This window comes from Triticum urartu, chromosome 1A (genome assembly GCF_056163025.1).
Source record: "Triticum urartu cultivar PI428250 chromosome 1A, HENAU_Tu73, whole genome shotgun sequence".
NCBI lineage: Eukaryota > Viridiplantae > Streptophyta > Magnoliopsida > Poales > Poaceae > Triticum > Triticum urartu.
Genome location: NC_141873.1, coordinates 320,687,177 through 320,759,265, shown reverse-complemented (window position 1 = coordinate 320,759,265; position 72,089 = coordinate 320,687,177). Strand labels below are relative to the sequence as shown.

The window sequence follows — 72,089 nt, the reverse complement described above, 5'->3', positions numbered from 1 at the left end:
CGACATAGGCAACATGTAACTCCAATTCCATCTTCTCCCCCTCAATTCTTTTCAGTTTTTCTTTCAAATCCTCGTTTTCTCTTTCAACTAAATTTAACGTCTCGACAATAGGGTCGGTTGGAATTTCCGGTTCACATACCTCCTACATACAAATATCTATGTCAGCTTGATGGGAATAATTTGTCATAAACACGAAATGCAACAAATAGTTTTAAAAGAGAATATACCACATCCGAATCATAACAAGGACAAGGGCCGACGGGGACTGATATCAAAACCATGGCACTATGTATAACAAACAACGTACGGGTAAGATAAGTATACGAGTAACTATATATCCAAATCACACAAACATCAATTTTTTATATAAAACATTCATGAACAAGAGGCTCACCGCAAGGTGGTGCCGGCAACGGGACGGTGCGGGCGATCGACGATGGTTACGATGGAGATTTAGAAGGCACTAAGTAAACCACACCTACATATGCAAACTAAGTGTTATTTTTTTTACCTCAAATTTCATATAAATCAAATACTAGCACATATAATTCCTCCCAAATTACTAAACTCACAAATTAATCACTATATAAAGTATTGCAAGAGCTAATCTAGCAATGAGAGATGAAAAGGACAAAGTTGCTAACCTTTGTGATCATTTGAATGGATGGGGGCCTTCAAATCTTGACAAATTTTGGGCAAAATGTGTGATGAGCTTGAGAGGAAGAGGGGAAAACAGAGAGGAGAGGGGAAAGGGGAAGAACAGAGCGAGCTCGGGTGGACGAAGGGTTTATGTAGGACGACCTTTAGTACCGGTTCGTGATACGAACCGGTACTAAAGGTGCCCCAGACTGACAACATCCTGCCACCGCTCTCATTAGTACCGGTTCATGGCACGAACCGGTACTAATGAAAGCGGCCGGCTAGCCGTTGGAACCGACACTAATGCACACATTAGTGCCGGCTCAAAATCAAACCGGCACTAATATGCTTCACATTTGACCCATTTTCTACTAGTGCACGTGACACCTTCACTAATCGGGTTGCTATTAGGCAGCTTATCACATGATCCGCGCAGGCATGTAAGACACTTGAGTGTTATCCTGATAGGCCCTGCTCCTTATCCCCTGCACCGCGTTACATTTTTCTCGCCTATGAATTGTAGATATGCGGAAGTCTGTGGTTGATAGCCTGCTTTCGCATTTAATGTGAGGTAGTGGACGTGTCTTGATTTTCATCTGTTGTCACTTGATACGTTCATTTTGCATCATGTTTTCCTACTGTTATTTATATTGTTTTTATGCATAATTATGCTTTTTAGAGTAATTCTAATGCCTTTTCTCTCATAATATGCAAGGTTCACACAAGGAGAGAAAATACCGGCAGCTGGAATTCTAGACCTGAAAAAGCTATGGCAGACCACCTATTCTACACAACTACAAATGAGTTGAAACTTCACGGGGAATTTTTATGAAATATATAAGAATTATTGGAGCAAATAACTAACAGAGGGGGCCCACCAGGTGGGCACAACCCACCTGGGTGCACCCTGGTGGGTTGTGCCCTCCTCGGCCAACCTCCGGTGCCCCTCTTCTGATATATAAGTCATTTTCATCTAGAAAAATAAATAAGGAGAGGACTTTCGGGACGAAGCGCCGCCGTCTCAAGGTGGAACTTGGGCAGGAGCACTTATGCCCTCCGGCGGAGCGATTCTGCCAGGGGAACTTCCCTCCCGGATGAGGAAATCAACGTCATCATCATCACCAACAACTCTTCCATCTTGGGGAGGGCAATCTCCATCAACATCTTCAACAACACCATCTCCTCTCAAACCCTAGTTCATCTCTTATGTTCAATCTTTGTACCGGAATCTTAGATTGGTGCTTGTGGGTGACTAGCAGTGTTGATTACATCTTGTAGTTGATTACTATATGGTTTATTTGATGGAAGATTATATATTCAGATCCATTATGCTATTTAATACCCATTTGATCTTGAGCATGATTATCATTTTTGAGTAGTTACTTTTGTTCTTGAGGTCACGGGAGAAATCTTGTTGCAAGTAATCATGTGAACTTGATATGTGTTCGATATTTTGATGGTATGTATGTTGTGATTCCCTTAGTGGTGTCATGTGAACGTCGACTACATGACACTTCACCTTATTAGGGCCTAAGGGAATGCATTGTGCAGTAGTTATTATATGATAGGTTGCGAGAGTGACAGAATCTTAAACCCTAGTTTATGCGCTACTTCGTAAGGGACTGATTAGGATCCAAAAGTTTAATGTTATGGTTAGATTTTATCTTAATACTCTTCTCGTAGTTGCGGATGCTTGGGAGGGGGTTAATCATAAGTATGAGGTTTGTTCAAGTAAGAACAACACCTAAGCACCAATCCACCCATATATCAAATTATCAAAGTAGCGAACACAAATCAAATCAACATGATGAAAGTGACTAGATGAAATTCCCGTGTACCCTCAAGAACTCTTTGCTTATCATAAAAGACTGCTTTGGTCTGTCATTTTCCACAAAAGGATTGGGCTACCTTGCTGTACTTTTGTTACCATTACCGTTTCTTGCTCTTTACAAATTATCTTGCTACCAAACTACTCGTTACTTATAATTTCAGTGCTTGGAGAGAATACCATGCTGAAAACTACTTGCCATTTCCTTCTTCTCCTCGTTGGGTTCCACACTCTTACTTATCAAAAGGACTACGATTGATCCCCTATACTTGTGGGCCATCATCACTTGAACACGTGCGGCGCACCGCATGCGTGTGACATGCTCGGGCCATGAGCATGCCTGCAAAGATGTGATGACACTCTCATGATCTGCTGCCTTTGTGGCGCAGGTCTTGGTGAAGATCTGCATGCCTCTGATGTGGCTTTTGAGAGGAAGTGGACTTCTTGTGGATGTTCTAGTTTGTTTCTCCCTCTCACGCCCTTGTTTATTTCCACGGAAGGTTTTGGGCTGGTCCACATGGCATGCTCGGGACACCCTAGTTCTGATTACGTCACCAGTTGTCTTCCTTACATTGCTTGATTATTCTAAATATTACCAACTTACTTGAGCTCGTTAATAAATTTGTTGGTGAAGAGATGTGTAGATAAGGGCTTGGGAAAACCTCCCCATGAATAGCTATTATCCTTGTTGTCCATATAGCCCAAAATGTAACAGCAAGCTTAACAATTCATTGTGATCCAAGGTTTTAAACATGCCAAAAAGCCATTCCTTCGCACCAGTTCCCTTGGAACTATGAGGTGTTCAACGAGATCTTCATTAACTAAAGTCTAGATACATCGAGACACGTTGTTGAAGGAAATATGCCCTAGAGGCAATAATAAAGTTGTTATTTATATTTCCTTATATCATGATAAATGTTTATTATTCATGCTAGAATTGTATTAACCGAAAACTTAGTACATGTGTGAATACATAGACAAAACAGAGTGTCCCTAGTATGCCTCTACTTGACTAGCTCATTAATCAAAGATGGTTAACTTTCCTAACCATAGACATGTGTTGTCATTTGATGAATGGGATCACATCATTCTCTAATGATCGTTAAAAATTTTATTGCTATTGCTTTCATCATGACTTATACATGTCCCTCTGACTATGAGATTATGCAACTCCCGAATACCGGAGGAACACCTTGTGTGCTATCAAACGTCACAACGTAACTGGGTGATTATAAAGATTCTCTACAGGTGTCTCCAATGGTGTTTGTTGAGTTGGCATAGATCGAGATTAGGATTTGTCACTCCGATTGTCGGAGAGGTATCTCTAGGCCCTCTCGGTAATGCACATCACTATAAGCCTTGCAAGCATTGTGACTAATGAGTTAGTTGCGGGATGATGCATTACAGAATGAGTAAAGAGACTTGCCGGTAACGAGATTGAACTAGGTGTTGAGATACCGACAATCGAATCTTGGGAAAGTAACATACAGATGACAAAGGGAACAACGTATATTGTTATGCGGTTTGACCGATAAAGATCTTCGTAGAATATGTGGGAGCCAATATGAACATCCAGGTTTCGCTATTGGTTATTCACCAGAGACATGTCTCAGTCATGTCTACATAGTTCTCGAACCCGTAGGGTCCGCACGCTTAACGTTCGGTGACGATCGATATTATGAGTTTATGTGTTTTGATGAACCGAAGGTTGTTTGGAGTCCCGAATGTGATCACGGGATGACGAGGAGTCTCAAAATGGTCGAGACATGAAGATCGATATATTGGATGACTATGTTTGGACATCGGAATGGTTCCAAGTGAGTTCGGACATTAACTAGAGTACCGGGGGGGGGGGGGGGGGTTACTGGAACCCCCGGGGAGTATATGGGCCCTAATGGGCTTTAGGGGAGAGAGGGAGGGGCTGCCTAGGGCAGGCCGTGCGCCCCTCCTTCCTTCTCTTCTCTCTTCCCTTTCCTACTCTCCTACTCCTACTACATGGAAAGGGGGAATCCTACTCCCACCGGGAGTAGGGACTCCCCAGGGCGCGCCATAGTAGAGGGCCGGCCCTCCCCCTCCTCCACTCCTTTATATACGGGGAGGGGGGCACCCATAGACACACAAGTTGATCATTGATCTCTTAGCCATGTGCAGTGCCCCCCTCCACCATAATCCACCTCGGTCATATCTTAGCGGTGCTTAGGCGAAGCCCTGTTCCGGTAGCATCATCATCACTGTCATCATGTCGTCGTGCTGACGAAGCTCTCCCTCGACACTCTGCTAGATCGTGAGTGTGTGGGATGTCACTGAGCCGAACGTGTGCAGATCGCGGAGGTGTTGTACTTTCGGTACTAGGATCGGTCGATCGTGAAGACGTACAACTACATCAACCGCGTTGTCATAACGCTTCCGCTTACGGTCTACGAGGGTACGTGGACAACACTCTCCCCTCTCATTGCTATGCATCACCATGATCTTACGTGTGCATAGGAATTTTTTTGAAATTACTGCGTTACCTAACAATGGCATCCGAGCCAGGTTTATGCGTAGATGTTATATGCACGAGTAGAACACAAAGGAGTTGTGGGCGTGGGTATATACATATTGCTTGCCGTCAGTAGTTGATTCTTGATTCGGCGGTATTGTTGGATGAAGCGGCCCAGATCGACATTACGCGTACGCTTACACGAGACTGGTTCTACCGACGTGCTTCGCACATAGGTGGCTGGTGGGTGTCAGTTTCTCCAACTTTAGTTGAATCGGATTCAATGAACAGGGTTCTTTCTGAAGATCAAAAAGCAATCACTATACTGCGTTGTGGTTTTTGATGTGTAGGTAAGAACGGTTCTTCTTCAGCCCGTAGCAGCCACGTAAAACTTGCAACAACAAAGTAAAGGACGTCTAACTTGTTTTTGCAGGGCATGTTGTGATGTGATATGGTCAAGACATGATGCTAAATTTTATTGTATGAGATGATCATGTTTTGTAACATAGTTATCGACAACTAGTAGGAGCCATATGGTTGTCGCTTTATTGTATGAAATGCAATCGCCATGTAATTGCTTTACTTTATCACTAAGCGGTAGCGATAGTCGTAGAAGCAATAGTTGGCAAGACGACAATGATGCTTCGATGGAGATCAAGGTGTCAAGCCGGTGACGATGGTGATCATGACAGTGCTTTGGAGATGGAGATCAAAGGCACAAGATGATGATGGCCATATCATATCACTTATATTTTGATTGCATGTGATGTTTATCCTTTATGCATCTTATTTTGCTTAGCTCGGCGATAGCATTATAAGATGATCTCTCACTAAATTTCAAGGTATAGGTGTTCTCCCTGAGTATGCACCGTTGCGACAGTTCATCGTGCCGAGACACCACGTGATGATCGGGTGTGATAAGCTCTATGTTCACATACAACGGGTGCAAGCAAGTTTTGCACACACGGAATACTCGGGTTAAACTTGACGAGCCTAGCATATGCAGATATGGCCTCGGAACACTAGAGACCGAAAGGTCGAGCGTGAATCATATAGTAGATATGATCAACATAGTGATGTTCACCATTGAAAACTACTCCATCTCACATGATGATCGGACATGGTTTAGTTGATTTGGATCACGTGATCATTTAGATGACTAGTGGGATGTCTATCTAAGTGGGAGTTCTTAAGTAATATGATTAATTGAACTTTAATTTATCATGAACTTAGTCCTGATAGTATTTGCATAACTATGTTGTAGGTCAATAGCTCGCGATGTAGCTCTTCGTTTATTTTTGATATGTTCCTAGAGAAAAACTATGTTTAAAGATGATAGTAGCAATGATGCGGACTAGGTTCGTGATCTGAGGATTATCCTCATTACTACACAGAAGAATTATGTCCTTGATGCACCACTAGGTGACAGACCTATTGCAGCAGCAGATGCAGACCTTATGAACGTTTAGCAAGCTCGATATGATGACTACTTGATAGTTTAGTGCACCATGCTTTACGGCTTAGAATCGGGACTTCAAAAATGTTTTGAACGCTACGGAGCATATAAGATGTTCCAAGAGTTGAAATTGGTATTTCATACTCATGCCCGTGTCGAGAGGTATGAGACCTCTGACAGTACTTTGCCTACAAGATGGAGGAGAATAGCTCAACCAATGAGCATGTGATCAGATTGTCTGGGTACTACAATTGCTTGAATCAAGTGGGAGTTAATCTTCCAGATAAGATAGTAATTGACAAAGTTCTCTAGTCACTATCACCAAGTTACTAGAACTTCGTTATGAACTATAATATGCAAGGGATGACAAAAGTAATTCCCGAGCTCTTCGTAGTGCTGAAATTGGCGAAGGTAGAAATCAAGAAAGAGCATCAAGTGTTGATGGTTGACAAGACCACTAGTTTCGAGAAAATGGCAAAGGGATAGAAATGGAACTTCAATAAGAATGGCAAGCAAGTTGTCACTCCCATGAAGAAGCCCAAAGCTAAACCCAAGCCTGGAACTGAGTGCTTCTACTGCAAAGGAAATGGTCACTGGAAGTGGAACTTCCCTAGATACTTGGCGGATAAGAAGGATGGCATAGTGAACAAAGGTATATTTGATATACATGTTATTGATGTGTACTTTACTAGTGTTTATAGCAAACCCCTCGGTATTTGATACTAGTTCAATTGCTAAGAGTAGTAACTCGAAATGGGAGTTGCAGAATGAGCATAAACTAGTTAAGGGTGAAGTAACGATGTGTGTTGGAAGTAGTTCCAAGATTGATATGATCATCATCGCACACTCCCTATACTTTAGGGATTATTATTGAACCTAAATAAATGTTATTTGGTGTTTGCGTTGAGCATGAATATGATTTGATCATGTTTATTGAAATACGGTTATTCATTTAAGTTAGAGAATATTTGTTGTTCTGTTTACATGAATAAAACCGTCTATGGTCATACACCCAATGAAAATGGTTTGTTGGATCTCAATCGTACTAATACACATATTCATAATATTGAAGCCAAAAGATGCAAAGTTAATAATGATAGTGCAACTTATTTGTGGCACTGCCGTTTAGGTCATATTGGTGTAAAGCGCATGGAGAAACTCCATGCTGATGGGCTTTTGGAATCACTTGATTATGAATCACTTGATGCTTGCGAACCATGCCTCATGGGCAAGATGACTAAGACTCCGTTCTCCGGAACAATGGAGCGAGCAACTGACTTATTGGAAATAATACATACTGATGTATGCGATCTGATGAGTGTTGAGGCTCGCGGCGGGTATCATTATTTTCTGATCTTCACAGATGATTTGAGCAGATATGGGTATATCTACTGGATGAAACACAAGTCTGAAACGTTTGAAAAGTTTAAAGAATATCAAAGTGAAGTGGAAAATCATCGTAACAAGAAAATAAAATTCTACGATCTGATCGCGAAGGAAAATATTTGAGTTACGAGTTTGGCCTTCGTTTAAAACTGTGGAATAGTTTCAAAAACTCACGCCACATGGAACACCATAGCGTAATGGTGTGTCCGAACATCGTAACCGTACTTTATTAGATATGGTGCGATTTATGATGTCTCTTACCGATTTACCACTATTGTTTTGGGGTTATGCATTAGAGACAGTTGCATTCACGTTAAATAGGGCACCATCTAGATCCGTTGAGACGACACCATATGAACTGCGGTTTAGCAAGAAACCTAAGTTGTCGTTTCTTAAAGTTTGGGGTTGTAATGCTTATGTGAAAAAGTTTCAACCTGATAAGCTTGAACCCAAATCGGAGAAATGCGTCTTCATAGGATACCCAAAGGAAACTGTTGGGTACACCTTCTAGCTATCACAGATCCAAAGGCAAGATATTCGTTGCTAAGAATGGATCCTTTCTAGAAAAGAAGTTTCTCTCGAAAGAAGTGAGTGGGAGGAAAGTAGAACTTGATGAGGTAATTGTACGTTCTCCCAAATTGGAAAGTAGTTCATCACATAAATCAGTTCCAGTGATTCCTACACCAATTAGTGAGGAAGTTAATCATAGTGATCATGAAACTTCAGATCAAGTTACTACAGAACCTCATAGATCAACCAGAGTAAGATCCGCACTAGAGTGGTACGGTAATCCTGTTCTGGAGGTCATGTTACTTGACCATGACGAACCTACAAACTATGAGGAAGCGATGATGAGCCTAGATTCCGCAAAATGGCTTGAAGCCATGAAATCTGAGATGGGATCCATGTATTAGAACAAAGTATGGACTTTGATTGCCTTGCCCGATGATCGGTGAGCCATTAAGAATAAATGGATTTTCAAGAGGAAGACGGACGCTGATAGTGGTGTTACTATCTACAAAGCTCTAATTGTCGCAGAAGGTTTTCGACAAGTTCAAGATGTTGACTACGATGAGATTTTCTCACTCGCAGCGATGCTTAAGTCTGTACGAATCATGTTAGCAATTACCACATTTATGAAATCTGGCAAATGGATGTCAAAACTGCATTCCTTAATGGATTTCTTAAAGAACAGTTGTATATGATGCAACAAGAAGGTTTTGTCAATCCTAAAGGTGCTAACAAAGTGTGGAAGCTCCAGCGATCCATCGATGGACTGGTGCAAGCATCTCGGAGTTGTAATATATGCTTTGATAAAGTGATCAAAGCATATGATTTTATACAGACTTGCGGTGAAGCTTGTATTTACAAGTAAGTGAGTGGGAACACTATAGCCTTTCTGATAAGTATATGTGAATGACATATTGTTGATCGGAAATGATGTAGAATTTTCTGGAAAGCATAAAGGAGTGTTTGAAAGGAGTTTTTCAAAGAAAGACCTCGCTGAAGCTACTTACATATTGAGCATCAAGACCTATAGAGATAGATCAAGACGCTTGATATTTTTTTCAATGAGTACATACCTTCACAAGATTTTGAAATAATTCAAAATGGAACAGTCAAAGAAGGAGTTCTTGCCTATATTGCAAGGTGTAAAGTTGAGTAAAGACTCAAAACCCGACCATGGCAGAAAATAGAAAGAGAATGAAAAGTCATTCCCTATGCCTCAGTCATAGGTTCTATAAAGTATGCTATCCTATGTACCAGACCTATTGTGTACCTCGCCATGAATTTGGCAAGAGGGTACAATTGTGATCCAGGAGTGGATCACTAAACAGCGGTCAAAATTATCCTTAGTGGAATAAGGAAATGTTTCTCAGTTATGGAGGTGACAAAGAGTTCATCGTAATGAGTTACGTCGATGCAAGCTTTGACACCGATCTGGATGACTCTAAGTCTCAATCTAGATACATATTGAAAGTGGGAGAGATTAGCTAAAGTAGCTCCGTACAGAGCATTGTAGACATAGAAAATTTGCAAAATACATACGGCTCTGAATGTGGCAGACCCGTTGACTAAACTCACAAGCAAAACATGATCACGCTTTGGGTGTTAATCACATAGCAATATGAACTAGATTATTGACTCTAGTAAACCCTTTGGGTATTAGTCGCATAGAGATGTGAACTAATCACATAAAGATGTGAACTATTGGTGTTAAATCACATGGCGATGTGAACTAGATTACTGACTCTAGTGCAAGTGGGAGACTGAAAAAAATATGCCCTAGAGGCAATAATAAAGTTGTTATTTATATTTCCTTATATCATGATAAATTTTTCTTATTCATGCTAGAATTGTATTAACCGAAAACTTAGCACATGTGTGAATACATAGACAAAACAGAGTGTCCCTAGTATGCCTCTACTTGACTAGCTCGTTAATCAAGGATGGTTAAGTTTCCTAACCATAGACATGTGTCGTCATTTGATGAACTGGATCACATCAATAGAGAATGATGTGATGGACAAGACCCATCCGTTAGCTTAGCATAAATGATTGTTAAGTTTTATTGCTATTGCTTTCATCATGACTTATACATGTTCCTCTGACTATGAGATTATGCAACTCCCGAATACCGGAAGAACACCTTGTGTGCTATCAAACGTCCCAACATAACTGGGTGATTATAAAGATGCTATACAGGTGTCTCCAATGGTGTTTGTTGAGTTGGCATAGATCGAGATTAGGATTTGTCACTCCGATTGTTGGAGGGGTATCTCTGGGCCCTCTCGGTAATGCACATCACTATAAGCCTTGCAAGCATTGTGACTAATGAGTTACTTGTGGGATGATGCATTACGGAACGAGTAAAGAGACTTGACGGTAACGATATTGAACTAGGTATTGAGATACCGACGATCAAATCTCTGGCAAGTACCATACCGATGACAAAGGGAACAATGTATATCGTTATGCGGTTTGACCGATAAAGATCTTTGTAGAATATGTGGGAGCCAATATGAACATCTAGGTTCCGCTATTGGTCATTGACCAGAAACATGTCTCGGTCATGTCTACATAGTTCTCGAACCCGTAGGGCCCGCACGCTTAACGTTCGGTGACAATCGGTATTATGAGTTTATGTGTTTTGATGAACCGAAGGTTGTTCGGAGTCACGGATGTGATCACGGGCATGACGAGGAGTCTCGAAATGGTCGAGACATAAAGATTGATATGTTGGATGACTATGTTTGGACATCGGAATGGTTCCAAGTGAGTTCGGACATTAACCGGAGTACCGGGGGGCTACCGGAACCCCCGGGGAGTATATGGGCCCTAATGGGCTTTAGGTGAGAGAGGGAGGGGATGCCTAGGGTAGGACGCGTGCCCTCCCCCCCAAGGCCTAGTCCGAATTGGACTAGGGAGGAGGGGCAGCGCCCCCTCCTTCCTTCTCTTCTCTCTTCCCTTTCCTACTCTCCTGCTCCTACTACATGGAAAGGGGGGAATCCTACTCCCGGTAGGAGTAGGACTCCCCAGGGTGCGCCATAGTAGAGGGCCGGCCCTCCCCCTCATCCACTCCTTTATATACAGGGAGGGGGCATGATACGTCTCCAACGTATATATGATTTTTGATTGCTCCATGCTATATTATCTACTGTTTTGGACATTATTGGGCTCTATTATACACTTTTATATTATTTTTGGGACTAACCTATTAAGCGGAGGCCCAGCCCAGAATTGTTGTTTTTTTGCCTATTTTAGGGTTTCGAAGAAAAGGAATATCAAACAGAGTCCAAACAGAATGAAACCTTCGGGGACGTGATTTTTGGAACGAATAAGATCTAGGAGACTTGGACCCTACGTCAAGCAACCAACAAGGACGCCACGAGGAAGGGGGGCGCGCCTACCCCCCCCCCTCCCCAGGCACACCCTCCACCCTCGTGGTCCCCCTGTTGCTCCACTGACGTACTTCTTCCTCCTATATATACCCACGTACCCCCAAACGATCAAAGACGGAGCCAAAACCCTAATTCCACCGCCGTAACTTTCTGTATCCACGAGATCCCATCTTGGGGCCTGTTCCGGAGCTCCGCCAGAGGGGGCATCGATCACGGAGGGCTTCTACATCAACACCATATCCCTTCCGATGAAGTGTGAGTAGTTTACCTCAGACCTACGGGTCCATAGTTATTAGCTAGATGGCTTCTTCTCTCTTTTTGGATCTCAATACAAAGTTCTCCCCCTCTCTCGTGGAGATCTATTCGATGTAATCTTCTTTTGCGGTGTGTTTGTTGAGACCGATGAATTGTGGGTTTATGATCAAGTTTATCTATGAACAATATTTGAATCTTCTCTGAATTCTTTTATGTATGATTGGTTATCTTTGCAAGTCTCTTCAAATTATCAGTTTGGTTTGGCCTACTAGATTGATCTTTCTTGCAATCGGAGAAGTGCTTAGCTTTGGGTTCAATCTTGCGGTGTCCTTTCCAGTGACAGTAGGGGCAGCAAGGCACGTATTGTATTGTTGCCATCAAGGATAACAAGGTGGTTTTTTTATCATATTGCATGAATTTATCCCTCTACATCATGTCATCTTGCTTAAGGCGTTACTCTGTTCTTATGAACTTAATACTCTAGATGCATGCTGGATAGCGGTCGATGTGTGGAGTAATAGTGGTAGATGCAGGCAGGAGTCGGTCTACTTGTCTCGGACGTGATGCCTATAACTATGCTCAATTCTGTCAATTGCTCAACAGTAATTTGTTCACCCACCGTAAAATACTTATGCTCTTGAGAGAAGCCACTAGTGAAACCTATGGCCCCCGGGTCTATCTTCATCATGTTAATCTTCCAACACTTAGTTATTTTCATTGCCTTTTATTTTACTTTGCATCTTTATCATAAAAATACCAAAAATATTATCTTATCATATCTATCAGATCTCACTCTCGTAAGTGAACGTGTAGGGATTGACAACCCCTTATCGCGTTGGTTGCGAGGATTTATTTGGTTTGTGCAGGTGCGAGGGTGTAACACCCTCGACGCGACTATATCTCCCACGTGTCGAGGCACGACTTAGAGGCATAATCGCATTGACGGCATGTGTCGCAAGTGAGGTAATCTTCACACATCCCATGTAATATAATAAGGAAAGAGATACATAGTTGGCTTACAATCGCCACTTCACACAATTACATGAATAAAGCATTACATCATCCAGATACAAACAAGGTCCGACTACGGAACCAAAATAAAAGAAGAACCCCAAATGCGACAAAGGTCCCCGATCGACCCCAACTGGGCTCCACTACTGATCAACTAGAACGAAACAACATAAAGGACAAGATCTTCATAGAGCTCCTCCTTGAGCTTGGTTGCGTCATCTGCAAAGGACATCATCGGCACCTGCAAGCTGGTTTTGGAAGTATCTGTGAGCCACGGGGACTCAGCAATCTCGCACCCTCGCGATCAAGACTATTTAAGCTTATGGGTAAGGTAAAGGTATGAGGTGGAGCTGCAGCAAGCGACTAGCATATATGGTGGCTAACATACGCAAATGAGAGCGAGAAGAGAAGGCAAAGCATGGTCGATGAAACTATGATCAAGAAGTGATCCTAAACCAACCTACGTCAAGCATAACTCCAACAACCGTGTTCACTTCCCGGACTCTGCCGGAAAGAGACCATCACGGTTACACACGCTGTTGATTCATTTTAATTAAGGTCAAGTTCAGGTTTTCTACAACCGGACATTAACAGATTCCCATCTGCCCATAACCGCGGGCACGACTTTCGAAAGTTCAAATCCCTGCAGGGTGTCCCAACTTAGCCCATGACAAGCTCTCACGGTCAACGAAGGAATAGACCTCCTCCCAAGACGTTCCGATCAGGCTCGGTATCTCGGTAATTCAAGACACTTCGACAGGTTAAAACAAGACCAGCAACACCGCCCGAATGTGCCGACAAATCCCGATAGGAGCTGCACATATCTCTTTCTCAGGGCACACTCAGATGAGCGCTCCATACAACTAAAACCAAACCTCGAGTTTCCCCGAGGGGGCGCTGCACAGGACTCTAGTTTGGACCAACACTCAGAGGAGCACTGGCCCGGGGGGGTTAAAATAATGATGACCCTTGAGTCTGCAGAACCCAAGGGAAAGAAAAGGCTAGGCGGCGAATGGTAAAACCAATGTTGGGCATTGCTGGAAAAGCTTTAATCATGGCGAAATATCAAGGGGTTCCCATTATAACCCAACCACGTAAGGAACGCAAAATCCGGGAACATAACACCGATATGACGGAAACTAGGGCGGCAAGAGTGGAACAAAACACTAGGCGAGAGGCCGAGCCTTCCACCCTTTACCAAGTATATAGATGCATTAAGATAACAAGGTAATATAATGATATCCCAACAAGTAAATAAATGTTCCAACAAGGAACGGGCTCCAATCTTCACCTGCAACTAGCAACGCTATAAGAGGGGCTGAGCGAAGCGGTAACATAGCCAATCAACGGTTTGCTAGGACAAGGTGGGTTAGAGGTTTGACACGGCAATTTGGGAGGCTTGCAAGCAAATGGTAGGAATCGTAGCATTGGCATAGCAAAAGAGCGAGCAAACTAGCATAGCAAAGATAGTGGTGATTTCGAGGGTATGATCATCTTGCCTGCACAGTTGTCAGAGTTGACTGGATCCTCAAAAGCAAACTCAATGGGCTCCTCGTTAGCGAACTCATCTCCCGACTCTACCCAAACAAGATAAACAAGCAACAAGGACACAATCAACCACGTGCAAGGATCAAGCGATATGATGCAATGGTGATATGCTATGCGGGATGCGATGCGGGATGCAAAATGCAAGATATGACAGGAAATGCATGAACCTGGCCTCAACTTGGAAAACCAAGTGTGCCACTGTAAAGATGAGATGAAATCGCTTGAAAACGATATAAAGAACGCCGGAATCGGAGTTACGGTTTGGAAATGGTAAGCGATTCAAAAATGACATCGGTCTGCGATTTACAGCAAGTAGGCATCTAAATGCAATGAAATGAACATGCTACAGCCACCAAATATGACAACAAAATACATGGCAGGGATGCACACAAGATGCTTAACAAGAGTCTAGCACTGAGCTATGGCCAAATCATCCATTAACAGGTTCAAACAAACATGGCAAAAATGCAAATGGCAAACAGATCTCAGACTTAGTGAAATTAACACTTGTCTGGAATTTCAGATCAGGTAGCCCTCTTCGGAGCAACAAAACTACATGCTACAGGATCTGAACAAGGCAAAGTAAAGCATGGCATGGAGCTACTCAAAGAGCTTAACAAAAGTCCCTTAGTGACCTTGAGCCAAAAGGGATCAGAAAAATACAATTGCAAGCACGTGAACATAGCAAAAACATAATCAGTTTTCAGACTTGGTGAAAACTGGCACATGCTGAAATATAACTCAAGTAGGCATGTTTACGAGCTCGATGCACTCACTACGGTGCAAGTCATGGCAAGAAAAGCATACATCCATCAAGAAGACACAAAATGCAAGCTATACATGGCAAGAACAATGGCATAGCATGCACGGATCAACTACAACATCACTGGCAAAATTGCAAACAAGTTGACAATCTGCCCAGATTCACAAAGTAGCAAAAGTAGAGCTCGATTGACTCAAGATAGGGTGCTCCATAAATGCAAACAAAGACATGGACGGATAGAGCACTACAATATTAACAAAAATCCCTTACTGATCATCCTCAAAAGAGGCACGGATCACTAGGAAACAACAAGAACATATGGCATCATGAGATAAACAGCTCCAGGACTTAGTGAAATCACTAAGTCCCTGAAAACAGAATTAGCAAGTGCACCACTTTGCAAGCTTGCACAAGTCACAACACACATCCTAAAAATACATGGGTTGCACCTCTGAAAAGATGACACAACCCTTAACAAAACACATGTAGAACTCACGGGCATAGCATGCACACATTAATCATGGCAAAAATGACAAAAGTGCTAAATGGAGTAGCAGATCTGACAATTAACTCAAGTAGCCCTCTTCTAACAGCATTTAGGGCATCAAGATGAACTCAAATGAAAATGATGCAATGGAATTAAATGATGTACTCTCTGAGTTGAACATTTTGATATGCTAAATGCATGAATCGGAGCTACAGATGCAAAGTTACGGCATGATGAATATGGGTACATGGATCTGTGATTTTCGGGGACTTAGTGAAATAAAACACCCGAGCGTAGAATAGTTATACGACGCATGGGCGAGGAAAAGGGACGGGCCTGCTCACCCATGGGCTCGGCCCAAGTGTAGAGGAGGCGAGGCAGGCCTCGCACCGGCGGAGGAGGTGGGCCGGGCCCACGTGGGCGAACGAGTGGGGAGGCATGGATCGGCTCCTCCCGATCCCGCTCGGTGGCGGCGGCGCCCGTCGGAGCTCCGGCGAGGGCGGGGCATGGCGGCCGCGGCAGGACGCTGGGTCGGCGATGGAGGTCCGAATCCGGGTGCGGGGTCTTCGGCGGGGCTCCACAAGGCGGCGTGAAGTCGCGGATCTCGGTGAGGAGGCGGCGGCCGGCGAGCTGAAGCAGCGGCGGCGGCGAACGGGGAGCCTCGGGAGGCGCGCGGGCGCGGTGGCCGGCGACGGCGAGCGGCGGCTCCGGCGGGAGGCGCGACTGCGGGTGCGGATCCGCGTCTGCGGGCGGCGGCGGCGGCAACCGGGTCCGTGCGGGCCCGCGATGGGCTCCGCGGGCCGGCGCGGTGGGAGGCGGTGCGCTGGACAGGTGGCGGGCTCCGGTTGGACGCGGGGGTGGCGGCGATGATGTGGCGGCCTGGTATTGGCCGGAGCGACGTGGCGGCGGCGGCGGACACGTCCAGCGGCGGGACGGACATGTCCGGCGGCGTGCGGGAGTTGGATCTAGGGTTTGGACTGCGGGATTTTTCGGAGGGAGACACATATTTATAGGTAGAGGGAGCTAGGAGAGTCCAAATGAGGTGCGGTTTTTGGCCACACAATCGTGATCGAACGATCTAGATGATGGAGCAGGTTTAGGTGGGTTTTGGGCCAAATTGGAGGGGTGTTGGGCTGCAACACACACGAGGCCTTTTCGGTCCCTCGGTTAACCGTTGGAGTATCAAACGAAGTCCAAATGATACGAAACTTGACAGGCGGTCTACCGGTAGTAAACCAAGGCCGCTTGGCAAGTCTCGGTCCAATCCGGAAATGTTTAATCCCCACACACGAAAGAAAGCTAGAAATGACCACCGAAGGAGAATGAAGCGCCGGAATGCAAAACGGACAACGGGGAAAATGCTCGAATGCATGAGATGAACACATATGCAAATGCAATGCACATGATGACATGATATGCAATGCATGACACGCAAGCAATGACAAGGCAACAACAGCGAATAACTAGAGGACACCTGGCACATCGGTCACGGGGCGTTACAACACTCCACCACTACGAGAGGATCTCGTCCCGAGATCTAGAATGGCACCAGAGGGAAAATGGAAGAGGAAGAGGAGAGGTAAAACTAAGTTGCTTCTTTGACAAACGAGTGAAACCAAATAACCTTGAGAGGTTGAACAAATTTAAGAACGATTACAACGAAGGTGAACAAAGTTGAAAACACTCCGTTAGCAAGGAGGGACAAAGAACATTGCGAAAAAAACCTCGAGGTTGAAGGGCAAGATATATATTGAAAGCACTCATGTTAAGAAGTTATGAAAGACTTGATACGGTGAAAAGAACTTGAGCAGAGGACACGACACTCCGGTTAAATGGATAGGCATGAAAAGAACACGATCCTGACAAAACAAGAAGATGGGTTGCAGAGAGCAACAACACAATGCCTCCGGAACAAAAGTAAGAATGGAATGAACGAAGGGAAAAACGAGAGCACGCTTACAGCCAAAGCTAGAACGGAGTTGTTGGAAAACCAACAACGAAAAGAATAAGCTTGTTATGGTCTTATGGAATACATCTCAAATTATGAGATGACAACCTGCCACTCACGGGAAGAAGAATTGGATTGATATGAACGAGGAGACGAGAAACTTATTTCACCGGGAGGATAAATGAATAACTTGGGTCATTTCTAAACACCATAGATAGCAACAATCCTTAGGGAAGGCTTTAGGTGAAATATAACCCAAGATAACTCCAATGACGAGATTGATGGATTTGAAATATCTCATTCATGACAACGTGTGAATGAAGAAACATGAATTCAAATAATCAAGAATGACATAATACCACCTCCAATGATATGGTAGAAAGAAATGCACTCCGGATTACAATATGAAGAAAGCTTGAGCTTCTTAGAAAAAAATCTCGATGAAAAACTTGGAGAAGAAATAACATCCTTTATGAACCATCATGTAGACCCTTCATGAAGAACTCCGGTAAAACAAAAGAATAACAAAAATAAAGAGAAGTTCGAAACACAAGGTGAAACCTTGTAATGATTTAGATGGACTTCGTGATGAGATAAAGCGGAAAAACTAGAACTCCAGAAAAGAAAGATGAAACAAATGAAGACGAGAATTTGATGAGCCTCCGGAATAGGAAATTGAGTTCACTCGATGAAACAAGAATGAGAATTACATTATGATTATCATTCACCAATTAAATTGATGACGATCAACGTATTTGGCATATTACTCATTCTCGTAAAAAGGATTAATATAGATATAGCGCAAACTTGAGGAAGGTCTTCAACGAACCACCGGTAGAATTGAAACAACGAATGAATTGATATGATAAGAAAGAAGAAAAAATCTTGAACGAACCACCGTAAGCATTGACAAAGAGCGAAGTAAAGAGATAAATCACTGGAAAGGATTAGAGAACGAATGAAAATACTTGAGAGGATTTAGATACATGAGAACGAAGAGATCACGAGCCGATTAAAGATCACTTGAACGAAGCACCGGTAAGATTGGAGAATGATAACTGAAAGCTGGGAATGAATAATTATGAGACGATGGCTCCGAAGAATCAAACTGAAAATACCCTGAATTACTCCGGATGGGTGAAAAGAAATCTCACAACCGAAAACAATTATGAGAGGATGGCGTAATGCTAGAACCATAAATCTTGAAGAGAGAGGAGCAAGATTTAAGAGAAACTCTTCTTTGGTCTTCAACATCTGAGAATGACGACGAGAAACACCACCAAGAATCGTTTAGGTACTCCGGAAGAATCAAAACGAAGAGGTTGAACCAACGATGAAAAGAATTGTGAAAGATCTAGGAGATGGCATTTGACTGATGACAATTCATTCTTACGTCAAACTTCGACAAGAATTTAGGCTAGCTTCGGGAAAAATAAGAAGAGTCGGGTAAGATCCTGGGAAAAGACCTGTGGGTTAGGGCCCACTCAAAAAAAACACCGTTGAGGGATTTAAAAGATAGATAGCACCGGTTGAATTAAATGACTTGAATGAGATAACAACCTTGAAAGATCTTGAACAAATGCAGAGTGGAAAACATGAATCTTCGAGATATCTTGAGCACACCGGAATAATTGAATAGCGAGAGGTGAATGATAAAGAGGTGCACCGGTAAGAAAAGGTATTTGAAATGAGGAAAAAGGATATGATCCACAAAGCTTGACTTGAAACCACCAGAGAAGAAAAACGAGTGAAGAGTGACGAACTTGAAGCTCCGTTGGCATCTTCATGAGAATCACCGGATAAGAATATTGATAGAAAAGAATGGAGAGATTTCTCATCAATAAAATGGATACTTGATTAAGAAATCTAAGTCGTTGAAGAAAAAAACAAGGGAGGGAGGGCGGGAAAAACAAAGGCAACTTGGGATGGATGAAACGAACACCGTTGAGAAGAACTGATCATTGATCTTACTGATGTTGAAATGATCGGATCCACTTGAAGAGAAACACGCCGGTTAAAAAGGATTGACAAAAACAATCTTGATGGTCAAGAAGGATTGGTATTCACATCGGAGTATGAGAACACCGTTCCGGAAAGGTATGGAATCAACACTTGACTTTGAAGCAACTCGAATACCACAACTGAAAACAAAACAAAGGATTGGCTTGTAGAATAAGCCAGAACAAACATATGATAGAGATTTCGTACGAAGTTTTCATGGTGGGGCCTACACGGGCTCGATCGTACAGCACCATCATGTACAAGGCAGTGCACATGACATACGAAGCGTCCCCGAGTCGGCATAGCCAAGGACTCTTTAAGACACAACGAGACCACTGTAAAACCGACCGTGAATAGGCGGACCACTAGACGTCGAACCCCAATTTCATATCATACATCTGTCGGAAAGATATCCTAAGAACTACTTGAATTCCCACCTATGAAACTCCCGAACCTTTCCGGTTATGCAATCAGGTGTTGGGGATACAGGGGAAGCATAATATCTCACCCAAACTAGCAATTCCTACATCCAGCTGTATCCATCCTTCAACACATAACCAAGAAACCTTCGGAAACCATCTACCTCAACCTTCGAAAAGCATCTGTTATACAAGTTATGGCGATACTCCCGAACTCCCGCCCCAGTACTGGGTGGCGTCGAGGTTATCTCACCAATGAACTGCATGAAAGAGATTTTCGATGTCGGCGTACTAAACTCAGGTATTCCAGAACTGCAATGATAAAATTATGATGACAACACCTCAGAGCTCAACTCCCTGGGACACTTCCACAAAACCCCTGACAGGAGGCACCAAGACAATGTTCTCATCATAAAACCATCGGAACGATTCCAAGATACCCGCGTGATCCTAAATTTTTTTTTAGTGAAATTTGAGAAGAGAATAGTCAAAACTCTACGTCAGGATGCCTTACCAGAGCGATGAGGAGACTGGGAAGTAAAAAGAATTCCTAAACTCTCCGATATATAATTCCTAAAAGACTCAAAACTTTTTCTAGACACAACTCGGCCGCTAAAAACGATCAAGCAATGGGGCTCCTAAGGTCGGGGAAGGCTCTGATTACCAACTTGTAACACCCTCGATGAGACTATATCTCCCACGTGTCGAGGCACGACTTAGAGGCATAATCGCATTGACGGCATGTGTCGCAAGTGAGGTAATCTTCACACATCCCATGTAATATAATAAGGAAAGAGATACATAGTTGGCTTACAATCGCCACTTCACACAATTACATGAATAAAGCATTACATCATCCAGATACAAACAAGGTCCGACTACGGAACCAAAATAAAAGAAGAACCCCAAATGCGACAAAGGTCCCCGATCGACCCCAACTGGGCTCCACTACTGATCAACTAGAACGAAACAACATAAAGGACAAGATCTTCATAGAGCTCCTCCTTGAGCTTGGTTGCGTCATCTGCAAAGGACATCATCGGCACCTGCAAGCTGGTTTTGGAAGTATCTGTGAGCCACGGGGACTCAGCAATCTCGCACCCTCGCGATCAAGACTATTTAAGCTTATGGGTAAGGTAAAGGTATGAGGTGGAGCTGCAACAAGCGACTAGCATATATGGTGGCTAACATACGCAAATGAGAGCGAGAAGGGAAGGCAAAGCATGGTCGATGAAACTATGATCAAGAAGTGATCCTAAACCAACCTACGTCAAGCATAACTCCAACAACCGTGTTCACTTCCCGGACTCTGCCGGAAAGAGACCATCACGGTTACACACGCTGTTGATTCATTTTAATTAAGGTCAAGTTCAGGTTTTCTACAACCGGACATTAACAAATTCCCATCTGCCCATAACCGCGGGCACGACTTTCGAAAGTTCAAATCCCTGCAGGGTGTCCCAACTTAGCCCATGACAAGCTCTCACGGTCAACGAAGGAATAGACCTCCTCCCAAGACGTTCCGATCAGGCTCGGTATCTCGGTAATTCAAGACACTTCGACAGGTTAAAACAAGACCAGCAACACCGCCCGAATGTGCCGACAAATCCCGATAGGAGCTGCACATATCTCTTTCTCAGGGCACACTCAGATGAGCGCTCCATACAACTAAAACCAAACCTCGAGTTTCCCCGAGGGGGCGCTGCACAGGACTCTAGTTTGGACCAACACTCAGAGGAGCACTGGCCCGGGGGGGGGGGGGGGTTAAAATAATGATGACCCTTGAGTCTGCAGAACCCAAGGGAAAGAAAAGGCTAGGCGGCGAATGGTAAAACCAATGTTGGGCATTGCTGGAAAAGCTTTAATCATGGCGAAATATCAAGGGGTTCCCATTATAACCCAACCGCGTAAGGAACGCAAAATCCGGGAACATAACACCGATATGACGGAAACTAGGGCGGAAAGAGTGGAACAAAACACTAGGCGAGAGGCCGAGCCTTCCACCCTTTACCAAGTATATAGATGCATTAAGATAACAAGGTAATATAATGATATCCCAACAAGTAAATAAATGTTCCAACAAGGAACGGGCTCCAATCTTCACCTGCAACTAGCAACGCTATAAGAGGGGCTGAGCGAAGCGGTAACATAGCCAATCAACGGTTTGCTAGGACAAGGTGGGTTAGAGGTTTGACACGGCAATTTGGGAGGCTTGCAAGCAAATTTTAGGCATCATAGCATTGGCATAGCAAAAGAGCGAGCAAACTAGCATAGCAAAGATAGTAGTGATTTCGAGGGTATGATCATCTTGCCTGCACAGTTGTCAGAGTTGACTGGATCCTCAAAAGCAAACTCAGCGGGCTCCTCGTTAGCGAACTCATCTCCCGGCTCTATCCAAACAAGACAAACAAGCAACAATGACACAATCAACCACATGCAAGGATCAAGCGATATGATGCAATGGTGATATGCTATGCGGGATGCGATGCGGGATGCAAAATGCAAGATATGACAGGAAATGCATGAACCTGGCCTCAACTTGGAAAACCAAGTGTGCCACTGTAAAGATGAGATGAAATCGCTTGAAAACGATATAAAGAACGCCGGAATCGGAGTTACGGTTTGGAAATGGTAAGCGATTCAAAAATGACATCGGTCTGCGATTTACAGCAAGTAGGCATCTAAATGCAATGAAATGAACATGCTACAGCCACCAAATATGACAACAAAATACATGGCAGGGATGCACACAAGATGCTTAACAAAAGTCTAGCACTGAGCTACGGCCAAATCATCCATTAACAGGTTCAAACAAACATAGCAAAAATGCAAATGGCAAACAGATCTCAGACTTAGTGAAATTAACACTTGTCTGGAATTTCAGATCAGGTAGCCCTCTTCGGAGCAACAAAACTACATGCTACAGGATCTGAACAAGGCAAAGTAAAGCATGGCATGGAGCTACTCAAAGAGCTTAACAAAAGTCCCTTAGTGACCTTGAGCCAAAAGGGATCAAAAAAATACAATTGCAAGCACGTGAACATAGCAAAAACATAATCAGTTTTCAGACTTGGTGAAAACTGGCACATGCTGAAATATAACTCAAGTAGGCATGTTTACGAGCTCGATGCACTCACTACGGTGCAAGTCATGGCAAGAAAAGCATACATCCATCAAGAAGGCACAAAATGCAAGCTATACATGGCAAGAACAATGGCATAGCATGCACGGATCAACTACAACATCACTGGCAAAATTGCAAACAAGTTGACAATCTGCCCAGATTCACAAAGTAGCAAAAGTAGAGCTCGATTGACTCAAGATAGGGTGCTCCATAAATGCAAACAAAGACATGGACGGATAGAGCACTACAATATTAACAAAAATCCCTTACTGATCATCCTCAAAAGAGGCACGGATCACTAGGAAACAACAAGAACATATGGCATCATGAGATAAACAGCTCCAGGACTTAGTGAAATCACTAGGTCCCTGAAAACAGAATTAGCAAGTGCACCACTTTGCAAGCTTGCACAAGTCACAACACACATCCTAAAAATACATGGGTTGCACCTCTGAAAATATGACACAACCCTTAACAAAACACATGTAGAACTCACGGGCATAGCATGCACACATTAATCATGGCAAAAATGACAAAAGTGCTAAACGGAGTAGCAGATCTGACAATTAACTCAAGTAGCCCTCTTCTAACAGCATTTAGGGCATCAATATGAACTCAAATGAAAATGATGCAATGGAATGAAATGATGTACTCTCTGAGATGAACATTTTGATATGCTAAATGCATGAATTGGAGCTATGGATGCAAAGTTACGGCATGATGAACATGGGTACATGGATCTGTGATTTTCGGGGACTTAGTGAAATAAAACACCCGAGCGTAGAATAGTTATACGACGCATGGGCGAGGAAAAGGGACGGGCCTGCTCACCCATGGGCTCGGCCCAAGTGTAGAGGAGCGAGGCAGGCCTCGCACCGGCGGAGGAGGTGGGCCGGGCCCACGTGGGCGAACGAGTGGGGAGGCGCGGATCGGGCTCCTCCCGATCCCGCTCGACGGCGGCGGCGCCCGTCGGAGCTCCGGCGAGGGCGGGGCATGGCGGCCGCGGCAGGACGCTGGGTCGGCGATGGAGGTCCGAATCCGGGCGCGGGGTCTTCGGCGGGGCTCCACAGGGCGGCGCGAAGTCGCGGATCTCGGTGAGGAGGCGGCGGCCGGTGAGCTGAAGCAGCGCGGCGGCGAACGGGGAGCCTCGGGAGGCGCGTGGGGGCGGTGACCGGCGACGGCGAGCGGCGGTTCTGGCGGGAGGCGCGACTGCGGGTGCGGATCCGCGTCTGCGGGCGGCGGCGGCGGCAACCGGGTCCGTGCGGGCCCGCGATGGGCTCCGCGGGCCGGCGCGGTGGGAGGCGGTGCGCTGGACAGGTGGCGGGCTCCGGTTGGACGCAGGGGCGGCGGCGATGATGTGGCAGCCTGGTATTGGCCGGAGCGACGTGGCGGCGGCGGCGGACACGTCCAGCGGCGGGACGGACATGTCCGGCGGCGTGCGGGAGTTGGATCTAGGGTTTGGACTGCGGGATTTTTCGGAGGGAGACACATATTTATAGGTAGAGGGAGCTAGGAGAGTCCAAATGAGGTGCGGTTTTTGGCCACACGATCGTGATCGAACGATCTAGATGATGGAGCAGGTTTAGGTGGGTTTTGGGCCAAATTGGAGGGGTGTTGGGCTGCAACACACACGAGGCCTTTTCGGTCCCTCGGTTAACCGTTGGAGTATCAAACGAAGTCCAAATGATACGAAACTTGACAGGCGGTCTACCGGTAGTAAACCAAGGCCGCTTGGCAAGTCTCGGTCCAATCCGGAAATGTTTAATCCCCACACACGAAAGAAAGCTAGAAATGACCACCGAAGGAGAACGAAGCGCCGGAATGCAAAACGGACAACGGGGAAAATGCTCGAATGCATGAGATGAACATGTATGCAAATGCAATGCACATGATGACATGATATGCAATGCATGACACGCAAGCAATGACAAGGCAACAATAGCGAATAACTAGAGGACACCTGGCACATCGGTCACGAGGCGTTACAGAGGGACTCGCTCGTAGCCTCCTACTGGATTGATACCTTGGTTCTCAAAAACTGAGGGAAATACTTACGCTACTTTGCTGCATCACCCTTTCCTCTTCAAGGGAAAACCAACGCAGTGCTCAAGAGGTAGCATGAAGGATTTCTGGCACCGTTGTCGGGGAGGTCTAAGCAAAAGTCAAACATACCAAGTACCCATCACAAACCCTTATCTCCCGCATTACATTATTTGCCATTTGCCTCTTGTTTTCCTCTCCCCCACTTCACCCTTGCCGTTTTATTCGCCCTCTCTCTCTCTATCCTCCCTCTCTTTCTCTATTTGCCTCTTTTTGCATGTTCCTTGTTTGCTTGTGTGTTGGATTGCTTGCTTGTCACGATGGCTCAAGATAACACTAAATTATGTGACTTTACCAATACCAACAACAATGATTTTATTAGTACTCCAATTGCTCCTCTTACCGATGCTGAATCTTGTCATGAAAGATCCGTTTTCCGGCCTTCCTAGTGAAGATGCTGCTACCCATCTAAATAGCTTCGTTGATTTGTGTGATATGCAAAAGAAGAAAGATGTGGACAATGATATTGTTAAATTGAAGCTATTTCCTTTTTCGCTTAGAGATCGTGCTAAAACTTGGTTTTCGTCTTTGCCTAAAAATAGTATTGATTCTTGGAATAAGTCCAAAGATGTTTTTATCTCTAAGTATTTTCCTCCCGCTAAGATCATCTCTCTTAGAAATGATATTATGAATTTTAAGCAACTTGATCATGAACATGTTGCACAAGCTTGGGAGAGGATGAAATTAATGATACGTAATTGCTCTACTCATGGTTTGAATTTGTGGATGATTATACAAAAAAATTTATGCCTGATTGAATTTTGCTTCTAGAAATATTTTAGATTCTGCCGCGGGAGGCACTTTTATGGAAATCACTTTAGGAGAAGCTACTAAACTCCTAGATAATATTATGTTTAATTATTCTCAATGGCACACTGAAAGATCTACTAATAAGAAAGTGCATGCGATAGAAGAAATTAATGTTTTGAGTGGAAAGATGGATGAACTTATGAAATTATTTGCTAATAAAAGTGTTTCTTCTGATTCTAATGATATGCCTTTGTCTACTTTGATTGATAATAATAATGAATCTATGGATATGAATTTTGTTGGTAGGAACAATTTTGGTAACAACGCGTATAGATGAAACTTTAATCCTAGGCCTTACCCTAGTAATTCCTCTAATAATTATGATAATTCCTACAACAATTATTATGGAAATTATAATAATATGCCCTCTGATTTTGAATCTAATTTTAAAGAATTTATTACTTCGCAAAAGAATTTCAATGCTTTGATTGAAGAAAAATTGCTTAAGATTGATGAGTTGGCTAGGAACGTTGATAGAATTTCTCTTGATGTTGATTCTTTGAAACTTAGATCTATTCCACCTAAGCATGATATCAATGAGTCTCTCAAAGCCATGATAATTTCCATTGATGAGTGCAAAGAAAGAACCGCTAGGATGCGTGCTAAGAAAGATTCCTTTATAAGAGCGTGTTCTTCTAGTTTCCATGATAATAAAGATGAAGATCTAAAAGTTATTGATGTGTCCCCTATTAAATCTTTGTTTTGCAATATGAATCTTGATAATGATGGGACTGAATATGATCCACCTTTACCTAGAAGGCGTTCCAAAAATTCGGAGTTTTTAGATCTTGATGCTAAATTTGATAAAAGTGGGATTGAAGAGATCAAAACTCTAGATGTTAATGAACCTACTATTTTGGATTTCAAGTAATTTATTTATAATAGTTGGTATTTGATAGATTGTATTTCCTTGTTGCAATCCGTGCTAAATTCTCCTCATGCTTATAGCCAAAATAAAGCTTTTACCAAACATATCGTTGATGCTTTGATGCAACCTTATGAAGAAAAACTTGAGTTGGAAGTTTCTATCCCTAGAAAACTTTATGATGAGTGGGAACCTACTATTAAAATTAAAATTAAAGATCATGAATGCTATGCTTTGTGTGATTTTGGTGCTAGTGTTTCCACGATTCCAAAGACTTTGTGTGATTTGTTAGGTTTGCGTGATTTTGATGATTGCTCTCTAAACTTGCACCTTGCGGATTCCACTATTAAGAAACCTATGGGAAGAATTAATGATGCTCTTATTGTTGCGAATAGGAATTATGTGCCCATAGATTTTATCGTTCTTGACATAGATTGCAATCCTTCATGTTCTATTATTCTTGGTAGACCTTTCCTTAGAACGATTGGTGCAATTATTGATATGAAGGAAGGAAATATTACATTCCAATTTTCGTTAAGGAAATGAATGGAACACTTTCCTAGAAATAAAATTAAATTACCTTATGAATCTATTATGAGAGCCACTTATGGATTGCCTACCAAAGATGGCAATACCTAGATCTATCCTTGCTTTTTATGCCTAGGTAGGGCGTTAAGCGATAGCGCTTGTTGGGAGGCAACCCAATTTTATTTTTATTCCTTGCTTTTTGCTCCTGTTTAGTAATAAATAATTTATCTACCCTCTGTTTTGGTTGTGTTTTTTGTGTTTAATTAGTGTTTGTGCCAAGTAGAACCGTTGGGAAGACTTAGGGAAAGTCTTGTTAATCTTGTTGTAAAAAAACAGAAACTTTAGCGCTCACGAGAACTGCTTCCATTTTTATTTAAAAACTGCTATTTAGTTAATTCTTTTTGAAGATGATTAATAGATAAATTCCTCACGTCCAGAAATTTATTTTAGAAATTTTTGAATTCCAGATCTTGCGCTAGCTACAGATTACTACAAATTGTTCTGTTTTTGACAGATTCTGTTTTTCGTGTGTTGTTAGCTTATTTTGATGAATCTATGGCTAGTAAAATAGTTTATAACCCATAGAGAAGTTGGAATACAGTAGGTTTAACACCAATATTGTTGGAAATATGCCCTAAAGGCAATAATAAATTAGTTATTATTATATTTCCTTGTTCATGATAATCGTTTATTATCCATGCTAGAATTGTATTGATAGGAAACTCAGATACATGTGTGGATACATAGACAACACAATGTCCCTAGTAAGCCTCTAGTTGACTAGCTCGTTGATCAATAGATGGTTACGGTTTCCTGACCATGGACATTGGATGTCATTGATAACGGGATCACATCATTAGGAGAATGATGTGATGGGAAAAGACCCAATCCTAAGCCTAGCACAAGATCATGTAGTTCATATGCTAAAGCTTTTCTAATGTCAAGTATCATTTCCTTAGACCATGAGATTGTGCAACTCCCGGATACCGTAGGAGTGGTTTGGGTGTGCCAAACGTCACAACGTAACTGGGTGGCTATAAAGGTACACTACAGGTATCTCCGAAAGTGTCTGTTGGGTTGGCACGAATCGAGACTGGGATTTGTCACTCCGTGTAAACGGAGAGGTATCTCTGGGCCCACTCGGTAGGACATCATCATAATGTGCACAATGTGATCAAGGAGTTGATCACGGGATGATGTGTTACGAAACAAGTAAAGAGACTTGCCGGTAACGAGATTGAACAAGGTATCGGGATACCGACGATCGAATCTTGAGCAAGTATCGTACCGCTAGACAAAGGGAATTGTATACGGGATTGATTAAGTCCTTGACATCGTGGTTCATCCGATGAGATCATAGTGGAACATGTGGGAGCCAACATGGGTATCCAGATCCCGCTGTCGGTTATTGACCGGAGAGTCATCTCGGTCATGTCTGCATGTCTCCTGAACCCGTAGGGTCTACACACTTAAGGTTCGGTGATGCTAGGGTTATAGAGATATTAGTATGCGGTAACCCTAAAGTTGTTCGGAGTCCCGGATGAGATCCCGGACGTCACGAGGAGTTCCGGAATGGTCCGGAGGTAAAGAATTATATATAGGAAGTGCTATTTCGGCCATCGGGACAAGTTTCGGGGTCACCGGTATTGTACCGGGACCACCGGAAGGGTCCCGGGGGTCCACCGGGTGGGGCCACCTGCCCCGGGGGCCACATGGGCTGTAGGGGGTGCGCCTTGGCCTACATGGGCCAAGGGAACCAGCCCCAAGAGGCCCATGCGCCAAGAGTCAAGGAAAATGGGAGAGTCCTAAAGGGGGAAGGCACCTCCGAGGTGCCTTGGGGAGGATGGACTCCTTCCCCCCTTGGCCGCACCCTTCCTTGGAGGAAGGGGCAAGGATGCGCCCTCCCCCTCTCCCTTGGCCCTATATATAGTGGGGGGAAGGGAGGGCAACCATACCTAAGCCCTGGCGCCTCCCTCTCCCTCCCATGACACATCTCCCTCCTCCCACAGCGCTTGGCGAAGCCCTGTTGAAATCCCGCTACTTCCACCACCACGCCGTCGTGCTGTTGGATCTCCATCAACCTCTCCTTCCCCCTTGCTGGATCAAGAAGGAGGAGACGTCACTGCTCCGTACGTGTGTTGAACGCGGAGGTGCCGTCCGTTCGGCGCTAGGATCATCGGTGATTTGGATCACGACGAGTACGACTCCATCAACCCCGTTCTCTTGAACGCTTCCGCGCGCGATCTACAAGGGTATGTAGATCCACTCCTCCCTCGTTGCTAGATGACTCCATAGATAGATCTTGGTGACACGTAGGAAAATTTTGAATTTATGCTACGTTCCCCAACAAATATAAATAAAGAATGAGTTCATTACAGTACCTTGAAGTGGTCTTTTGTTTTCTTTCGCTAAGGAGCTCACGAGATTTTCTACCTTAAGTTTTGTGTTGTGAAGTTTTCATGTTTTGGGTAAAGGTTTGATGGATTATGGAACAAGGAGTGGAAAGAGCCTAAACTTGGGGATGCCCATGGCACCCCCAAGATAATCTAAGGACACCAAAAATCCAAAGCTTGGGGATGCCCCGGAAGGCATCCCCTCTTTCGTCTACTTCTATCGTAACTTTACTTGGAGCTATATTTTTTCACCACATGATATGTGTTTTGCTTGGAGCGTCTTGTATAATTTGAGTCTTTGCCTTTTAGTTTACCACAATCATATTTGCTATACACACCTTTTGAGAAAAACACACATGATTCGGAAATTATTAGAATACTCTATGTGCTTCACTTATATCTTTTGAGTTATATAGTTTTGCTCTAGTACTTCACTTATATCTTTTAGAGCATAGTGGTGGCTTTGTTTTATAGAAACTATTGATCTCTCATGCTTCACTTAGATTATTTTGAGAATCTTAAATAGCATGGTAATTTTCTTAAATAATCCTAATATGCTAGGTATTCAAGATTAGTAAAAACTTTCTTATGAGTGTTTTGAATACTAAGAGAAGTTTGATGCTTGATGATTGTTTTGAGATATGGAGGTAGTGATATTAAAGTTGTGCTAGTTGAGTAGTTGTGAAATTGAGAAATACTTGTGTTGAAGTTTGCAAGTCCCGTAGCATGAACGTATGGTAAACATTATGTAACAAATTTGAAACATGAGGTGTTCTTTGATTGTCCTTCTTATGAGTGGCGGTCGGGGACGAGCGATGGTCTTTTCCTACCAATCTATCCCCCTAGGAGCATGCGCGTAGTGCTTGGTTTTTGATGACTTGTATATTTTTGCAATAAGTATGTGAGTTCTTTATGACTAATGTTGAGTTCATGGATTATACGCACTCTCACCCTTCCATCATTGCTAGCCTCTTCGGTACCGTGCATTGCCCTTTCTCACATTGAGAGTTGGTGCAAACTTCGTCGGTGCATCCAAACCCCGTGATATGATACGCTCTTTCACACATAAACCTCCTTATATCTTCCTCAAAACAGCCACCATACCTACCTATTATGATATTTCCATAGCCATTCCGAGATATATTGCCATGCAACTTTCCACCATCCCGTTTATCATGACACGTTCATCATTGTCATATTGCTTTGCATGATCATGTAGTTGACATCGTATTTGTGGCAAAGCCACCGTTTATAATTTTTCATACATGTCACACTTGATTCATTGCATATCCTAGTACACCGCCGGAGGCATTCATATAGAGTCATACCTTGTTCTAGTATCGAGTTGTAATCATTGAGTTGTAAATAAATAGAAGTGTGATGATCATCATTTAATAGAGCATTGTCCCAATAAAAAAAAGAAAGGCCAATAAAAAAAATAAGAAGAAGAAGAAGGCCCAAAAAAAGAGAAATGAAAAGGGACAATGCTACTATCTTTTTTCCACACTTGTGCTTCAAAGTAGGACCATGATCTTCATGATAGAGAGTCTCTTATTTTGTCACTTTCATATACTAGTGGGAATTTTTCATTATAGAACTTGGCTTGTATATTCCAACAATGGGCCTCCTCAAGTGCCCTAGGTCTTCATGAGCAAGCAAGTTGGATGCACACCCACTAATTTCTTTTGTTGAGCTTTCATACATTTATAGCTCTAGTGCATCCGTTGCATGGCAATCCCTACTCCTTGCATTAACATCAATCGATGGGCATCTCCATAGCTCATTGATTAGCCTTGTTGATGTGAGACTTTCTCCTTTTGTCTTCTCCACATAACCCCCATAATTATACTCTATTCCACCCATAGTGCTATATCCATGGCTCACGCTCATGTATTGCGTGAAGGTTTATAAAGTTTGAGATTACTTTAGTATGAAACAATTGCTGGTCTTGTCATCGGGGTTGTGCATGATGAGAGCATTCTTGTGTGACAAAAATGGAGCATGACTAAACTATATGATTTTGTAGGGATGAACTTTCTTTGGCCATGTTATTTTGAGAAGACATAATTGCTTAGTTAGTATGCTTGAAGTATTATTATTTCTATGTCAATATTAAACTTTTATCTTGAATCTTTCGGATCTGAATATTCATGCCACAATTAAGAAGAATTACATTGAAGTTATGCCTAGTAGCATTCCACATCAAAAAATCTGTTTTTATCATTTACCTACTCGAGGACGAGCATGAATTAAGCTTGGGGATGCTTGATACGTCTCCAACGTATCTATAATTTTTGATTGCTCCATGCTATATTATCTACTGTTTCGAACATTATTGGGCTTTATTATATACTTTTATTATTTTTAGGACTAACCTATTAACTGGAGGTCCATCCCAGAATTGTTGTTTTTTTTGCCTATTTTAGGGTTTCGAAGAAAAGGAATATCAAACGGAGTCCAAACGGAATAAAACTTTCGGGAACGTGATTTTTGGAACGAACAATATCCAGGAGACTTGGACCCTACGTCAAGCAACCAACAGGGAGGCCACGAGGTAGGGGGGCGCGCCTACCCCCCCAAGCGCGCCCTCCACCCTCGTGGGCCCCCTGTTGTTCCACCGACGTACTTCTTCCTCCTATATATACCTACGTACCCCCAAACGACCAGAGACGAAGCCAAAACCCTAATTCCACCGCCGTAACTTTCTGTATCCACGAGATCCCATCTTGGGCTTTGTTCCGGAGCTCCGCCGGAGGGGGCATCGATCACGGAGTGCTTCTACATCAACACCATAGCCCTTCCGATGAAGTGTGAGTAGTTTACCTCAGACCTACGGGTCCATAGTTATTAGCTAGATGGCTTCTTCTCTCTTTTTGGATCTCAATACAAAGTTCTCCCCCTCTCTTGTGGAGATCTATTCGATGTAATCTTGTTTTGCGGTGTGTTTGTTGAGATCGATGAATTGTGGGTTTATGATCAAGTTTATCTATAAACAATATTTGAATCTGCTCTGAATTCTTTTATGTATGATTGGTTATCTTTGCAAGTCTCTTCGAATTATCAGTCTGGTTTGGCCTACTAGATTGATCTTTCTTGCAATGGGAGAAGTGCTTAGCTTTGGGTTCAATCTTGCGGTGTCCTTTCCAAGTGACAGTAGGGGCAGCAAGGCACGTATTGTATTGTTGCCATCGAGGATAACAAGATGGGTTTTTTATCATATTGCATGAGTTTATCCCTCTACATCATGTCATCTTGCTTAAGGCGTTACTCTGTTCTTATGAACTTAATACTCTAGATGCATGCTGGATAGCGGTCGATGTGTGGAGTAATAGTAGTAGATGCAGGCAGGAGTCGGTCTACTTGTCTCGGACGTGATGCCTATATACATGATCATACCTAGATATTCTCATAACTATGCTCAATTCTGTCAATTGCTCAACAGTAATTTGTTCACCCACCGTAAAATACTTATACTCTTGAGAGAAGCCACTAGTGAAACATATGGCCCCCGGGTCTATCTTCATCATATTAATCTTCCAACACTTAGTTATTTTCATTGGCTTTTATTTTACTTTGCATCTTTATCATAAAATACCAAAAATATTATCTTATCATATCTATCAGATCTCACTCTCGTAAGTGACCGTGTAGGGATTGACAACCCCTTATCACGTTGGTTGCGAGGATTTATTTGTTTTGTGCAGGTGCGAGGGACTCGCGCGTAGCCTCCTACTGAATTGATACCTTGGTTCTCAAAAACTGAGGGAAATACTTACGCTACTTTGCTGCATCGCCCTTTCCTCTTCAAGGGAAAACCAACGCAGTGCTCAAAAGGTAGCAGGGCACCCCATAGACACACAAGTTGATCATTGATCTCTTAGTCGTGTGTGGTGCCCCCGTCCACCATAATCCACCTCGGTCATATCGTAGCGGTGCTCAGGAGAAGCCCTGTTCCGGTAGTACCATCATCACCGTCATCACACCGTCATGCTGACGAAGCTCTCCCTCGACACTCTGCTGGATCGTGAGTTCGTGGGACGTTAACGAGCCAAACATGTGCAGATCGCGGAGGTGCCGTACTTTCGGTACTAGGATCGGTCGATCGTGAAGACGTACGACTACATCAACCGCGTTGTCATAACGCTTCCGCTTAGGGTCTACGAGGGTACGTGGACAACACTCTCCCCTCTCATTGCTATGCATCATCATGATCTTGCGTGTGCGTAGGAATTTTTTTTAAATTACTGCGTTACCCAACAGTTGTACTCTAGCAAAGAGTGTCTCCACGAATCAATAGCACCACATAAAGGAAAATTCTCACTCAATGGCATATTATGGTGTTGTCACACATCCTCCATGGGCAGTGAATGTATTGCAGGCCACCAGATAAATACTCTCAATACAGCTAGGACCTGAACATTCCACAAAGATTTCCATCCCTTTTTACCAGTTCCAGTATTTGAGGGACTTTCGGTCATGTCAAGCCAAGCATGTCTCCGTTTTTAATGGCAACAACCGTATGATAAGTAGAGTGTGCCGAGAACCTTCCATTTTTCTGAAAGTTCCATGATAAAAAATAGGGATATCGTGGGTGCATAATGGGATGCTCTTAATACACATAACGTTCATTGGCAGAAAGTTTTGTTCCAGTACAACCATATTCCAAGAGGTATTTGTGACATCAATTCATTCACTTACCAAGATTGGAGGATCAGTTGAAAGGCATGCAATTGGCCGCATCATTTCATCCCTAAGGATCCAATTTGGTGTCAAGATTTCCGTAATTATTCTATTCTCAATTCGGTGGATAAGACCCTATAGTTGAAGGTAGAGACCTTCAACTATAACCCGCCAAAGCGGCGACGAGTGATACCAAGCTCTGCATTCAAAATGGAAGAAGCTTGGAAGTATACCACTCTTAAAATGTGTGCACTAAGGGACTCAGGGAATTCCATGATTCACCATGCGTGCCTTACAAGCAACGCAAGATTAAAAATCTCGGAGACCTTAGACCCCAAACCACCCATGAATTTTGGTCACGTCATCATCATACTCCAAAAAACTGAACCTGGCTTGCGCTGCCCTTGTTTGCTGCCCCACAAAAACTTTCTGATTAACATGTTAAGATGCTCACATAAGCTCGCTTTCCAAACGACGCCCAGCCTCAGGCAAACGGGCAATAAAAGGAGCCCATTGGCACATTCAATACCACTGACGACGTCACCTAGGTCTTAGAATTTTAGAGGGCGGCGCATAGTCGTGTGGCTGCTAGCAGTCATGTGACTTGGCAATTCCTGGGATTCATTTCTAGGAGGAAAAGTGGCCTGGAAACACCACTATCTAGAAACAGTATTTAGCTTTGTACACATTATTGGTGGTAAAGAGTGAGACTCTTGCGCAAGTACTCCAATCCTCCCCGTGGGATACATCATATAGGAGGGATTTGATCAGCCCTGTCTTATGACACGACAACATCTTGTATCATGATTGCATTGGATCAAACTGACGCAAGGAAGGATGTGTTTCACTGAAATCTAACTACAGATGGGTTATTCAAAGTCAACTCTATGTATTGTACACTCTCACACTCCGAGATACCAGTGGACAATAACAAACAAATATGGAACCAAAGATACCAATAAACGTAAAGATAATCATGTGGTATCTTCACGTAGGAGTTGTGCTTATAAAAGACAACCACGACTGCCACAACCAACAAGGACGCAAGAAGTGTAGTTTTTGTGCTCACGATCAGATGATCAAACACCAATTCTTTGAATGTAAGTTCGTGTGTTGTACATGGTCAATCATCTAGGTTGCGTCAAATTTTTATTCGCACATAAGTGTTGTCAATACAATCACTAGCTCGACGAAATACCAATTAAGTTTAGTATGCTAATTAGATTGGTAGTGTCTATCTTACTGTGGCCGTTTTGACTATGTAGACATAATTTCGTTTTTAATTGCATAAATTCATCTTTCATGCAGGTTATCTACCTATTTTCTTTGTATGTGGCCTATAGCTCTACGCTACATTGGATAGAGTACCAACCATTGTCGAATGCGGTGTTGTGCGCGGTTGGAGCGGTGGCTAAGGAAGTTTTATCTAATATAGATGGCAACATAATCTTCGGATCGGTCCACCACCTTCCTTGGCATAGGCATAGTTTCCATGTTATATAAGTTTAGTGTTTGTCACTGTGTCTTTTTAACTTGTCAGAATATTAATTTGGTTGTCTCCATCTTATCTATGCAGAGACCTGGTGCCGCTCACCATTCCCACTTCATGCTATATTATGAATTATTAAAGGACCATAATAACCAGCAAATGTTCGCTGGGGAGCATGGCAAATGCAAATATTTTTTATGGCAATTTATTTTAAAACACATTGCAAATTCTGGCAAACATCTAATTTAGTGCGTAAATTGTCGTGTTCGCTTGAAGGAATTGCCATACTACCAACATAAATTGCCATGAAAAACGTTCATTTTTTCATGCCACCCAGCGAACATTCGCTGAATAGCATTACCGCTATCAAGAACGTTACTAAAAGGAAAATCTATATTTTTTTAGGCAAAGAAAATCTATAGTTTTTTTTAGCATCAAAAAGAAAAATCTATAGTTGGCAGGAGAACAAAACCAGGCTCAGCCCGAAATCACTAACTAAGAAGTACTCGTTGCAAAGAACACTCCACTTTCTCAGGTAGCGACAAGTGGCGCACATGCAACGCGCCACTTGTCGCAATCTAGGAGTTTTTCCTTTTTTCGTATATCCGTTTATTCAAAACGTTTTATCTCTTAAACCGTGCGTCCAAATCTCGAACCGTTTTCATCATTGGATTTCTTGCGTCGAGATCTTCAAAACTAGATCCCATGTTGATAGGTTTTGATGAAATTTTTTTTATGAAAAAAACCGGATGAAAAAACCGAACCGGGAGCATGGTTTTTTCTCTTTCCGAAAGAGGCACGCCTATGCCTCTCGTGGAAGCAAAACCGTAACTCTTGTGAAAGGAAAAAACAGAAAATGCATTTTTTTTTCGTTTCCGAGAGGCACGGCCGTGACTCTCGCGAAAGCACAACCGTGCCTCTCGCGAAAGCAAAACCGTGACTCGCGAAAGAAAAAAAACAGAAACGCGTATTTTTTTCCCTTTTCGAGAGGCACGGCCGTGACTTTCGCGTAAGCACAACCGTGTCTCTCGCGGAAGCAAAACCGTGACTCTCACGAAAGAAAAAAAAAACAGAAAACACGTTTTGTTTTTCCCTTTCCGAGAAGCACGGCCGTGACTCTCGCGAAAGCACAACCGCGCCTCTCGCGAAAGCAAAACCGTGACTCTTGTGAAAAAAAACAGAAAACACGTTTTTTTCCGTTTTTGAAAGGCACGGCCGTGACTCTCGATAAAGCACAACTGTGCCTCTCGCAGAAGAAAAACCGTGAATTTCGCAAAAAGAAAAAAAAGAAAACGCGTTTTTTCACGCAAATTTTTTTTTTCAAATTTTTTTATCGAAAAGCTAAGATAGACCGGGGGGAAATCAAAATGTCGAAAAAATCGAAAAAAACCGTTTAAAAAGCCGAAAACGCATATGGAAAAATAAAATAAATAAAATCCGAAGAGAACGTCTAGAACGCGACACGTGACGAATAGCTGAGAGCGCGCCAAGTGATGCTGATCGTTGCGAGGCTCTCGAAGAAGCGCTCGTTAACTAGTTGCTCCCGGCTCAGCCTGGTGCGATGGTGCGCTGAGCGGTGGTGGACTTCAAACCCAGGCCCAGCCCCAGTCAAATGGGCGACGAAAGGAGCCCAGTGGCAAATTGAATACCACTGACGACGCCGGCCAGGATTCAGAATTTCGGAGAGCGGCGCAGAGTCGTGTGGCTGCCTGCAATCAGGTGATTCGGTAATTCCTGGACGTGCCACTGAAGAAGACCAAAGGACAAACGAATTCGGTTATGATTCAACAACCGTGACCATGAATCATGGTTCTGCAAGATGCCCTGTTGCTTAGGACATGTTTATCTCATTATCTGGACGAACCTGTCTGTTTGATCGATCGCCTTGCCGTCGGGCATTGAACACCAAAAAACTGACGCGGGTTTCAGTTAAGATGAACACACGGTAGTTAGTTGAGCTAAATAAATTCTACGGAGTAAAAGAATACGGAGTATATTAGAATTGCTCCTCGCGAACAAATCAAATAACAGTCCTCAGACAGCCTCGAGGTGAATGAATAAACACGATCGACCGTTCCTAATGCTACGAACACAAAACACAGTGCATGGGCAATTGGTACAGTCCAGTGGCACCTCTGATCCTAACCTACACTACACACACGAAGAAGTCACCTCAGACGCGGCACAAAAAATGGATCCACGGTGCCGCGCTACGACGCGAACACGAGGGCTCCGACGACGAGCATCACCAACGCCACGATCTGCCTCCGCACAGCCAACGGCCGCACGGCCGCCGCAGACGCCGCCGCCGCCGCCTTGTGATGAGGGGTCTGCTCCCTGGAAAGGAGTCGAAAACAGTTAACAAAAGACACATGAAAAAGAACAGCAAATGTGTTTGATCAGATGAGGGATCGCGGTTCGGGGGCCGTACTTCTGGTACTTGTGGAGCTGGCCGCAGTAGAGGGCGTTGCGGGGGACGGCCATCTCGGTCTTGTTGGCGCCGTCCTCGGGGTTCACCACCCTGACGTACACCTCCTGCCCGAGGTACCACGAGTCGAGGTTCTGCGACCGCACGTTCCAGAACCCCACGTTGTCCAGCGACACCAGCGCCGCCGTCCAGGCGCCGGGGTACACCTGCACGGTGCTGCGCGCCACGCTGTCGCCCTTGTTGTACGTGCTCCGGCTCGCCTCCGTCCACTCCCCGTAGTCCATCCCGACGACGAACACGGCGTACCCGTCCACGTGGTAGCTCTGCATCCGGGTGTCGTTGTTCTGGAAGATGAGCTCCATGAACCCCCGGTAGGTGCCGTTGATGACGGACCGCGCCACCCGGGGGGCGGCGTCCGGCGCCGGCGGCCGCTCCGGGAAGTCGAGCGTGTAGGCGCCCTCCACGCCGTACGCGTCGGCGAGCCGCAGCGGCGTCTCCGGCGGGACGAAGGACAGCCCGTTGAGCGCCGCCCTAAGCTTCCCGCCGATCTCCACGGGCGCGGCGCTCCGCAGCAGGTACGCCTGCGTCACGTTGATGGAGGAGTAGCGGAAGGAGCCCTGCGGGTTGGGCCGCGCCGCGCCGGCGCTGAGGTTCCAGCGGACGGAGCGCGCCTGGTTCATGGAGAGCGTCTTGTCGTACTGGTCCTGGGGCGGGTCCGGGAGCGGGCCGGACGCCGGGCCGCCGGAGTTGGAGTAGCGGAGGAGGGCGACGCCGGTGACGCGCTGCCAGAGGGACTCGTTGACGATGCGGGCGCTGGCGACGACGTAGTAGTCGGAGCTGGCGTTCTGGTCGGTGGTGAGGAGGAAGGAGTAGGACTGGCCGACGTGGACGTCGAGGCTGCTGTAGTTCTGCTGCGTGGTGTAGGACCCCTCCGTCTCCACCAGCAGCAGGTTGTGCCCCTGGATCCGGAAGTTGAGGCTCGTCGACGTGCCCACGTTGTGCACCCGGATGCGGTACGTCCGACCTGCTCCATGTGCATCATGACCGGATAAATAGAGTATCACAAAAACTGATGAGATTGCAGCGGTGGATGTGCTACATGCAATTTCCAATGGCATCTTTGACGGTTGAGTAAATTCCACCGTTGCATTCGAAGCTAACATAGTCTCAAAATAATTTCAAAAAAAAAAACATAGTCTCAAAATACCTGAAAAAAGACATAATCTCAAAATAAGTGACTCAACTTTAGTAGTTAACACCGAGTGCATAAGGTAACATCTCCGCTCCATATTGGAATATACTCCCTCCGTTTCTAAATACATTTGTCCTTTTAGAGTCTTCAAATGAACTACCACATACGGAGGGAGTAGATTCACTCATTTTGCTCCGTACATAGTCATTTGTTGAAATATCTAGAAAGACAAATAATTAAGAACGGAGGGAGTAGCCGAGTAGGAGTAGAACGCATGCATGCACATTTGAATCGGGATGCTGCCCGTCTGAACCTTGCCGATCTTCTCCAGCATGACGGGCAGCGGATCCAATGGATGACACCCAGGCCCGGATCCTGGCGAAGCGGCAGGCCATGGTGACGTGTGCCCTCGCACTAGAGCAAATCGGTGCAGTAAGTGCCCTTACCGGCCTACGCCCGCAATAGGACGACGATGAAGCTGGTGACGCATTCGACATATTAACAACTCCAGCAGCAAGCACATCCTTCTCGACCTGGTGGTCGTGAATGAACTTCCTCCGTAGTCATATTTGATCATGCCAAAATTTGGTAGTCCAATTATATGTATGATTCCTTATACTATGTCCTAATTGATCTATGTGTGTTGATCTATACGAACTATGTGTGTTGTTTTTATGTTGAATGAGATTGTATGGATTTGAGTGTCTGCATATGAGGGGGGCGGGTGTGGAGGCGGACAAACGAGGGGTGACCGAGTGCTGTCCACAAGCACATCCAAGTGCGTCTACGCATGTTTAGGGGGTCAAATTAGATCAATCCAGTTGTAGATCCTCTACGACATTGGAGAAGATGATGCTAAGAAGAGAAAATAGCCTAATGCAGGTTGTACAAACTACATATTGCAGTAGAAGGACATAACAAGTCAAACTCACAAAAGGTAAAAAAAGTTCAAGTTAAACTTTTTTAAAAGTGCAATCTAGCAAAACGTCTTGCCAAAAAGTTGCGTTTCCGGCGAACTGAGCTCAATTGGTTAGGTTTCTTGAGGTGAAACTAGCCCGTCAAGGTTCAGGCCTTCTTTGGTTCATAGGATAGGAATTTTATAGAAATAGAAAAATCATAAAAAGTGAGATGACATGCATGTCAATTCCTATAAAAAAAAAGATGTCATTTGATGCATAAGATAGGATTTTTTTCCATTGAGTCTAGGCTAATGTTTTTTTCCTCCAAAACGTGAAGGATTGATTCCTATCCTACATAGGGCTTGTTCTGAACCTCTCCAGCTTCTCAAGACTCCACAATTCCAGCTTCTCATCTTGGCTTCTAGCTTCACACAGCGACTTCTCAAAACTCCACAATTCCAGCTTCTCATCTTGGCTTCTAGCTTCACACAGCGACTTCCATCCGTTCGGGAGCAAAATTAGCTTCTCCATCGCCAGCTTGGGCTGGCAGCAGCTGCTGGCCTGCCTAGTGCCATATTGGGCCGGCTGGGCGCCTAGCCCACATTCGCTACAGGTCGTCTTCAACATTCAGCTCACGCAAAAAAACAAAGTAGACACATAACTAATGCCAATTACCCATCAAATCTGGTGATTTAGACCCCGAATCACATCAACTTGAACATCAAATTTGCTGCCCTATTGGTCGCGAATCCATTCCATCAAAGGGCACAACCTATTGTTTATTAATAGAGGAGATCGAAAATGCATACGCCATGGCCGAATCAGAGCCCTCTGCCCTGCGTTGGAGCATCAGGGGCTTGGGGCACGCTGCTAGGGTGGAACTCGGAGGAGAGGAGGCAGCGGGGATAGTTGCGGTGGCGCCGGCGTCGCAGCTCCGTGCAGACGCGGGGTGGCGGCGGCGCGTAACCCTAGCGCTCGGCCTGGAGAAAGGACGAGAGGAAGAAGTCGTGGGTGAGTGAAGTACCGAACCGTGCAGTTTTTCACTTGGCGGTGGCAAGGGGTGTAATTTACGCGAACTCCACAAAAATTGAGAAGTCGTGGAGCTGGGAATACCCAGCTTCTCCAACTCCGTGAAAAATGCACTGAGGCCCAATATAGCTCACGCGTTCGGCCCAGCTTCACGCGCGGAGTTGGCGGAGCGTGGAGCTGGAGAGGTTCAGAACAGGCCCGTAGGAATAGGAATCCATTCTTACAACCCAAAAAGTTTCAAAGGAATTTTTTCTTTGCAAATTCTATCCTATAGAATTCCTACAAAAATCCTACAAATCAAAAGAGGCCTCAGGTTCTATACTTGGCACTTGTTCTCACGTTTTTCTGGGTTTATTTAAGCTTTTCTGGGATGTTCATTCGGTGGGAGAAAATGTTCCCGCCAGACTATGAGGCGCCTGTGGCGACTTCATCAATCTCAAGAAGTGATACCGGCTCAGTCTATCTAAGGTGATCACATGGGTACTATGTGCGTGGGTGCGTTGATATGTGAGTTTGTATGAGCGTATGTATCTGTATTTTTTTTTGCGCCACTTCTATTCTCTTCCTCTTTTCTGGAACCACATTACTCTAATTCTCTGAAACAAGATTCTTATCCAAGGAGAAGACAGAGGTCTGAATAAAAGCGATGCAACTTGCGCAACCTGCTCCTCCACTTCTCAAGTTTTTTTTTCTTCTGCCAGGGATTCTTGTCATTGAGCTCTGAATAAAAGTGATGCAAGTTGCCAACCCAGAATGCAAGTAGCAGTAGTGCTATGATGGGGGGCAACGAATTACCGGGATGCACATCGATGGTCTCGTGCTCAATGCCGGCCGGCACAAGGCTGTCGTTGTACCGGTACGGGCCCTTGCCGTTTATCAGCACGCCGTCCGGCATCCCGAGCTCCTTCCCTTCGTCCAGCATCTTCCTCAGATCCTGCAGCGGGGAACCACACGGTCGAGCAATTAAGTCAATGTGGCACTGTATCTCCTTTAAGAAATCAGTGGGGCGCGGTGGTTAACGTGGTGGCCGGAATCTTGTGTTTACGACGACGCACCGTGTGGTTCCTGTTGTACCAGTCGCCGATCAGGATGGTGATGTCGCCGTCGGGGCGGCCGAAGGGCACGGCGATGACGCCGCGGTTGTTGACAACGATGCCGCCGAAGCCGCCGGCGGCGCGCTGCAGGCCGGTGGAGGGGAAGTAGAAGAAGCTGCCGATCTGGTCCTTGACCTGGAACTCGTAGGTCCAGTTCCACCCGGACGGGATGGGGCAGTTGGTGCCCAGCACGCCGTCCTGCCAGCAGTTCTTCCGGTGCTGGATCCCGTTCCTGCATGCCGCCGCGCAACACAATTCTCAGTTGCCCTGCTTGCTGCGACTTGGGAGGAATTAATGGCGGCACCGCGCGCGCGAGAGAGAGTGTGGGAGTGGGCATGCACCATGTGATTAGGAGGGGCTCGTCGAGGTCGTTGAGCACGTTGACGACGACGTTCCAGTTGGTGGTGATGTTGACGACGGGCCCCGGGAACTTGCCGTTGATGCCTATCACCTACCGGCAACAAGGAAACGAAAGGGATCCTTAAAAACCAGACGGGGGGAAAGTAAACGGAGGATAATGCCTGCGCGACGAGTGATAGTGAAATGGTTTGCTAGCTTGGCTTGCCTGCTGCTTGACGCCGAGGGGCGCCGCGGTGACGTAGGAGACGTCCCAGTCGAAGAAGGCGTAGGGGTCGCCGGCCATTGCCGGCACGGCGGCGAACACCACCAGCGCCAGAAGCCGCCACATTGCGGATCGAGCTCGGCGGTGTTGGGAAATGAGTAGTTGCAGCGGAAGAAGCGACAGAAAGAGCAGGTGATTCGGTCAGTGGCGCTGCATTGTGGAGAGCAGAGAGTTGGACGGAGACGGACAGGGGAGGACGGAGGCCTCTGGCTCGACAGCCTGTACGCAGAGGGGGAGCGCGTGCGCGTGTATTTCAGGGTGGGTCACAGGGTGGCGTGGCGCCGCGGTGGACGGCGGCTGCGGTGGGGGAGCGTGAGACGTTGCTTGCAGAGCTGCAAATGCGCTCAGACTGAGCGCGGCGGGGGGAGTGGAGCCTGCTCGACCGGTGGCAGCAAAATTTGCTCGGTCTTGTCTTTGGGGTTAGCGCGATACTGGATAGATTCGGTTACCGTTGTTAGTCAAAGCTCACGATGGTCCACACGTATTACGAAGGAGTTTGGCCCCAACCACAAAACATCTGCTTCCAAGTTTGAATTTGGACCCACGAAACGGAACCCTAGTGTGTACAGAAAACTCTACAAAGTTGGTAGCCACGGGCTGGAGCTCGGGGAGGGAGCGCCCACGTTGTGATTTGTGAAGCGCGCGCGGCGCTCCAGCACCTGCACATGCGTGGCGTGGGAGGGGACGGGTCCTCGAGGGCGCCAGCGAACGGCCAGCACTGACTGGAGGGGACGGGTCCTCGAGGCCGCGCGAACGTGGGATCCCATGCGCGCAGCCGCGGCGGCGGTGGACTGGGGCAGCGGTGGCATTGGCTGCGGTCGGTGCGCGGTGCGACGGTGGCCCCCACCACCACCCCTCGCGCCATCCTCATCGGCGCCGCGCGGGCACGTGCTTGCATGGGACCGGCTGCACGACAGGGAAGGCTGCCTCTCCGCCGGAATTATCGTCCCGGACAGGCCGGTGATTCTGTTTTCACTGCCGCACGAAGAACTGTTTGTCCTTCTCTGTAATTACTTATCTTCTTTTCGAGCGAAATAAGAGCTGCCAACTCCAGCGCACGATCCCGAATGTACGTCCGTTTGACCCGGATTCTGTTCAGAGCGGCCAATAAGATCATGTCCGGGTCTTTTATGGAATGCGGAGGCCGTGCGTCCAACACACAGACGCGTTCTTTGACCGCATCATGTCCGCCTTTTTTTTCAAACACAAATATTCAAATAAATCACGTCCATAGTTCATGCCAGCGGCCTTAGTTCACGTCGGCAACACAGTCCGCCTACACGATCTCGCCCGCAACGCGATTAGCCTCCAAAATGAATAGTTTCTTCGCCGGCAACACAGCCAGCCTCCAAAATGAATAGATTTCTCGCTGGCATCCATGTCAGCCTTCAAAAAGAACGACCACGGCCGAACAGACCACCTAATTCAGGCCGTCGGCGTCGAATATCTTCTTTTGCCGGGCCTCGAACCAGCTCCTCGTCTTCTCGCTCATCTTGCTCAAGTCCACGCTCATGATCGCTAGCGCCACCTCCTTTGCTTTGATTGCGGCATTGGCGGCCTCAATGTCGAACTGCCTCTGCCTGGTCGTGGCATTGGCGACCTCGATGTCGAGCTGCCTCTGCCGGGACGTCTCCTCCACGTCGATCTTCCTCTTCTTGGCCGCCTCCTCCATCTCAAGCTTCTTCATTTGAAACTCCAAGTATTGCTTCATTTGCTCCTCCTTGCTTTGTCGTTTTTTCTCGTCCCTCACCTCCTTCTGAGACATCATGCCGTGCAAAGTCTCATGCAAGGCCGTGAATGACGCATCACGCTTGTCGTCCACCTTGAAGTTGGTCTTGCCCCTCGGCCTCTTCAACGCCTCACCATCTCCACCTTCGGACAAGATGGGGTCGCGCGCTGGAGTTGGCCTAAGAGCAACTCCAACGCGCTGACCCATTTCGTCTGCGGGTGTCCGTTTGAATCACCGCGGATAGAAAAGTCGGTCCAACGTGTCAACCCAAATGTACGCGCATCTGCTTTTCGTCCGTCTGCCGACCTATTCCCGGACCAATTTTGGGCCCGATTTGCATCGGCCCGGACTCGAAACGGACGCGCGCGTTGCGCATCTACCCCCCGGCCCGCTAGTTGGTGGCACATTGGCCATCCTCTGCAACCGCCTCGTCGTCTACGCCGCCCGCCCTGTCGCCGTCGTCGCCCAGTTCTGGTGTCTCTGCCAGCAGTTTGTGCCTCCACACCTTCCCCCACACCGCCACCTCCCATGTCGCCGTCACCACCGCCTCGTCGCTGGGCCACTGTAGCTTCCCACCCCCACCCCACCAGTCCGACGTCGCCGCGAGCACGAAGTCGCCCCCTGCCGGCCCGACCAGCTCCTTCGTCCGACACACCCCCCCCGCTGACGCCGCCACACTCGTCGGATGCCGCCAGGCCAGCCACCTGGTCCAGGGGAGGTGCGGGTCTCATCGCCGGCCAGCTTCTTCGTCGATGCCCACAAGATGTTCGATAGTTTACCTCAAGGTACAAATGGACTCAGCCGACGAGTTCTTTTTCCATAATTTTCTGTGCGACTCCGACGATTCCTCGTCCGATGATGAGGAGATGTTGGCTGCTATGTTGGTCCATGACCACTTTAATAGGCAGCGGCCGTTGTTCCGGGGCTCAATCCTGGGGCACATTCCGGCGTTGAATCGGAACCGAGAGAGCGGCCATTTGCTTCTTTGGAGGACTACTTTGACACAACCAACCCGCTGTTCAAGCATTAGAAATTTCGGCAGCGTTTCCGTATGGCTAGGCATGTTTTCAACCATATTAGAGAGGTGACAGTCAGATATGATAATTATTTCGAGTGCAAAGAGGATGGCCTTGGGAAGATTGCCTTCTCATCTTATCAGAAATGCACTGCAGCTATCTGGATGCTTGCATACAGAGTGCCCGATGGTCTTGTTGATGAGTACGTCTGTATGAGCGAGTCTACGTGCCTAGAGTCCATGTACAAGTTCTTCAAGGCTGTGATTGTTGTGTTTAGCCATGAGTACTTGAGAGAGTCGACTGCTGAAGATACAACCCACTTATTGGCGATGAATGCCAACAGGGGCTTCTCAGGCTTGCACTATCATACTTGAGGCAGCGGCCTCAAAAGATCTCTGAATCTGGAACTCTTTCTTTGACATGGCCGGATCGCACAATGATATCAACGTGTTTCAACACTCGTTGGTGTTTGCAAGGCTTGCCAAAGGCAATTGCCTGTCGGTTAATATTAACATCAACGGCCACAACTACAACAAAGGTTACTACCTAGGTGACGGTAATTGTGAAGACAATCCCCAGCCCCGTCGGAGAGAACAGGAAAAGATTTGTCCAAGAACAAGAGAGTGCTAGGAAGGATGTCGAACGTGCCTTTGGTATTCTTCAATCTCGATGGGGCATCGTTTGTTATCCTGTTAGAACTTGGAACACCAAGAACTTATGGGAGGTGCTGACTGCTTGTGTGATCATGCACAATATGATCATAGAGGATGAGCGCCGGAACGTATATACAATGTAGGTCACGAGTGTTCTGGGCCTTGCCGCATGTGGCATTTTAAATTATCCTGAATATGTAAGACAATTATTAAGAATTATTAACCGTTGCCATTGTAAATTTGCCTCAACGGCGAGCAGAGCGCGCGTAGGGACGCCAAAGCGAAGCGTGCCGCGGCTGCCTCAACGGCGAGCAACCACGTGATACGTCTCCAATGTATCTATAATTTTTGATTATTCCATGCTATTATATTATCTGCTTTGGATGTTTAATGGGCTTTAATATCCTCTTTTATATTATTTTTGGGACTAATCTATTAACCGGAGGCCCAGTGCCAGTTTCTGTTTTTTTTGCCTATTTCAGTGTTTCGCAGAAAAGGAATATCAAACGGAATCCAAATGGAACAAAACCTTCGCGAGGATCTTTCTTGGAACAAACGTAAACCAGGAGACTTGGAGTAGAAGTCCGGAAGTCCGCGAGGCATCCACGAGATAGGAGGGCGCGCCCAGGGGGTAGGCGTGCCCCCACCCTCGTGGGCCCTACGGAGCTCCACCGACGTACTTCTTTCGCCTATATATACTCTTATACCCTAATAACATCAGGGGAGCCACGAAACTGAAGGAAATATGCCCTAGAGGCAATAATACATTTATTATTTATTTCCTTATATCATGATAAATGTTTATTGTTCATGCTAGAATTGTATTAACCGGAAACATGATACATGTGTGAATACATAGACAAACATAGTGTCACTATTATGCCTCTACTTGACTAGCTCGTTGATCAAAGATGGTTATGTTTCCTAGCCATAGACAAAGAGTTGTCATTTGATTAATGGGATCACATCATTAGGAGAATTATGTGATTGACTTGACCCATTCCGTTAGCTTAGCACTTGATCGTTTAGTTTGTTGCTATTGCTTTCTTCATGACTTATACATGTTCCTATGACTATGAGATTATGCAACTCCCGTTTACCGGAGGAACACTTTGTGTGCTACCAAACGTCACAACGTAACTGGGTGATTATAAAGGTGCTCTATAGTTGTCTCCAAAGGTACTTGTTGGGTTGGCGTATTTCGAGATTAGGATTTGTCACTCCGATTGTCGGAGAGGTATCTCTGGGCCCTCTCGGTAATGCACATCACTTAAACCTTGCAAGCATTGCAACTAATGAGTTAGTTGCGGGATGATGTATTACAGAACGAGTAAAGAGACTTGCCGGTAACGAGATTGAACTAGGTATTGAGATACCGGCGATCGAATCTCGGGCAAGTAACATACCGATGACAAAGGGAACAATGTATGTTGTTATGCGGTTTGACCGATAAAGATCTTCGTAGAATATGTAGGAGCCAATATGAGCATCCAGGTTTCGCTATTGGTTATTGACCGGAGACGTGTCTCGGTCATGTCTACATAGTTCTCGAACCCGTAGGGTCTGCACGCTTAACGTTTCGATGACAGTTATATTATGAGTTTATATGCTTTGATGTACCGAAGGTTGTTCGGAGTCCCGGATGTGATCACGGACATGACGAGGAGTCTCTAAATGGTCGAGACATGAAGATTGATATATTGGAAGCCTATGTTTGGATATCGGAAGTGTTCCGGGTGAAATCGGGATTTTACCGGAGTACCGGGAGGTTACCGGAACCCCCCGGGGACTTATGGGCCTTAGTGGGCCTTGGTGGAAGAGAGGAGAGGCGGCCAGGGAAAGGGCCGCACCCCTCCCCCTAGTCCGAATAGGACAAGGAGAGGGGGGCGGCGCCCCCTTCCTTCTTCTCCTCCACCTCTTTCCCCTCTCTCTCCTAGTCAAACAAGGAAAGGGGGGGGGAGTCCTACTCCCGGTAGGAGTAGGACTCCTCCTGGTGTGCCCCTCTCAAGGCCGGCAGCACCCCCCCTTTCTCCTTTATATACGGGGGCAGGGGGCACCCCAAAGACACAACAATTGATCGTTTGATCTTTTAGCCGTGTGCGGTGCCCCCCTCCACCATAGTCCACCTCGATAATACTGTAGCGGTGCTTAGGCGAAGCCCTGCATCGGTAGAACATCATCATCATCACCACGCCATCGTGCTGACAAAACTCTCCCTCAACACTCGGCTGGATCGGAGTTCGAGGGACATCATCGGGCTGAACGTGTGCTGAACTCGGAGGTGCTGTGCGTTCGGTACTTGATCGGTCGGATCGTGAATACGTACGACTACATCAACCGTGTTGTGCTAACGCTTCCGATTTCGGTCTACGAGGGTACATGGACAACACTCTCCCCTCTCGTTGCTATGCATCACCATGATCTTGCGTGTGCGTAGGATTTTTTTTGAAATTACTACGTTCCCCAACAGTGGTATCAGAGCCTGGTTTTATGCATTGATGTTATATGCACGAGTAGAACACAAGTGAGTTGTGGGCGATACAAGTCATACTGCTTACCAGCATGTCATACTTTGGTTCGGCGGTATTGTTGGATGAAGCGGCCCGGACCGACATTACGCGTACGCTTATGCGAGACTGGTTCTACCGACGTGCTTTGCACACAGGTGGCTGGCGGGTGTCAGTTTCTCCAACTTTAGTTGAACCGAGTGTGGCTACGCCCGGTCCTTGAGAAGGTTAAAACAGCACCAACTTGACGAACTATCGTTGTGGTTTTGATGCGTAGGTAAGAATGGTTCTTGCTCAGCCCGTAGCAGCCACGTAAAACTTGCAACAACAAAGTAGAGGACGTCTAACTTGTTTTTGCAGGGGATGTTGTGATGTGATATGGTCAAGACGTGATGATATATACATTGTTGTATAAGATGATCATGTTTTGTTGAAGTTATCGGCAACTGGCAGAAGTCTTATGGTTGTCTCTTTATTGCATAAGATGCAAGCGCCAAATAATTGCTTTACTTTATCACTATGCGATAGCAATAGTTGCAAGAGCAATAGTTGGCGAGACGGCCATGTGACGACACATTGATATAAATCAAGATGATGAAGATCATGGTGTCATGCCGGTGACGATGGAAATCATGACGATGCTTTGGAGATGGAGATCAAAGGCATAAGATGATGATGGCCATATCATGTCACATATTTTGATTGGATGTGATGTTTATCTTTTATACATCTTACTTTGCTTAGTTATGACGGTAGCATTATAAGATGATCTCTCACTAAATTTCAAGATAAAAGTGTTCTCCCTGAGTATGCACCATTGCCAAAGTTCGTCGTGCCCAGACATCACGTGATGATCGGGTGTGATAAGCTCTACGTCCATCTACAATGGGTGTAAGCCAGTTTTGCACACGCAGAAATACTCGGGTTAAACTTGACAAGCCTAACATATGCAGATATGGCCTCGGAACACTGGAGACCGAAAGGTCGAGTGTGAATCATATAGTAGATATGATCAACATAATGATGTTCACCATTGAAAACTACTCCATTTCACGTGATGCTCGGTTATGGTTTAGTTGATTTGGATCATGTGATCACTTAGATGACTAGAGGGATGTCTATCTAAGTGGGAGTTCTTAAGTAATATGATTAATTGAACTTTAATTTATCATGAACTTAGTCCTGATAGTATTAGCATATCTATGTTGTAGATCAATAAGCTCGCATTTAGCTCCTATGTTTTATTTTTGATATGTTCCTAGAGAAAACTAAGTTGAAAGATGTTAGTAGCAATGATGCAGATTGTATCCGTGATTTGAGGTTTATCCTCATTGCTGCACAGAAGAATTATGTCCTTGATGCACCGCTAGGTGACAAACCTATTGCAGGAGCAGATGCAGATGTTGTGAACGTTTGGCTAGCTCAATATGATGAATACTTGATAGTTTAGTGCACCATGCTTAAACGGCTTAGAATCGGGACTTCAAAGACGTTTTGAACGTCATGGACCATATGAGATGTTCCAGAAGTTGAAGTTAATATTTCAAACAAATACTCGAGTTGAGAGATATGAAGTCTCCAACAAGTTCTATAGCTAAAAGATGGAGGAGAATAGCTCAAGCAGTGAGCATGTGCTCAGATTGTCTGGGTACTACAATCGCTTGAATCAAGTGGGAGTTAATCTTCCAGATAAAATAGTGATTGACAGAATTCTCTAGTCACCATCACCAAGTTAGTAGAACTTCATGATGAACTATAATATGCAAGGGATAACGGAAACGATTCCCAAGCTCTTCGTGATGCTGAAATCGACGAAGGTAGAAATCAAGAAAAGCATCAAGTGTTGATGGTAAACAAAACCACTAGTTTCAAGTAAAGGGACAAAGGGAAGAAAGGGGAACTTCAAGAATAACGGCAAACAAGTTGCTGCTCAAGTGAAAAAACCCAAGTCTGGACCTAAGCCTGAAACCGAGTGCTTCTACTGCAAAGGGACTGGTCACTGGAAGCGGAACTACCCTAAGTAATTGGCGGATAAGAAGGATGGCAAAGTGAACATAGGTATATTTGATATACATGTTATTGATGTGTACTTTACTAGTGTTTATAGAAACCCCTTAGTATTTGATACTAGTTCAGTTGCTAAGAATAGTAACTCGAAACGGGAGTTGCAGAATGAACAGAGACTAGTTAAGGGTGAAGTGATGATGTGTATTGGAAATGGTTCCAAGATTGATATGATCATCATCGCACACTCCCTATACTTTCGGGATTAGTGTTAAACCTAAAATAAATGTTAGTTAGTGTTTGCTTTGAGCATGAATATGATTGGATCATGTTGATTGCAATACGGTTATTCATGTAAGTTAGAGAATAATTGTTGTTCTGTTTACATGAATAAAACCTTCTATGGTCATACACCCAATGAAAACGGTTTGTTGGATCTCGATCGTGGTGATACACATTTTCATAATATTGAAGCCAAAAGATGCAAAGTTAATAATGATAGTGCAACTTATTTGTGGCACTGCCGTTTAGGTCATATTGGTGTAAAGCGCATGAAGAAAATCCATGCTGATGGGCTTTTGGAATCACTTGATTATGAATCAGTTGATGCTTGCGAACCATGCCTCATGGGCAAGATGACTAAGACTCCATTCTCCGGAACAATGGAGCGAGCAACAGATTCATTGGAAATCATACACACTGATGTATGTGGTCCGATGAATATTGAGGCTCGCGACAGGTATCATTATTTTTCTGATCTTCACAAATGATTTGAGCAGATATGAGTATATCTACTTGATGAAACACAAGTCTGAAACATTTGAAAAGTTCAAAGAATTTTAGAGTGAAGTGGAGAATCATCGTAACAAAAATAAAAGTTTCTACGATATGATCGCAGAAGTAAAATATTTGAGTTATGAGTTTGGCTTCAGTTAAAACAATGTGAAATAGTTTCACTACTCACGCCACCTAGAACACCACAGTGTAATGGTGTGTCCGAACGTCGTAACCGTACTTTATTAGATATGGTGCGATCTATGATGTCTATTACCAATTTACCACTATCGTTTTGGGGTTATGCATTAGAGACAGCTACATTCACGTTAAATAGGGCACCATCTAAATCCGTTGAGACGACACCGTATGAACTATGGTTTGGCAAGAAACCTAAGCTGTCGTTTCTTAAAGTTTGAGGTTGCAATGCTTATGTGAAAAAGTTTCAACCTAATAAGCTCAAACCCAAATCGAAGAAGTGCGTCTTCATAGGATACCCAAAAGAAAATGTTGGGTACACCTTCTATCACAGATCCGAAGGCAAGATATTCATTGCTGAGACTGGATCCTTTCTAGAGAAGGAGTTTCTCTCAAAAGAAGTGAGTGGGAGGAAAGTAGAACTTGATGAGGTAATTGTACCTGCTCCCTTATTGGAAATAGTTCATCACCGAAATCTGTTCCTGTGACTACTACACCAATTAGTGAGGACACTAATGATGATGATCATGTAACTTCAGATCAAGTTACTACCGAACCTCGTAGGTAAACCAGAGTGAGATCTGCACCAGAGTGGTACGGTAATCCTGTTGTGGAGGTCATGTTACTTGACCATGACGAACCTACGAATTATGAGGAAGCGATGATGAGCCCAGATTCCATGAAATGGCTTGAGGCCATGAAATCTGAGATGAGATCCATGTATAAGAACAAAGTATGGACTTTGATTGACTTGCCCAAAGATCGGCGAGCCATTGAGATTAAATGGATCTTTAAGAAGAAGACTGACGCTAACGGTAATATTATTGTCTATAAAGCTCGACTTGTTGCGAAAGGTTTTCGACAAGTTCAAGGGATTGACTACAATGAGACCTTCTCACCCATAGCGATGCTTAAGTCTGTCCGAATCATGTTAGCAATTGCCGCATTTTATGATTATGAAATTTGGCAAATGAATGTAAAAACTGCATTCCTGAATGGATTTCTGGAAGAAGAGTTGTATATGATGCAACCGGAACGTTTTTGTTGATCCAAAGGGAGCTAACAAAGTGTGCAAGCTCCAGCGATCCATTTATGGACTGGTGCAAGCCTCTCGGAGTTGGAATAAACACTTTGATAGTGTGATCAAAGCATTTTCTTTTGTACAGACTTTTGGAGAAGCCTGTATTTACAAGAAAGTGAGTGGGAGCTTTGTAGCATTTCTGATATTATATGTGGATGACATATTGCTGATTGGAAATGATATAGAATTTCTGGATAGCATAAAGGGATACTTGAATAAGAGTTTTTCAATGAAAGACCTCAGTGAAGCTGCTTACATATTAAGCATCAAGATCTATAGAGATAGATCAAGACGCTTGATACGTTTTTCAATGAGTACATACCTTGACAAGATTTTGAAGTAGTTCAAAATGGAACAGTCAAAGAAAGAGTTCTTGCCTGTGTTACAAGGTGTGAAACTGAGTAAGACTCAAAGCCCGACCACGGCAGAAGATAGAAAGAGAATGAAATTCATTCCCTATGCCTTGGCCATAGGTTCTATAAAATATGCCATGCTATGTACCAGATCTATTCTATACCCTACACTGATTTTGGCAAGGGAGTAGAATAGTGATCTAGGAGTAGATCACTGGACAGCGGTCAAAATTATCCTTAGTGGAATAAGGATATGTTTCTCGATTATGGAGGTGACAAAAATGGTTCGTCGTAAAGGGTTACATCGATGCAAATTTTGACACTGATCCACATGACTCTAAGTCTCAATCTGGATACATTTTGAAAGTGGGAGCAATTAGCTAGAGTAGCTCCGTGCAGAGCATTGTTGACATAAAAATTTGCAAAATACATGCGGATCTGAATGTGGCAGACCCGTAGACTAAACTTCTCTCACAAGCAAAACATGATCACACCTTAGTACTCTATGGGGGTTAATCACATAGCGATGCGAACTAGATTGTTGACTCTAGTAAACCCTTTGGTTGTTGGTCACATGACAATGTGAACTATGGGTGTTAATCACATGGTGATGTGAACTATCGGTGTTAAATCACATGGAGATGTGAACTAGATTATTGACTCTAGTGCAAGTGGGAGACTGAAGGAAATATGCCCTAGAGGCAATAATAAAGTTATTATTTATTTCCTTCTATCATGATAAATGTTTATTATTCATGCTAGAATTGTATTAACAGGAAACATGATACATGTGTGAATACATAGACAAACAGAGTGTCACTAGTATGCCTCTACTTGACTAGCTCGTTGATCAAAGATGGTTATGTTTCCTAGCCATAGACAAAGAGTTGTCATTTGATTAATGGGATCACATCATTAGGAGAATTATGTGATTGACTTGACCCATTCCGTTAGCTTAGCACTTGATCGTTTAGTTTGTTGCTATTGCTTTCTTCATGACTTATACATGTTCCTATGACTATGAGATTATGCAACTCCCGTTTACCGGAGGAACACTTTGTGTGCTACCAAACGTCACAACGTAACTGGGTGATTATAAAGGTGCTCTATAGTTGTCTCCAAAGGTACTTGTTGGGTTGGCGTATTTCGAGATTAGGATTTGTCACTCCGATTGTCGGAGAGGTATCTCTGGGCCCTCTCGGTAATGCACATCACTTAAACCTTGCAAGCATTGCAACTAATGAGTTAGTTGCGGGATGATGTATTACAGAACGAGTAAAGAGACTTGCCGGTAACGAGATTGAACTAGGTATTGAGATACCGGCGATCGAATCTCGGGCAAGTAACATACCGATGACAAAGGGAACAATGTATGTTGTTATGCGGTTTGACCGATAAAGATCTTCGTAGAATATGTAGGAGCCAATATGAGCATCCAGGTTTCGCTATTGGTTATTGACCGGAGACGTGTCTCGGTCATGTCTACATAGTTCTCGAACCCGTAGGGTCCGCACGCTTAACGTTTCGATGACAGTTATATTATGAGTTTATATGCTTTGATGTACCGAAGGTTGTTCGGAGTCCCGGATGTGATCACGGACATGACGAGGAGTCTCGAAATGTTCGAGACGTAAAGATCGATATATTGGACGGCTATATTTGGATACCGGAATGGTTCTGGGTGAGATCAGGATAATACCGGAGCACCGGGAGGTTACTGGAACCCCCCGGGGACTTAATGGGCCTTAGTGGGCCTTGGTGGAAGAGAGGAGAGGCGGCCAGGGCAAGGGCCGCGCCCCCTCCCCCCGTAGTCCGAATAGGACAAGGAGAGGGGGGCGGCGCCCCCTCTTCCTTCTTCTCCTCCACCTCTTTCCCCTCTCTCTCCTAGTCCAACAAGGAAAAGGGGGGGAGTCCTACTCCCAGTAGGAGTAGGACTCCTCCTGGCACGCCCCTCTCTAGGTCGGCCGCACCCCCTTGCTCCTTTATATACGGGGGCAGGGGGCACCCCAAAGACACAACAATTGATTGTTTGATCTTTTAGCCATGTGCGATGCCCCCCTCCACCATAGTCCACCTCGATAATACTGTAGTGGTGCTTAGGAGAAGCCCTGCATCGGTAGAACATCATCATCGTCACCACGCCGTCGTGCTGACGAAACTCTCCCTCAACACTCGGCTGGACCGGAGTTCGAGGGACGTCATCGGGCTGAACGTGTGCTGAACTGGTGCCGTGCGTTTGGTACTTGATCGGTCGGATCGTGAAGACGTACGACTACATCAACCGCATTGTGCTAACGCTTCCGCTTTCGGTCTATGAGGGGTACGTGGACAACACTCTCCCCTCTCGTTTCTATGCATCACCATGATCTTGCGTGTGCGTAGGATTTTTTTTGAAATTACTATGTTCCCCAACAGAAACCACTTTTCCACCGTCGCAACCTTCCGTACCCGTGAGATCCCATATGGGGCCTTTTTCAGCGATCTGCCGGAGGGGGAATCGATCACAGAGGGCTTCTACATCAACACCATAACCTCTCCGATGATGTGTGAGTAGTTTACCACAGACCTTCGGGTCCATAGTTATTAGCTAGATGTCTTCTTCTGTCTCTTTGGTTCTCAATACAAAGTTCTCCTCGATGTTCTTGGAGATCTAATCGATGTAATACTTTTTGCGATGTGTTTGTCGAGATCTGATGAATTATGGATTTATGATCAAGTTTATCTATGAATAATATTTGGTTCTTCTCTGAATTCTTATATGCATGACTTGATTTCTGTGCAAGTCTCTTCGAATTATCGGTTTAGTTTGGCCTACTAGATTGATCTTTCTTGCAATGGGAGAAGTGCTTAGCTTTGGGTTCAATCTTGCGGTGTCCTTTCCCAGTGATAGTAGGGGCAACAAGGCACGTATTGTATTGTTGCCATCGAGGATAAAAAGATGGGGTTTATATCATATTGCTTGAGTTTATCCCTCTACATCATGTCATCTTGCTTAAAGCGTTACTCTGTTCTTATGAACTTAATACTCTAGATGCATGCTGCATAGCAGTCGATGTGCGGAGTAATAGTAGTAGATGCAGAATCATTTCGGTCTACTTAACACGGACGTGATGCCTATATTCATAATCATTGCCTAGATATTCTCATAACTATGCGCTCTTCTATCAATTGCTCCGCAGTAATTTGTTCACCCACCGTAATACATGCTATCATGAGAGAAGCCACTAGTGAAACCTATGGCCCCCGGGTCTCTTTCTTATTATATTTCATCTCTTTTTATTTACATCGCATCTCGTTTACTATTTTGCAATCTTTACTTTCCAATCTATACAACAAAAATACCAAAAATGTTTACTTTACTATCTTTATCAGATCTCACTTTTGCGAGTGACAGTGAAGGGATTGACAACCTCTTTATCGCGTTGGTTGCAAGGTTCTTTATTGTTTGTGCAGGTACTAAGTGACTTGCGTGTTATCTCCTACTGGATTGATACCTCAGTTCTCAAAAACTGAGGGAAATACTTATGCTACTTTGCTGCTTCACCCTTTCCTCTTCAAGGGAAAACCAATGCATGCTCTAGAGGTAGCAAGAAGGATTTCTGGCGTCATTGCCGGGGAGATCTCGCTCAAGTCAAGACATACCAAGTACCCATCATAAACTCTTCTCCCTCGCATTACATTATTTGCCACTCGCCTCTCGTTTTCCTCTCCCCTACTTCACCTTTGCCATTTTATTCGCCCTTTTCCATTCGCCTTCTTTCGCTTGCTTCTTGTGCGTCCGTGTGTTAGATCGTTTGTTTCGCCTTCATGGCTAGACCTTTCTCCCTTCCTTTGTCTCCCATTTTGAAGTTCTTCACTTCAAACAAAGACGAGGAGAAAACTTAAAAGATGCTTGGTATAGGATGATAGAATCCTATCGTAGTTGCACTATTGAGGGGGATTGGTGGGAACCTTCACCGTATGAATACGTCGATCACTCTTTGCAATAAGCGGTTGGATGCTCTAGATCTAAAAATCTCCGAGCATGAAGGGAAATGTAAGGAACCTCCCGGATCCGAGCATAATTCCATTAAAAAGATAAATACCAAAGATGACAATACCTAGATCTATTCTTGCTTTTATGCCTAGTTAGGGGCGTTAAATGATAGCGCTTGTTGGGAGGCAACCCAATTTTATTTTTGTTCTTTACGTTTTGTTCCTGTTTAGTAATAAATAATTTATCTAGCCTCTATTATGATTGTGTTTTTATGTTTTAATTAGTGTTTGCGCCAAGTAAAGCCTTTAGGATCTTCTTGGGTGATTGTTGTTTGATATTGCTGAAAAAACAAAAAGTATACGCTCACGAAAATAATTTTCATTTTTACTAGAGAGCAATAAAATACCAATTCCAACTGCATTAGATCAATATAAAAATTATTTAGTTCTTCCAAAATTTTCAGCATTTTTGGAGTTACAGAAGTATTCGAAACCTCCAGATTGCTACAGACTGTTCTGTTTTGACAGATTCTGTTTTTCGTGTGTTTTTTGCTTATTTTGATGAATCTATTGCTAGTATCGGGGGGTATGAACCATAGAGAAGTTGGAATACAGTAGGTTTAACACCAATATAAATAAATAATGAGTTCATTACAGTACATTAAAGTGGTGGTTTGTTTTCTTATACTAACGGAGCTCATGAGATTTTCTGTTAAGTTTTGTGTTGTGAAGTTTTCAAGTTTTTGGGTAAAGATTTGATGGATTTTGGAACAAGGAGTGGCAAGAGCCTAAGCTTGGGGATGCCCAAGGCACCCCAAGGTAAAATTCAAGGACAACCAAAAGCTTAACCTTGGGGATGCCCCGGAAGGCATCCCCTCTTTCGTCTTTGTCTATCGGTAACTTTACTTGAGGCTATATTTTTATTCACCAGATGATATGTGTTTTGCTTGGAGCATCTTATATGATTTGAGTCTTTGATTTTTAGTTTACCAAAATCATCCTTGCTTTACACACCTTTTGGGAGAGACACACATGAATCGAAGTTTATTAGAATACTCTATGTGCTTCACTTATATCTTTTGAGCTTTTGCTCTAGTGCTTCACTTATATCGTTTTAGAGCATGGTGGTGGTTTTATTTTATAGAAGTTATTGATCTCTGATGCTTCACTTATATTATTTTGAGAGTCTTTTAGAACAGCATGGTAATTTTCTTTGGTTATAAAATTAGTCCTAATATGATGGGCATCCAAGATGGGTATAATAAAAACTTTCATATAGAGTGCATTAAATACTATGACAAGTTTGATACTTGATAATTGTTTTGAGATATAAAGATGGTGATATTAGAGTTGTGCTAGTTGAGTAATTGTGAAATTGAGAAATACTTGTGTTGAGGTTTGCAAGTCCCGTAGCATGCACGTATGGTAATCGTTGTGTGACAAATTTGAAGCATGAGGTGTTCTTTGATTGCCTTCCTTATGAGTGGCGGTCGGGGATGAGCGATGGTCTTTTCCTACCAATCTATCCCCCTAGGAGCATGCGTGTAGTGCTTCGTTTTGATGACTTCTAGATTTTTGCAATAAGTATGTGAGTTCTTTATGACTAATGTTGAGTCCATGGATTATACACACTCTCACCCTTCCACCATTGCTAGCCTCTCTTGTGCCGCGCAACTTTTGCTGGTACCGTAAACCCATCATTTACCTTCCTCAAAACAGCCACCATACCTACCTATTATGGCATTTCCATAGCCATTCCGAGATATATTGCCATGCAAATTTCCACTGTTTCGTTTATTATGACACGCTTCATCATAGTCATATTGCTTTGCATGATCATGTAGTTGACATCGTATTTGTGGCATGGCCACCATTCATAATTTTTTATACATGTCACTCTTGATTCATTGCACATCCCGGTACACCGCCGGAGGCATTCACATAGAGTCATATTTTGTTCTAAGTATCGAGTTGTAATTCTTGAGGTGTAAGTAAATAAAACTGTGATGATCTTCATTATTAGAGCATTGTCCCATGTGAGGAAAGGATGATGGAGACTATGATTACCCCACAAGTCGGGATGAGACTCCGGACGAAAAAGGCCATAAAAAGGCCCAAACAAAAAATGAGAGAAAAAGAGATAAGGGGCAATGTTACTATCCTTTTTCCACACTTGTGCTTCAAAGTAGCATCATGATCTTCATGATAGAGAGTCTCTTATGTTGCCACTTTCATATACTAGTGGGAATTTTTCATTATAGAACTTGGCTTGTATATTCCAATGATGGGCTTCCTCAAATTGCCCTAGGTCTTCGTGAGCAAGCAAGTTGGATGCACACCCACTTAGTTATTTTTGTTGAGCTTTCATACACTTATAGCTCTAGTGCATCCGTTGCACGGCAATCCCTACTCACTCACATTGATATCTATCGATGGGCATCTCCATAGCCCATTGTTACGCCTAGTTGATGTGAGACTATCTTCCTCCTTTTTGTCTTCTCCACAACCACCGTCCTATTCCACCTATAGTGCTATGTCCATGGCTCGTACTCATATATTGCGTGAAAGTTGAAAAAGTTTGAGAATGCTAAAGTATGAAACAATTGCTTGGCTCGTAATCGGGGTTGTGCATGATGGGAGCATTTTGTGTGACGAAAATGAAGCATGACCAAACTATATGATTTTGTAGGGATGAGCTTTCTTTGGCTATGTTATTTTGAGAAGACATAATTGCTTGGTTAGTATGATTGAAGTATTATTATTTTTTGTCAATATAAAACTTTTGTTTTAAATATTTTGGATCTGAAAATCCATGCCACAATAAAGAAAATTACATCAAAAATTATGTTAGGTAGCATTCCACATCAAAAATTCTGTTTTTATCATTTACCTACTCGAGGACGAGAAAGAATTAAGCTTGGGGATGCTTGATACGTCTCCAATGTATCTATAATTTTTGATTGTTCCATGCTATTATATTATCTGTTTTGGATGTTTAATGGGCTTTAATATGCTCTTTTATATTATTTTTGGGACTAACCTATTAACCGGAGGCCCAATGTCAGTTTCTATTTTTTTTGCCTATTTTAGTGTTTCGCAGAAAAGGAATATCAAACGGAACGAAACCTCCGCGAGGATCTTTCTTAGAACAAACACAAACCAGGAGATTTGGAGTGGAAGTTGGGAAGTCCGCGAGGCGTCCACGAGATAGGAGGGCGCGCCCCCACCGTCGTGGGCCCCATGGAGCTCCACCGACGTACTTCTTTCACCTGTATATACTCTTATACCCTAAAAACATGAGGGGGAGCCATGAAACCACTTTTCCACCGCCGCAACCTTCCGTACCGGTGAGATCTCATCTGCAGCCTTTTTCGACGATCTGCCGAAGGGGGAATCGATCACGGAGGGCTTCCACATCAACACCATAGCCTCTCCGATGATGTGTGAGTAGTTTACCACAGACCTTCGGGTCCATAGTTATTATCTAGATGGCTTCTTCTCTCTCTTTGGTTCTCAATACAAAGTTCTCCTCGATGTTCTTGGAGATCTATTCGATGTAATACTTCTTGCGGTGTGTTTGTGTAACATCCCAAATTTTCAATTTGGAATGTTATACATTAGATCATCATTGCATATCATATTTTATTGCATTTTGGCTTGATCCTAGAAATTCTACGCAACTCAAGGACCTACGGAGAGAGTTGGGGATTTCGTTATTTTCATATTTGAGTTTTTCTCGAATTTTGAAAAGAGGATTGTTCGATTTTATTATTTTATCTTCGAATATTTTTTTTATAAAAATAAAAGAGGGAGGACAAAATGACTTCCTTAAAATAAAGAAATATTAGAGACTTAATATTAAAATCAAATAAGATTTTTATTCGGAGTTTTATTGCTATTTTATTTGAATTAGGAAAAATATGTGTTTTTCAAAATTACATTTTGGCCCAAATAAATGTTAACCTTGTCCGCCATATTTTTAGAGGACGCGGAAAATTTATTTTGGGATTTTTGGAGTCTGTTTAGTATTTCTTTTGTTTGTTTTTGTTCGTGGAATATTTTTTTAAAAAGTCAACCGACCTACGGGCCGTACCCGAGCCGGATTCCTCCGCCCCGGGGGGCTTTAAAAGCCGCAGCCCGAGCCGCCCGAGGCCCAGTCGCCGCCGCCAGCCCACCCGCGCCCCAAACCCTAGTCGCCGCCACCGCCCGACCCCGCCGGAGCCGCCCGCCCGCCGCCACCGTCCCGCCCGACCCCGCCGGAGCCGCCCGCCGCCGCCGCCGTTTCGCCCGTCCCGCCGGAGGTAGCCGTCGCCGCCTCTGTTTTCACGAGAAAACCGATCGACTTTTTTTGAAACCCTAGATCTCATTTTTTATTTTTAGATCATTTTTCGGTTTAGTTATTTAGCGGACGTTCGTCCGGACTTAAACAAGTTTTTGCTACTATAAAATTTGACTTTAGTCCAGATTAGTAAACGAAGCTTGTTTCTTTCGCAGTTTGTGTTTCGTTGCTTCGTTTGATTTGATTCTTTTTGCAAACCAGAGTTCTTAAGTTGAACTTTCTGGTTAGATCTTCTTATTTGAGTTTTACCCGTGCCCCTTGCTTGATTGCTTATTGTATGCTTGTTTGATTGCGATAGAGTACCCGGAGTGCGAAGCATGCTACTACGAGTCTCTAGGTTTCACGGATCATCAGCAAGGCAAGTACCACTTTGATCATACCTCTTTACTACCCAGTTTTTATTGCATTAGGTCAACCCTCAAACAATTGCATGGTTAGGATCTGAATAAATCATGGGTTGGGAAGTAGATGAGGTAGAACCTATTCACCTGTTTTATTATCAAACCCTGGGAGTTACTTCTACGTTGCTTATATTGCTGTGCTATGCTAGTAGACGTGGTTTGGGTTTGAGTGTATCCATGACAGATGTGAGTTGTTAATTAATGGTTAACTTAAGGTGGAAACTTCAATACACATCTGGGTGGATTGAGGCACCTGGGGAACCTAGTGATTGCCTGTACTTTTTGGAAATCCTGGGGTACCGTGTGATTTTCCTATGGACTGCCACCCAGGCTCAAAGGGATCATAAGATTATTCATGCTAGAAACTTCCGTGTGCAGCCACACGCCATTATGGGCTCTGGCATAGTTGAGTAAGTTGTGGGAAACCTTTCCATGATGGGCTAGCAGATGTAGGGGATTGTAGGTGTACCGGCCTATCTATCGGTTAAGGGGACCTCTTCGGAAAGACTGTGTCTCAGTCATCCGTTTCTCAAACATCATGTAGTGCGATAAATCCAACGGAGGAGATAGAGTCTTGTGGGGAAAAGTGCACAAACCTCTGCAGAGTGTACAAACTAATCATGGTTAGCCGTGTCCCTGGTTATGGACATCTTGAGTATCTAGTTCTTGGATTTTCATGTGGATCTCATCACTCTTAAATATAATTTGATTGGGTTATTAATTACTTTTAGTTGGGATTGAGATGGCTTTACCTTCTCAATGTTTTTCAACAAACTTTGTATTTAAATAAAATATATTCCTTTGCAGTAGGGAAAAATTGGCTTTTCGCAAAACATTAACCATACAGCCTCCACCAGCCATATATGCATGTAGTGATAGCATTATTCTGTTCATTACTCTCTTGTGTTACATTGCCAGCATATTCCATGTGCTGGCCCGTTTTCGGGATGCAACGTATTATGTTGCAGACTTTTCAGACGACGAGTAAGGTGCCTTAGGTCATGGTCTTTCACTCAGTGATGCTGTTGGAGTTGATGGACTCACTTTATCTTCCAAGCCTTCCGCTATTATCGTTTTAGATGGCCTTAAGCCATATTTATTGTAATAAGTTCTCTTTTGAGACATTCGATGTAATAAGTGTGTGATTTCTACTCTGTTATAAATCCTCAAGTACTGTGCGTGTCAGCATTACCGATCCAGGGATGACATTGATGCACAGAGATCAGACTGTTTGAGGTCTGGTCGCTACAGTTTGCCGAGATCCAATGAATTGTGGATTTATGATCAAGTTTATCTATGAATAATATTTGGTTCTTCTATGAATTCTTATATGCATGATTTGATATCTTTGCAAGTCTCTTCGAATAGTCGGTTTAGTTTGGCCTACTAGATTGATCTTTCTTGCAATGGGAGAAGTGCTTAGCTTTGGGTTCAATCTTGCGGTGTCCTTTCCCAGTGACAGTAGGGGCAGCAAGGCACGTATTGTATTGTTGCCATTGAGGATAAAAATATGGGGTTTATATCACATTGATTGATTTTATCCCTCTACATCATGTCATCTTGCTTAAAGCGTTACTCTGTTCTTATGAACTTAATACTCTAGATGCATGCTGGATAGCAGTCGATGTGTGGAGTAATAGTAGTAGATGCAGAATCGTTTCAGTTTACTTAACATGGACGTGATGCCTATATTCATAATCATTGCCTAGATATTCTCATAACTATGTGCTCTTCTATCAATTGCTCCGCAGTAATTTCTTCACCCACCATAATACATGCTATCATGAGAGAAGCCACAAGTGAAACCTATGGCCCCCGGGTCTCTTTGTTATTATATTGCATCTCTTTTTATTTACATCGCATCTCGTTTACTATTTTGCAATCTTTACTTTCCAATCTATACAACAAAAATACCAAAAATATTTACTTTACTATCTTTACCAGATCTCACTTTTACGAGTGACCGTGAAGGGATTGACAACCCCTTTATCGTGTTGGTTGCAAGGTTCTTTATTGTTTGTGCAGGAACTAAGTGACTTGCGTGTTATCTCCTACTGGATTGATACCTTGGTTCTCAAAAACTGAGGGAAATACTTATGCTACTTTGCTGCATCACCCTTTCCTCTTCAAGGGAAAACCAACACATGCTCAAGAGGTAGCACCACGTGGTCAACCTTCTGCCATCAATAAATTTTGACCTTGTTTCTCATCACATTGCAGATTACAACACAATAAGTAATTGCAAATCTGTTCACATCTATCAAATTTATATGTGTTCACATTTAGCACCGGGCTATAAAAACTACCCACTTGAAAATTACTTCACAGATCCTCTCCTCATCACCCACAAAACTGGTCTTTCATGTCAAGTCGTTCCACCATGACCGGTAGGAGGAGTTTAGGGTGGACATATGATAGTGCAGCAAAGACCAAGGCCGCGGAAGCACTAGAGAGGTCCCGCCGTGAAGCCACAGGCACAGCAGGGATGTCCTGGCGCGTCGCGGAGCCCTCAAACAAGCTCTCACGGGCACGTGAGGGCTCTCACAAGCGCATTCGCGGTGTCAGCCATCGCGATGAGCCGGCGTTCCTGAAGTCCTTCACCGGCGACAATGACATTCTCGCTGGCATCACTACTAAGCAAGAGCTGGTCGACGGCTTGATGAAGCTGCTCAAGATCAGTGATGCCTCGGTTGACAAGGCAATCAGCCTCGTTGAGCAACTCATGGGTGACAATGCGAAGCTCCTCAAGTTGCTCATAGAGAAGGAGGAGGAGGAGGCCGCCAGCTGGAAGATGCTGCATGAGTAGAGCAGTGCCTCGGAGATGACGCTGAAAGCGATCGTCGAGGAACTGATGGGTGGCTGCTTTCGAGCAAAGTCACGAGGAATTAAAGAAGGAGATGGAGGATTTCGTTGCCCGACGATCCATCGACGAGTAGAGACAGTAGCGACCCAGATCGTTGTCTGCAATTTCCTTCTTCTCTTGCCACCGTGTCTTCCGGGATTTGTCGCATGTGGCATTTTAAATTATACGAAATATGTAAGACAATTATTATCTGCGCCATTGTAAATTTGTCGTCATATTATCCGTTGCCATTTTATTTGTGGTCGTATTATCCGTTGCCCTTTGTGGCCATTTAAATTAGGGCGGAATACGAGTTGAAAACACGAACAGAGCAAATGCTGCCATGGGATCACAAGCAAACACCCTCCGTCCAGGTGCTTTAATTAACCCATTAATGGAGAAGTTGTGAGCGAGGTGGGCGGCGGCTGGTGCATGGAGGTCAGAGAGCTCGCTTCCCGGTGAGCATGGGCGGCCTTGCTGCTCGCACATGTCCCGTCGAGCCTGTGAGGTGGACACGGTTAATATAATACAACCGTTTGCGATATTAACTTGTCAGTTTTTGTTTCAAAAAGGACTTCGTTGGCTACTAATGTGTGCGCCTCTTCTCAAACTGTACGATTTTTTACCACGGCATATATGTGCCATGTCATGAAACCATGCCAAGTTTCATGTTTTTTGGGTGAGTTTTTGATTTACTGGGATTTAAAAACCAAGATTCTCAAAGTTTCAGGATGACGACAAGTTTGTAATTCATTCCCATTCCTTAAATGAGACCTAAACATGCACCCAATGACACATGCATGATTTCCCACCCATTTTGCCTCACTGGAGCAAGTGCTTGTAGTTCAAATTTGAATTATGGACTACATTAAATGCATAGAAAACTTAGTAATTAGTAATATATATATATATACAATGGCCAAACGAACCCTGAACAGTTTCAAATTTCAGCCGACACTCCTGTTATTCTATGTTGCCTGTGCAAAACAAAGTTCAAGGCGAGAAGAGGCAGCGATTATCATTTCGCCCACAAGAGGGGCATGTTTCCCTACCGGAACCACAAGGGTTGCGACAGGCTCCGGTTTGTAAGAGGCTTGTAATATAGCTTCGCCCAAATTGGATAATTATATGTACCATTGTAACACCCCGTATGTAACTTGCCATATTTGTATTCCAACTCTTGCCATTTTTGGCACTAAGTTATTTTATTTCCTCGTTGTTGGGTTTTTGTCTTTGTGTACTTTTGTCTTTGTCATGCATCTCATATCTTGTCATCATGTGCATTGCATTTGCATACGTGTTCGTCTCATGCATCCGAGCATTTTCCCCGTTGTCCGTTTTGCATTCCGGCGCTCCTATGTCCTCTGGTGTCCCTTTCTACCTCTTTTCGTGTGTGGTTGTTAAACGTTTTCGGATTGGACCAAAACTTGTCATGCGGCCTTGGTTTACTACTGGTAGACCGCCTGTCAAGTTTCGTGCCATTTGGACTTCGTTTGATACTCCAACGGTTAATCGAGGGACCGAAAAGGCCTCTGTGTGTGTTGCAGACCAACACCCCTCCAAAGTGGCCCAAAACCCACCTAAACCTCCTCCATCATCTAGATCGTTCGATCACGATCGCGTGGCCGAAAACGGTGCTCAATTTGGAGCCTCCTAGCTCCTCCTACCTATAAATACAGCTCCTCCCCCGAATTTTCGGATCTTCCCTACCCTAACCCTAGCTACCCGCTCCTCTGCGCGCCGGACAAACGCGCCCAGCCAGCCACGTCGCGACACGTGTCGCCATCGCCTCCTCTCACCGCCGAAGCCCGCGGAAGCCCGTGGCCGGCCCTCCCGCGCCGCCACCGGGCCGCGCCCGACCGCGCCTCGGTCTCCCACGCCCCGCCGCCCACGCGAGGGAGCTGCGCTCGCTGGCCGACGACCTCGCCTCCTCGCCGCCACAGAGCTTCGCCGGCCGCCCCCGCACCGGAGCCGCCTCTCGCCACCCGGATCTCTGCCTAGCACTGCCGTGGACGCGCGCCGACGACCGTGCTCCTCGCCGCAACTCCGGCCGGCCCCGCAAGTTCGGCCACCGCGGCTCCATTTCCGGCCATCCTCGAAGTCTGTGCTCCAGTGAGATCTCGATCCAGATCTACAGTAAGCCCTAGATCGGGTTGACTTTCCCCCCTAGATATTGTGGTGCTCTATCCATCCATGTCTTTGTTTTCATTTATGGAGCACCCTAGCTTGAGTAAATCAAGCTCTACTTTTGCTATAAAATGTTCCTGGCAGAATGTTTACATGTTAAGCATTTTTGCCGAGCTTGTTGTAGTTGATCCATGCATGCTTTGATGTTGTTCTTGCCATGTTTAGCTTCTATGCCATGTCTACTTGCTGGGTGTATGCTTAGTTTGTCATGTCATGCCTTGTGGTGAGTGCATCGAGCTCGTAAACATGCCTACTTGATATCTGTTTTGCCATGTTCCAGTTTTCTGCTAAGTCTAAATCTGTTAACGATAATTACTATGTTCACATGGTTGCCATTGTATTTTCTGATCCTTTTGGCTTATGGTCAGTAAGGGACTTTTGTTGTATTCCTTGAGTAGCTTCAGGCCATGCCTTGCTTTGCCATGTTATGTTCCTGTAGCATGTTGTTATCGTGCTCTAAACTTTGCTTCCTGATGTTAAATTCCTGACATGCTGTTATTTCACTAAGTCTGTAACCTGTCATCTTTTGCACTTTTGCCATGCTTGTTTGAACCTGCTAGTGAGTGATTTAGCCGTAGCTCAGTGTTCATCTTTTGTCAAGCATCTTGAGTGGATCCCTGCCATGTATTTTGTTGCTATGTTAGAGTGCAGTAGCTTGTTGTTCTTGATGCATTTAGATGGCCTCGTGCTGTTAATCGCAGATCGGTGCCATATTCGTTTTGCTTGTCATTTCCAAACCGTGCATCCGATTCCGGTGATCTTTTTATCGATTTTGACCGAAATCAACTCCTCTTTCCAGTGGCACTCTTGGATTTCCAAGTTGAGGCCAGGTTCAATCATTCCTTTTCAAATCATGCATATGCATCGCATATCACATCCCGCATATCATGCCTTGTTTTGCATCATGTTGTTTGTGCATTGCACGTGGTTGATTGTGTCTCCCTTTGCTTGTTGTTCTTGCTTGGGTAGAGCTGGGAGACGAGTACATGATCGAGGAGCCCGTTGAGTACGTTTACGAGGATCAAGCTAACGTCAACTTGGAGAACTTTGCAGGCAAGATGACCATACCCTCGAAATCACTTCTATCTTTGCTTGCTAGATGCTCGCTATTTTGCTATGCCTATGCTACGATACCTACCACTTGATTATCATGCCTCCCATATTCCCATGTCAAACCTCTAACCCACCTTGTCCTAGCAAACCATTGTTTGGCTATGTTACCGCTTTGCTCAGCCCCTGTTATAGCGTTGCTAGTTGCAGGTGAAGATTGGAGTTTGTTCCTTGTTGGAACATGTTTATTGTTGGGATATCATTATTATATCTTGTCTATTTCAATGCACCTATATACTTGGTAAAGGGTGGAAGGCTCGTCCTTATGCCTGGTGTTTTGTTCCACTCTTGCCGCCCTAGTTTCCGTCATACCGGTGTTATGTTCCTTGATTTTGCGTTCCTTACACGGTTGGGTTATAATGGGAACCCCTTGATAGTTCGCCTTGAATAAAACTCCTCCAGCAATGCCCAACCTTGGTTTTACCATTTGCCACCTAGCCTCTTTTCCCTTGGGCTTCCGGAGCCCGAGGATCATCTTTATTTTAAACCCCCCTGGGCCAGTGCTCCTCTGAGTGTTGGTCCGAACTGGGCAGCCTGCGGGGCCACCTCGGGGCAACTCGAGGGTTGGTTTTACTCGTAGCTTGACCTATCTGAGTGTGCCCTGAGAACGAGATATGTGCAGCTCCTATCGGGATTTGTCGGCACATTCGGGCAGCTTTGCTGGTTTTGTTTTACCATTGTCGAGATGTCTTGTAACCGGGATTCCGAGTCTGATTGGATCGTCTTGGGAGAAGGAATGTCCTTCGTTGACCGTGAGAGCTTGTGATGGGCTAAGTTGGGGCACCCCTGCAGGGATTTGAACTTTCGAAAGCCGTGCCCGCGGTTATGGGCAGATGGGAATTTGTTAATGTCCGATTGTAGAAAACCTTGAACTAAACTTAATTAAAATGAATCAACTGAGTGTGTGGCCGTGATGGTCTCTTTTCGGGGGAGTCCGGGAAGAGAACACGGTCTCGAATTATGCTTGAACGTAGGTTGTTCTAGGATCACTTCTTGATCATAGTTGCTCGACCGTGCCTTTGCCTTCTCTTCTCGCTCTCTTTTGTGTATGTTAGCCACCATATATGCTAGTCGCTTGCTGCAGCTCCACCTCATACTTTTACCCTTCCAATAAGCTTAAATAGTCTTGATCGCGAGGATGTGAGATTGCTGAGTCCCCGTGACTCACAGATTACTTCCAAAACCAGATGCAGGGACCGATGATACCGCTCCAGGAGATTCAACTGAGCTCAAGTGGGAGTTCGATGAGGACTCAGGACGATACTACGTTTCTTTTCCAGACGATCAGTAGTGGTGCCCAGTTGGGGCGATCAGGGACTTTGTTGCATTTGGGGTTTATCTTTATTTTGGTTCCGTAGTCGGACCTTGAGTGTAACTGGATGAATGTAATGATATTTATGCTATTGTGTGACGTGGCGAGTGTAAGCCAACTATGTATCTTTTTCCCTTATTTATTACATGGGTTGTTGTGAAGATTACCTCACTTGCGACATTGCTTTCAATGCGGTTATGCCTCTAAGTCGTGCTTCGACACGTGGGAGATATAGCCGCATCGAGGGCGTTACAAGTTGGTATCAGAGCCTTCCCCGACCTTAGGAGTCCCCTGCTTGATCGAATCACTGGCGTTGTTGAGTCTAGAAAAATGTTTTGAGTCATTTAGGATTATATATATTGGAGAGTAGGATTCTTTTTACTCCTCAGTCCCTTTTTCGCTCTGGTGAGGCATCCTGACGTAGAGTTTAGACTCTTCTCTTCTCAAATTTCACTAATTTTTTTAGGATCACACGGGTATCTTGGAATCGTTCCGATGGTTTTGTGACAATAACATTGTTCTTGGTGCCTCCTGACATTTAGGGGTTGTGGCAGTGTCCCGGGGAGTTGAGCTCTGAGGTGTTGTCGTCACAATTTTATCGTTGCAATTCTGGAATACCTGAGTTTCACCGACATCGAAAATCTCTTTTATGCAGTTGTTGGTGAGATAACCTCGACGCCACCCAGTACGGGGGCGGGAGTTCAGGAGTATCACCATAACTCGTATAACGGATGCTTTTCGAAGGTTGAGGTAAATGATTTCCGAAGGTTTCTTGGTTATGTGTTGAAGGATGGATAAAACTGGATGTAGGATTTGCTAGCTTTGGGTGAGATACTATGCTTCCCCTGTATCCCCAACACCTGATTGCATAACCGGAAAGGTTCGGGAGTTTCATAGGTGGGAATTCTTGTAGCTCTAGTATTTCTTCCGTGAATATTTGGTTTGTGATTGGGTAATCCTTACCAAGTATTTGTTCTTGTCCATACCTTGTTGTTTTTATTCATCTACCTCTATTCAAGTGGCTTCTCAATTTATGGAAATGTGACCATTTCAATTGGAATGCATTTGTTCATTTTGTTTGGATGTTAAGACTATATGTTGCAATTTCAATCCATTTCATTCAGCTTGAATATATGTCTGTCAAGATGCTAACGGATGTCACCCTCTTCAGGATGGCTCCTCCAACGCGTCAGAATCCTGAACCGCCACCACCACCTCCACCTCCGGAGGCATGGCAAGCTATGATGGCCGCTACTAATGCAAACACGCAGCTGATCATGCAAATTTTGCAAGAGCGCAACCAAGGAAACCAAGGCCATGGCAACAATCAAAATCAGTTTGCTACACTCAACCAGTTCCCCGTGAACCAGCCAAAGACCTTCAGTAACTGTGTCAAGGCAACAGACGCTGATGATTGGCTCGTGGATATCGACAAGCATTTAGAGTGCAGCAACGTCAGGCCTGAGGACTTTGTCAAGTTTGCCTCCTTCCAACTAAAAGACCAAGCTGCTGAATGGTATCAGCAATACAAAGATTTCAGAGGAGGTCGTGTGATTACCTGGGATGAATTCCGTCAAGACTTCAAAGCTCACCACATTCCTCAGAGTGTTGTTGAGAGCAAGCGTGAGGAATTCCGTAACCTGAAGCAAGGCAGCTTGTCTGTTTACCAGTACAACATCATGTTCCAAAAGCTAGCCCGTTTCGCTAAGCAAGATGTCCCTGACGAGAAGAGCATGCTTTATCAGTTCAGAGGTGGCCTCGGAGAAGATCTCCAACTAGCTCTCGTGCTTTTCGAGCCTCAGAAGTACGATGAGTTTTACAACATGGCACTGAAGCAAGAGGCTGCTCAACTCAAGTGCGATGCTTCCAAGAAGCGAGTCAGGGATGCAACTCCTTCTTCCTCAACTCAGGTGGTAACTAAGCAGCAAAAGTATTGGTTGCCTCCTCCTCCTCCATTCCGTCAGCCTTATCAGCAGAAGAGCAAAGGTGGCAATGGATCTTCCCACCCACCCAACCCAGGCTTTCAGAACAAGACTTCGTCTCATGCTCCAATATCAAGTGCTCTGTATCATCGTCCGCTCTCGGAGGTCACCTGCAACAAGTGTCAGCAGAAGGGTCACTATGCCAACAAATGCTTCAATCAGAGGCGCCTTCCTCCTCCTTCTGTGAGATCTGCCAGTACCGCAGTGGTCAAGCATAATCCCAAGCACGCCAAGGTCAACATGATGAA

The 72,089-nt window shown here is 44.6% G+C and overlaps 1 protein-coding gene across 1 annotated transcript; it reads right to left on the bottom strand.

Annotated features, from left to right (window-relative positions):
- Positions 1 to 38,091: 38,091 nt before the first annotated feature.
- Positions 38,092 to 43,756, bottom strand: LOC125509377 (monocopper oxidase-like protein SKU5). Its single transcript, XM_048674348.2, has 6 exons — positions 43,322 to 43,756; positions 43,098 to 43,207; positions 42,718 to 42,988; positions 42,458 to 42,596; positions 38,546 to 39,566; positions 38,092 to 38,451 (listed from the first exon to the last, which is right to left on the bottom strand). The coding sequence occupies exons 1-6, from the start codon at positions 43,442 to 43,444 to the stop codon at positions 38,325 to 38,327; spliced, it is 1,791 nt and encodes a 596-aa protein (XP_048530305.1). The 5' UTR covers positions 43,445 to 43,756; the 3' UTR covers positions 38,092 to 38,324.
- Positions 43,757 to 72,089: the final 28,333 nt, after the last annotated feature.

Bases quoted from the DNA above. Each gene is read 5' to 3' on its own strand.
- LOC125509377 (XM_048674348.2), bottom strand. From the start codon at position 43,444: ATGTGGCGGCTTCTGGCGCTGGTGGTGTTCGCCGCCGTGCCGGCAATG. The intron at 39,567-42,457 runs GTAATTCGTTGC...CACATGGAGCAG, and splicing joins GACCATCGATGTGCATCCCG to GTCGGACGTACCGCATCCGG. The intron at 38,452-38,545 runs GTACGGCCCCCG...ACTCCTTTCCAG, and splicing joins CAGCTCCACAAGTACCAGAA to GGAGCAGACCCCTCATCACA.